This window comes from Melopsittacus undulatus, unplaced genomic scaffold, assembly GCF_012275295.1.
Source record: "Melopsittacus undulatus isolate bMelUnd1 unplaced genomic scaffold, bMelUnd1.mat.Z mat_scaffold_500_arrow_ctg1, whole genome shotgun sequence".
NCBI classification, from domain to species: Eukaryota; Metazoa; Chordata; class Aves; order Psittaciformes; family Psittaculidae; genus Melopsittacus; species Melopsittacus undulatus.
In genome coordinates this window covers 1-58033 of record NW_022994372.1, presented here as the reverse complement: position 1 = coordinate 58033, position 58033 = coordinate 1, and the positions used below count along the sequence as shown (strand labels likewise).

The window sequence follows — 58033 nt, the reverse complement described above, 5'->3', positions numbered from 1 at the left end:
TTCTTTCTTTCTTTCTTTCTTTCTTTCTTTCTTTCTTTCTTTCTTTCTTTCTTTCTTTCTTTCTTTCTTTCTTTCTTTCTTTCTTTCTTTCTTTCTTTCTTTCTTTCTTTCTTTCTTTCTTTCTTTCTTTCTTTCTTTCTTTCTTTCTTTCTTTCTTTCTTTCTTTCTTTCTTTCTTTCTTTCTTTCTTTCTTTCTTTCTTTCTTTCTTTCTTTCTTTCTGTCGTGGTTTAAACCAAGACCCCAACTCCCTGAGAGTTAGGAAGGAGAATGTAAAAAAAGAATGTAAAGGAAAAAAAAAACCTTGAACAAAAAACAACATCAAAACATGCTCAAACCATGACACTCTTTCTTTCTTTCTTTCTTTCTTTCTTTCTTTCTTTCTTTCTTTCTTTCTTTCTTTCTTTCTTTCTTTCTTTCTTTCTTTCTTTCTTTCTTTCTTTCTTTCTTTCTTTCTTTCTTTCTTTCTTTCTTTCTTTCTTTCTTTCTTTCTTTCTTTCTTTCTTTCTTTCTTTCTTTCTTTCTTTCTTTCTTTCTTTCTTTCTTTCTTTCTTTCTTTCTTTCTTTCTTTCTTTCTTTCTTTCTTTCTTTCTTTCTTTCTTTCTTTCTTTCTTTCTTTCTGTCGTGGTTTAAACCAAGACCCCAACTCCCTGAGAGTTAGGAAGGAGAATGTAAAAAAAGAATGTAAAGGAAAAAAAAAACCTTGAACAAAAAACACCCTCAAAACATGCTCAAACCATGACACTCTTTCTTTCTTTCTTTCTTTCTTTCTTTCTTTCTTTCTTTCTTTCTTTCTTTCTTTCTTTCTTTCTTTCTTTCTTTCTTTCTTTCTTTCTTTCTTTCTTTCTTTCTTTCTTTCTTTCTTTCTTTCTTTCTTTCTTTCTTTCTTTCTTTCTTTCTTTCTTTCTTTCTTTCTTTCTTTCTTTCTTTCTTTCTTTCTTTCTTTCTTTCTTTCTTTCTTTCTTTCTTTCTTTCTTTCTTTCTTTCTTTCTTTCTTTCTTTCTTTCTTTCTTTATTTCTGTCGTGGTTTAAACCAAGACCCCAACTCCCTGAGAGTTAGGAAGGAGAATGTAAAAAAAGAATGTAAAGGAAAAAAAAAACCTTGAACAAAAAACACCCTCAAAACATGCTCAAACCATGACACTCTTTCTTTCTTTCTTTCTTTCTTTCTTTCTTTCTTTCTTTCTTTCTTTCTTTCTTTCTTTCTTTCTTTCTTTCTTTCTTTCTTTCTTTCTTTCTTTCTTTCTTTCTTTCTTTCTTTCTTTCTTTCTTTCTTTCTTTCTTTCTTTCTTTCTTTCTTTCTTTCTTTCTTTCTTTCTTTCTTTCTTTCTTTCTTTCTTTCTTTCTTTCTTTCTTTCTTTCTTTCTTTCTTTCTTTCTTTCTTTCTTTCTTTCTTTCTTTCTTTCTTTCTTTCTTTCTTTCTTTCTTTCTTTCTTTCTTTCTTTCTTTCTTTCTTTCTTTCTTTCTGTCGTGGTTTAAACCAAGACCCCAACTCCCTGAGAGTTAGGAAGGAGAATGTAAAAAAAGAATGTAAAGGAAAAAAAAAACCTTGAACAAAAAACACCCTCAAAACATGCTCAAACCATGACACTCTTTCTTTCTTTCTTTCTTTCTTTCTTTCTTTCTTTCTTTCTTTCTTTCTTTCTTTCTTTCTTTCTTTCTTTCTTTCTTTCTTTCTTTCTTTCTTTCTTTCTTTCTTTCTTTCTTTCTTTCTTTCTTTCTTTCTTTCTTTCTTTCTTTCTTTCTTTCTTTCTTTCTTTCTTTCTTTCTTTCTTTCTTTCTTTCTTTCTTTCTTTCTTTCTTTCTTTCTTTCTTTCTTTCTTTCTTTCTTTCTTTCTTTCTTTCTTTCTTTCTTTCTTTCTTTCTTTCTTTCTTTCTTTCTTTCTTTCTTTCTGTCGTGGTTTAAACCAAGACCCCAACTCCCTGAGAGTTAGGAAGGAGAATGTAAAAAAGAATGTAAAGGAAAAAAAAAACCTTGAACAAAAAACACCCTCAAAACATGCTCAAACCATGACACTCTTTCTTTCTTTCTTTCTTTCTTTCTTTCTTTCTTTCTTTCTTTCTTTCTTTCTTTCTTTCTTTCTTTCTTTCTTTCTTTCTTTCTTTCTTTCTTTCTTTCTTTCTTTCTTTCTTTCTTTCTTTCTTTCTTTCTTTCTTTCTTTCTTTCTTTCTTTCTTTCTTTTCTTTCTTTCTTTCTTTCTTTCTTTCTTTCTTTCTTTCTTTCTTTCTTTCTTTCTTTCTTTCTTTCTTTCTTTCTTTCTTCTTTCTTTCTTTCTTTCTTTCTTTCTTTCTTTCTTTCTTTCTTTCTTTCTTTCTTTCTTTCTTCTTTCTTTCTTTTCTTTCTTTCTTTCTTCTTTCTTTCTTTCTTTCTTTCTTTCTTCTTTCTTTCTTTCTTTCTTTCTTTCTTTCTTTCTTTCTTTCTTTCTTTCTTTCTTTCTTTCTTTCTTTCTTTCTTTCTTTCTTTCTTTCTTTCTTTCTTTCTTTCTTTCTTTCTTTCTTTCTTTCTTTCTTTCTTTCTTTCTTTCTTTCTTTCTTTCTTTCTTTCTTTCTTTCTTTCTTTCTTTCTTTCTTTCTTTCTTTCTTTCTTTCTTTCTTTCTTTCTTTCTTTCTTTCTTTCTTTCTTTCTTTCTTTCTGTCGTGGTTTAAACCAAGACCCCAACTCCCTGAGAGTTAGGAAGGAGAATGTAAAAAAGAATGTAAAGGAAAAAAAAAACCTTGAACAAAAAACACCCTCAAAACATGCTCAAACCATGACACTCTTTCTTTCTTTCTTTCTTTCTTTCTTTCTTTCTTTCTTTCTTTCTTTCTTTCTTTCTTTCTTTCTTTCTTTCTTTCTTTCTTTCTTTCTTTCTTTCTTTCTTTCTTTCTTTCTTTCTTTCTTTCTTTCTTTCTTTCTTTCTTTCTTTCTTTCTTTCTTTCTTTCTTTCTTTCTTTCTTTCTTTCTTTCTTTCTTTCTTTCTTTCTTTCTTTCTTTCTTTCTTTCTTTCTTTCTTTCTTTCTTTCTTTCTTTCTTTCTTTCTTTCTTTCTTTCTTTCTTTCTTTCTTTCTTTCTGTCGTGGTTTAAACCAAGACCCCAACTCCCTGAGAGTTAGGAAGGAGAATGTAAAAAAAGAATGTAAAGGAAAAAAAAACCTTGAACAAAAAACACCCTCAAAACATGCTCAAACCATGACACTCTTTCTTTCTTTCTTTCTTTCTTTCTTTCTTTCTTTCTTTCTTTCTTTCTTTCTTTCTTTCTTTCTTTCTTTCTTTCTTTCTTTCTTTCTTTCTTTCTTTCTTTCTTTCTTTCTTTCTTTCTTTCTTTCTTTCTTTCTTTCTTTCTTTCTTTCTTTCTTTCTTTCTTTCTTTCTTTCTTTCTTTCTTTCTTTCTTTCTTTCTTTCTTTCTTTCTTTCTTTCTTTCTTTCTTTCTTTCTTTCTTTCTTTCTTTCTTTCTTTCTTTCTTTCTTTCTTTCTTTCTTTCTTTCTTTCTGTCGTGGTTTAAACCAAGACCCCAACTCCCTGAGAGTTAGGAAGGAGAATGTAAAAAAAGAATGTAAAGGAAAAAAAAAACCTTGAACAAAAAACACCCTCAAAACATGCTCAAACCATGACACTCTTTCTTTCTTTCTTTCTTTCTTTCTTTCTTTCTTTCTTTCTTTCTTTCTTTCTTTCTTTCTTTCTTTCTTTCTTTCTTTCTTTCTTTCTTTCTTTCTTTCTTTCTTTCTTTCTTTCTTTCTTTCTTTCTTTCTTTCTTTCTTTCTTTCTTTCTTTCTTTCTTTCTTTCTTTCTTTCTTTCTTTCTTTCTTTCTTTCTTTCTTTCTTTCTTTCTTTCTTTCTTTCTTTCTTTCTTTCTTTCTTTCTTTCTTTCTTTCTTTCTTTCTTTCTTTCTTTCTTTCTTTCTTTCTTTCTTTCTTTCTTTCTTTCTTTCTTTCTTTCTTTCTTTCTTTCTGTCGTGGTTTAAACCAAGACCCCAACTCCCTGAGAGTTAGGAAGGAGAATGTAAAAAAAGAATGTAAAGGAAAAAAAAAACCTTGAACAAAAAACACCCTCAAAACATGCTCAAACCATGACACTCTTTCTTTCTTTCTTTCTTTCTTTCTTTCTTTCTTTCTTTCTTTCTTTCTTTCTTTCTTTCTTTCTTTCTTTCTTTCTTTCTTTCTTTCTTTCTTTCTTTCTTTCTTTCTTTCTTTCTTTCTTTCTTTCTTTCTTTCTTTCTTTCTTTCTTTCTTTCTTTCTTTCTTTCTTTCTTTCTTTCTTTCTTTCTTTCTTTCTTTCTTTCTTTCTTTCTTTCTTTCTTTCTTTCTTTCTTTCTTTCTTTCTTTCTTTCTTTCTTTCTTTCTTTCTTTCTTTCTTTCTTTCTTTCTTTCTTTCTTTCTTTCTTTCTTTCTTTCTTTCTTTCTTTCTTTCTTTCTTTCTTTCTTTCTTTCTTTCTTTCTTTCTTTCTTTCTTTCTTTCTTTCTTTCTTTCTTTCTTTCTTTCTTTCTTTCTTTCTTTCTTTCTTTCTTTCTTTCTTTCTTTCTTTCTTTCTGTCGTGGTTTAAACCAAGACCCCAACTCCCTGAGAGTTAGGAAGGAGAATGTAAAAAAAGAATGTAAAGGAAAAAAAAAACCTTGAACAAAAAACACCCTCAAAACATGCTCAAACCATGACACTCTTTCTTTCTTTCTTTCTTTCTTTCTTTCTTTCTTTCTTTCTTTCTTTCTTTCTTTCTTTCTTTCTTTCTTTCTTTCTTTCTTTCTTTCTTTCTTTCTTTCTTTCTTTCTTTCTTTCTTTCTTTCTTTCTTTCTTTCTTTCTTTCTTTCTTTCTTTCTTTCTTTCTTTCTTTCTTTCTTTCTTTCTTTCTTTCTTTCTTTCTTTCTTTCTTTCTTTCTTTCTTTCTTTCTTTCTTTCTTTCTTTCTTTCTTTCTTTCTTTCTTTCTTTCTTTCTTTCTTTCTTTCTTTCTTTCTTTCTTTCTTTCTTTCTTTCTTTCTTTCTGTCGTGGTTTAAACCAAGTCCCCCAACTCCCTCAGAGTTAGGGAGGAGAATGTAAAGAATGTAGCCCCCACGGATTGAGATAAGAACGGTTTAATAGCTAAGGCATAACACAAAACCCCTACTGCCATTACCTCTACAAATAATAATGATACAGCAAACAGCAAGTGAAAAGAATACAACACCCCACCAGCCACCGACCCATAACTCACTCCACCCTGCCCGGCCGAGCACCATGTGCTCCCTCCTCCATTTTCCTCCAGAGCTCTACCCTCCAGCCTTCTCTTTCCCAGTATGCATCCTGGGCATCATGTGCTATGGTATGGAATACCTCATTGGCTAGCCTGTCTGTAACACTCACATGAGTAGTGTAACAAATGACATCTGTGGATATCAAAGCACAAGACAGAAATTTGAAAGATAAGACATATATCAGTTTTGGCATGCACAGCTAGTGAATTTTATCATTCCAAGATAAAAGGAGATGACATCAACATCAGTCCCAAGTAAAATCACAGTTAAAATCACGCATCAATACAAGATTCAACTGATAGACAGTGAAGTATGTAATTAACACCATCAACACAGTTTTATGGAAAAGGTTTCTTGAGGATTATGGGTTTTTTTTTCATGGAGAAAACTGCAAATGTGCAGTGTAGGGTACACAGACCTTGCTCAAGTGCTCACTCCAGCTTTGCAGCATGTTCCAATAAAAACTGGCTCATATAAACGGATTTGACTTGACAGGCTGACAGATTTCAAGAACACAATTTTATTAAAGAGCCATAATTGACACCACATTGTTTCTAGTGATTTGTTTTTTCATGGAAATATATTAGATCCAATACAACTGAGTTCTTCTCATCAGTGACCCAGAAGTACTTTAAAAAACTGTGATGATCAAATTGTCAGATGATAAAAATGGGTAGAACGAAAATATTGAGACAGAGAAGTAGTCATATAAAACAACAGAGACAACCTGAGAAGCTGGGCCTGGCCATGAGATTTAAATTTTAATAGGTTAGTGCCAAGCCCTGTATCTAGACATACTACAGAACAAACTTAGAAGGTAACAGTCCCACCCTGGAGCAGCAACCCAGGGAAGGGTCTGTCACAGTGTTCAGAAATCCCACCCTGAGGTCCCAGTAGCATAGTGTAACAGAAAAACATATCCTACAGTAGGAAGAGGAGTGAGTGTATGACAGTGACATTGAGCTAAGTGTTACTAATTCCTCTGCAAAGATAGAAAATGCAGACAAGAATTTTCACGAAATCCTGAGAGACAAAGAATACATCTTGCATTTGAAAGGCTTAAATGAAGAGTGAAAGGTGATGTGATTATAATGTACAAGTACTTCGCTGGGGGGAACAAGAAGGTCCTAGAATCATAGAATCATAGAATAGTTAGGGTTGGAAAGGACCTTAAGATCATCTAGTTCCAACCCCCTGCCACGGGCGGGGACACCTCACACTAGACCATATCACCCAAGGCTTCATCCAACCTGGTCTTGAACACTGAAGTGCTATTTGATCTAGCAAGGAAAAGCGTAACTTGGATCACCTGATGGAAGCTGAAGAAATTAAAACTGGGATTAAAATACAACTTTTCATCATGAGAGTGATTAATCACTGAAGCACACTGTGACCGAAAGCAACCGAGTCTCCATCCCTGGATGTCTTCACGACTGGGTGCCCTTCAGGTGCACAGAAGAATGCAGCAGCGCACTATGCTTCAAGAGCGGCTTATTTGGTGGCACAGCCCGAGCCATAGCCAAGATAGTACAAGAAAGGCTCTTGCTACTGTCCAGACTTTGAGAAGAGGCCCAGGAGTAGCAACCATCCCTCCCGTCTGCTGGTGATGGACTAGGGCACAGCTTTGATTTTCCCCTTGACCTGGACCCTGCCCACAGTTTCCTGCCAGCAGCACTCACTCAGAAAGAGCTTTGGAGAGGAAAGTCCCAGTCCCACGCAGAGCAGGGCTGTGCATGTTCTCCCTGCCTGTCAGGTCTTCCCCTCCCTGGCACCTAAAAGGAATTAAAAATTGATAACTGTTTACATGGCAAATTTAGCCAGACATGGCTCCCTCTGGGACCATTCCTCCTACTCTGGTGGCTCAGGTCCAACAGGACCTCAAAGCTGCCATCCTACTTTAGCAGCAGGAATACCTTATTATGGCTCCAGTGCTTTGTAAACACAGAACAAAAGGCAGAGTCCCTTAGCCTTGGAAATTAAATAGCACAGATGCAATAGATGAAAATTTCTTGGCAAGTGGAAATAAGCATTCCCATATTTCTGTAGCATTCACATAGATCCACCCTAGATGACTATTAAAACAGCACAACAGCTAGCAAATTAAATATGTCAGAAGCACAAGGATAAACATTGCACAGGAAAGAGTAAGCATGGCAGCATAAATCCTACTGCACTTCTCAAGGTGAGAAAGAAAAGAGAAACTGCATGGACACAAAGGTCTCTGAAACAAAGCCCTTCAGTCTGAGCCAGCTGAGGCTGTGTGATTCATGGCATTAATGATCCTGACTTCTGGGGAGATCTGGCATCTTGTGTGAGAGTTAAAACAGCCAGCTGGACAAGGATCAGCTCTGGCATCAACAGCGGCACGTGCTACAGATGGAAATGATTAATGCTGAGAAGAGGTTCTAGGATTAAATGTGTTTATATTAACCATAACTGCACTGTTTCAGATTTCTCCCCCTCCACCCCCTTGGTTAATACCTCCTTGACAAGGTTTCCCTGTGTTGCTCTCCAGAGGGAGGTGCAGGGGCCAGACATGATCCTGAATAAACAGTGCCTTAGCAAAAATGTAGCAAGAGTCTCCGGGGTCAGCTTTCACTCACAGTGGCTCCAATCCTGGCTCTGGCAGTAAATCAGAGCAATCTAGGCTTGTTCTAGTCTGTAACAAACAGTTAGGACCAATAAGGGATCACTGACCATCAGAGATCTGACATCTGTATGAAACACTTCCCCATCCCACTCTTACACATGTGCCTTGTCCTTAGAGCCCTGCACTAATTCGGGCATGCTGACAGTCCTTTGAAGGCCCACCTGGCTTAATAAAAAGGACAAATGGAGGATCAGGCATGAATGTATTTTGCTTTTTCAAGAATTCTGCCTGATAGTGGAAGGCAGCAACAGCCTCTTTCCTCTTCCACAGAGTGTCTGCACTGTGAAGATTTGTCTACAGCATAGGAAGAGATTGGGAAAGCTGCCATCTCTGAAGCACCTACAGTTTTGCTTTCAGAAATTCTATTTTTGGTCAGCAGTTCTTTGTTAATGCAACAATTCTTGCTGTTGTGCCATGAATACTAGTGGGAGTTTGTAGCCTCTCTGTACAAGTTCGAGAACAGGAAAAAAACACTGTTGCCACCTTATTCTACCGAAAAAGCCTCCAAAAGATAGAGATCAATAATCTCTTTACCCTGGGGAGTAAGAATATTTGTAAATTCATGTTTAATATCTCTTATTTTGTTCCACAAAAGCTCAAGTTATTATCTGCTTCATGCACATAGAAGAACTTCTGCAGACAGAAGAAAGCTGATGCAACATAAAAAAGACACCATGTAATGCCTCCCAGACACCTAGCTCTAGCCTTAATCCATGTAAGTGAAGTTAGCAGGGGCAGCACTGTGTTGGGTTTCCCTGGGATAATGCTTGAAGATGCCTTATACCACCTCTCTTGTCACTTAGGGCAAGCACAATGTTGTTCCTGCTCATTCCTGGGCCAAGACACAGAGCAAGACATCATGTCCTCCTGGAGATAGGTGAAAGCTGAGCTCCTTGCTTCCAGATCTCTCTGCATGAGAACAACACTGCTCCATACATGTGATTATATACAATTCAGCGAGAGCCCCAAATGTAACAGGTTAAAACCAGTGATCAATTATACAAATACCAGTCATAACTCCTGAACTTCTAAGCAGATGACAAATCTAATTATATTAATACCGACATCTGAATTTTCCCCTCCGTTGGAATTGACCAGGTTCACCAACACCACTCCAAAGCCAAATCCAGGTCTACGGCAGAAATGAAATGTCAGACAGCCCGCTTTTCCATAAATGCGATATCAACACGTTTTTCACAATCTGAAGTATGAGAAACTTTACCCAGGCAAAAATTACCCAGAGTTGCCTGTGTCTGCTGTAGGTGGAGAGCACCAGCGCTTGTCAGCAGGTAGGTGACATGCTTTTCCAAGGAAGGCATCACTAGGCTCTTTCCTCAGAGACATGCTGAGCATCCGGATTCACCAGAGGGAGACAAAACCCTGAGTTCCTGAAGAAAAGCTCTGCTGCTCTGTTTACATGTGACATTTAATATATTACATAAAATCCACTGAGCCTCAATAAATGAAACCAGGTGATCAGGGACTAACTAAACATTTCCCTTTACTGTGCACACAGATTGGTACTATGTATTTCTTTCTTTTCCAGTGTTACGACAGAATGGAATTTGGTAATGCAGGTTTGTCTTCAAGCATTGTGAAAACTAATCATCTGCCATTACCTCATTCCTGATAATAGTGTAGCATCTGGCTATTCAAAAAAATATCTCTGAAATAAGCAAAAGCAGTAAGTAAATACAGGAGTCACTTATCAGTACAATACCCCAAAGGAGATATTGGAAAGCATTTTGGGCAATAAACATGCATTTATGACTGTACAGCACCTAGCATAGATTTCTGAATCCTGATAAGGCTGAAACACATACGCACTATGCCACCTACAATATGCCTACAACTATATGCTGCCTACAATAACATTATTAACACTAAGAATTCAAACACAAGCTCATTCCATTCTGCTATGGGAATTGCTCTGTGCTGCTCAGACATGCAGTAGCCACCTCTCCCTCCCAGCACAGCAAGGACAGGACCAGACCACGCAAAAAAAATTCCTTTGTCACGCGGTCTCAATCTCAGTCAATCAGAGGCTGGCTTAAGGCCTAAAACCTGAGGTTTAAAACCCTTCACAAGCCCTACTGTCACATTTTACACAATTACAGCTGGGGTTTTGCCAACAGATTTACAGGATGCGTCACACAGTGCAACTGCTTTCACATCTCCCCAGCGGCTCAGGAGAGGCAAGGCCATGTTGCATTTCAAAGCAAGCAATCCAACAGAAAACATTAGCCCACAGTAGAGAAGGGCAGGACAGGAAACCTTCAAACAAGGGCTTTTACAATGCGGCATAGGCAGGCAGCGCAGTTAACGCCAAACAACCCCCAAATTAGATGTGCTCTTTAGATTTTCCCATGTCCAGTTCCCATCTTGTCAAGCACCTGCAGGATGACAGTCACTTCATGTGAGCACCCCTGCTGAGCATAGTTGTCCTCAAGCCACACGCATACACCTTCCTGAAGAGCAGTCCATAACTGGGAATGATATAATGGAAATGAGGCTAAAATGAATTATAAAAATAAGTAGGATTTATTTAAAAATGAAAGGAAGAGAGCACTTCTTGGTCAGGTGTCGGGAAATACAGGTACATGACTATTTGCACTGATCTTTACCTCCACTAGTAGCATATTAAATAGCGTAAATGCTGGGAAGAAGGAAAATGAAGTAAACAAAAAGAAGGTGGGTAAATAGAGTTATTAATCTAAATCCTTTTAAAAGCACAACCTTTCTGTCTTGAAAAAAACAATGTCCCTTCCATCTCTGGTTTGAAAACTGTAATATGCTACATCAAGAAAACAAATTAAGGGCCAAAAGACAGTTGAAAATTTGTCACTGAAAATTTATATAACAGCCAAGGCAGGGAGGCATCTTCATCACCACTTCCTTTCATCACCCCATTACCATCTGGTAACTTCACATCAAAGCATAAAACATCATGCCTAAGCCTGCCTATGTATTACCGTCATCCCTTTAGGGAGGGTGGCAGCTTCCACAGGGTCACAAGTCTTTCCAAGCTCTGTGGCTGACTCCTACTTACTGAGATAGTGGTTCATCCAAAGCCAGCTGAAGCCAAGGGGAATCTTTCCACTACTCCCCCTCCCCCCCCGTTATTTTTTTGTGGATGAATCCAGGTTAACTATAATGGCCACATCTATTATTCTTAGGAGGAAATCCTGAGGGACTTGCTTTGAGACAAATGTTATTTGTCAGGCAGTCTGAGAATCTCTTCAAATCAGAGTGATTTCTTCATGCATTTAATACAAACTACATTGTCGCAGCTGAGTGTTTTTGGACCTTAGTTACATTCAAGAAAAAGATAGTGGAGTACAAGACGATTTTGTGCAGGACAGGCCAAAACTCACAGTGGAATTTTGCTTCAGAAAACTGAAACAGAAATCTGAGCTCGAGGGCAACTGTCTCATCATTATATTTCCAAGGATTTCCTTAGAAGAAAATCTTGTCTCACTAGGGTGGAAGAAAGAATGATTTCTTTTCACAGCACATAGTGTCTGGGCTATGAAGCCCTTCAATCTTTACTCTGCTCCTACCACTTCACCAAGAGCATTAGACAGAGGTGAGTAGCTGAATTGTGGTGGTGGAGATGTCAACCGTCCGGCACTCCAGATGACAGGCAGTCTTCCTTTCTTTTTGTGCAGTTTTATTCTCAGTGCTACTTTTCTCAAGGTACTGTCAGACTAAGGCAAACACTACACAGAGCTGTAAGGCAGAGGAATGAGAAGGCTTTGTAGGGACGATCTTTTGAATAAGATGAAGATCAGGCAGAAGAGGCACATTTAACTGAAGCCTGAATTATGCAGCAATACAAAGCAAAACAATTCCAAAAATATTCTCATTTTTGAGTATTAGGCAATGAAACCTTTTCATGTGTTTTGATATATAGTAATAAATGTTTTGTTAATGGGATTTCTACATGTTGCTTGTTTCTATATAATTCTCCAGCCCCTCAGAAACTGTTAGCCTTTAGCTCCTCAGCAATTCCTGAGATTTTAATGGGATTTCTTTATAAAGTCAACCTTTTGACTAATTGCAGAGTCTTCTGCCACTTGACAAGGTAACTGAAAGTAGTCACAGATCCCCTGCTTCCGTGGATCAGAGAAGGAACAAAATTAAACAATTTGTGGATAAACTTAAAGAAGGGTGATGGAGAGAGGCCCAGGAGGTGATGGTGCTACTTCAGAAAGGCAATAAGCTGAAGGTGGCAGAAATGCTTTTGCTTTCCTTTCCCCACAAAGTAGTCTATCTCCTGAGAACATACTTGCTTTCATCTGCTGACAGAAACCCGCGTCAACAATTTCTCAGGGGATCATCTTCCCTGCAGTCCTTCGCTGTGCTTGTACCCAAGAGATCTTTTCTGGTTTGTGTTTGTGCTGTTCTATTCTCACAGCTACTAGAAACTTCCTTGTGTGTCACAGGAGTTATTCCCCCGCAGACTGATTAATTTTTCATACATGAAAGGTTCTGGTGGTTTTTAAGGCATTTGATTTTTTTTGCTCCCATGTTCTGGTGCTGATTTTCCCTTGAAATTATGGCTAAGAATATTATTGTAATTTTTTGTCACAATACATTGGGTCTTTCCACCAAAGTCATTGTTGAAATATATAAATCCTAGGCACTACACTGCCTTTTGACATATTGCATCCATCACTGCTTGAAGACACTCTTCTGAGGTGGATTCCAATTTCAGGATGAGGAAGCAGTGAAGGTATTACTCCACCTTTAAACATGCACATTTGGGACCAGGCAGCTCTATGTGAAGCAGTGGTTTCAAAAGCCCCACTCTTCTTTCTGGACTGCCCTGGTCAGCATTGGTTGGTACAAAACACATGCAGACCAAAGGTGCAGGCTGATCATACAGAGATTTAGAGGGTAGAGAGTAGGAAAACACATGCATAAAGAGCATTTATATACCAAATCCCAGTCTTGCTCTGGGGAGAATCCTGGTGCACACAGCCAAGAGCTGTGCTGGTCCCCAGGTGAGCGGCTTGATTTTAAAAACACATGCTTAATGAATTAAGTCCATCTCCATTCATATCCCTGTAATGGTTTGTACTTTTCTTTCCCTGTGGATAGTACACAGAAATACATTAATATTTATTTAAATCCTAGAGGCTATGGAAATTTTTCAGTAAATAAAAACCAAACCAAAAGCCTTACACAGCATAAGAAACCCAGACTTTACAAATAGAAAACATTACCACAACTGGCAGGAAAAAAACAGGATTATCAAAAACAGCATGTCATTTTCCATTTAAAAACACCACCATCAATAAAATCAGTTCTTCGCCCTGCCTGCAAGCTCTCTCAGAGCTTGACTCTGTCATTCCACATCGAGCTTGGAGTTGTGGCTAAAACGCTAAAAGGAGATTGAAGAGTTACCTGGAGTAAACTAAACAAATTGCAGTATGAAGCCTAGGGGTATCTAACAGCATAGGCTCCTTTGAAAAATCCCATGCTATATTAGAAGAGTGGCAGGCAAGTCTGCTTCTCATTTTATTGCTCTGAATTGTCTAAGTACTTAAAGGTCATTGACTAGGAACATTTTTCACCCAGGACTTAACAATAAAGTACCCTTTAGTGGCAATTATTGAGCACACAGCAAAATATCATTCTTGTTAACGAGAATACACTGAATCATAAGTTAACAAGCAGTGACCATGACTGTATTAAACCCAGTCTGAATTAATATATGTGTATTTGCAGATTGCAATGTACAGCTGTTTCTCAGCATGAGAACTGCATTGTATTACAACACATGTATTGCAGTGACTGCAGCATTTTCTTTAAAGTGTTACTCATAAGGCCATATATATTTCCCATAGTTTCACACAACAGATTTGCAGCCTACAGATATTTGACATTCTATTTAATTTATATATCTAAAAAACATATCTTTAGTTAAAATAGAATTCTGTTCAATAGACATGGAAGTGTAATTTGCTTACGTGGACAGGAAAGGCTGTAACTTAAACCCTCTTTAATCTATCAAATCAGTGTCTAAGGGCCTTGATATAACATAAAGAAATGCTTAACAATCACAAAAGACTTGTTTCCTGACAAAAACTCTGACATGTCCAAAATAATTGAAGCTGAGCATCATGAACAAACTGTTGATAAATGATTTAATCCTGAGAAAGATACAAAAAAAATAAGAAAAAAAAAACCCTAACAGTGGAATGAATGCTTTTACAAGAAAAGAGAGGAAAAGAATTCCTTTCTCACCTACTATTCCACCCATGTCAATTGATTAAGATCTCTCTCATGGAAAACAACACTGGAGAAAAACAGATCCAGAAAGATGAAATACCAGCCACCAAGACAGAACACTGTATCAGCTAAAGGGAGAAGTGGGAGCACCATGCCAATGCTTTGTGCTGCAGGCTATACTCCACACAGGCTTTGCCTGGAAAGCTGACCTACTGTTTATACTTGATAAGGCTAACCACATCATTCTCTGTTTCTAGTATTTTCAGGATGCTGCACAAGTTGGAAATGTAATACAGTAACCGGTAGCTTGTGAAAGGGCTGTAAACCTAGGCTGAAGGGATAGAAGACATTTGTTTCCATCTTTTCTAAACTGAATTCCAGCCAAAGTGCTGTTGGGAATTGGAGAATACTGAGAAATCTGCATTGTATTGACAAGCCAACAGCCAGAACTGAGTTTTTTTACTGGCCTAGAACCTAGTTTGAACCCGAGTCATCAAATGCTCTATCATCAAATTTTCAGTTGTGCAGGCACTAAAAGTAGATTTTTTTTTTATTACAACTTTCCAGCTCTCTGCACCCACTCCAAATAGTAATAAACTCATTAGTCAAAACTGGAAATAGTGATAAGCATGTATAAAGGGAGAGGAGAACAACAGAACACCCATAAAAAGAATCTGTCTTCCAAAGGGAGAAATAAAACACTCCAGAAGAAATAATGAATTCTATAGAAGCAATGAGAAAACAAAGATAATTAAAACCAAAACCAAACCCAAAACTCTTTACCACAATGATGCCCATGTAATAGCTTCCCTACAGGAAAATAAAGGAACTATCATTTGAATATCCGTGTATGGAGGGAAGAAAGTTGTATTTCTCTTGGCTCCAGAAATAAGTGACAAGTGGTTGATTGGTTGGTGTGGTTTTTTGTTTGTTTGTTTGTTTGTTCCCCCCTCCCCCCCTTTTAATTCAGATGAGCACCAAAGAGATTTGACCTCAGCTCCCATAACATGAGAAACATTTTGATATTATTGATCGCCAGTCACTGAAGAACTGGCACAGACCTGTATGGTCCCTTAGCAGTTTCTTTTCCAGACAGACTTAAAAGCATAGAATCATAGAATCATAGAATAGTTAGGGTTGGAAAGGACCTTAAGATCATCCAGTTCCAACCCCCCTGCCATCGGCAGGGACACCTCACACTAAATAAACCATATCACCCAAGGCTTCATCCAACCTGGCCTTGAACACTGCCAGGGATGAAGCATTCACAGCCTCCCTGGGCAACCCATTCCAGTACCTCACCACCCTAACAGTAAAGAATTTCTTCCTTATATCCAATCTAAACCTTCCCTGTTTAAGTTTCAGCCCATTACCCCATGTCCTATCACTACAGTCCCTAATGAATAGTCCCTCACCACCATCCCTGTAGGCACCCTTCAGATACTGGAAGGCTGCTATGAGGTCGATAAGGACTTTCGAATATTTTGGGTATGTGCAGAAGGATTAGTTGCAGTTTTGTGGAAACTGCTTTTATCAAATGTTATTTTTGCAGACCACATAATGCCTTTTATTACATCAAGGTCAGGTATAAGCATCTGGTCAGCTGAGAGGTGAACACCTTATACCAGAGTAGATAAATGGATGACAAAACCTGCTTGTTTGCAATGAGTAGAACACTGATGAACACAAATGACCTCTATGCCACACGGTTTGAGCACATGAGCTCTCAGCAAAGCACTCAGCAGAGGCAGGGTCGCTTCTACCTTCACTGCCCCAGCAGATTCTGACTGTGATGCCCAGCCTTTGGGTAAGATGGTGTGGTGATTTTTCTAGATAGGAAAACCTCTGCCTGGTCTCTCTGTTCAGCTAAGACAGTAACTGTATCAATTTCTGGTTTATTACTACTTTCCTACAAGTGTTTTTAAGGAAACATCATTGCCTGGCCCACGCAGCAGTTTTCTTTCACCCTGCACTTCTACAGCTCTTGCACCACATGAGCTCCAATACTCATTACTCACCTCATAAATTCCCCTCCAGTGATATAACTGTATGTAGTGCAGAGACTGAGCTGCCTATTTTGAGAGCTAAAATACAACTAACTATCAATAGTTACACCCTTCTTCCTTCCCATTGGGAATATTTTCCAATTGCCAGGTCTCATGTGGGTTTTTTCTGCAGTTACAAAAGCTTTTCAGGAATAATATCACACCATAACCAATGTGCTAGCAGACTGAATCCATCCCCTGGCCCTGTGGGCAGTGCTTGGCAGATCTATGCCTGCCTCTCCAGAAACCCTTCCAACTGGATCAATGCAGGCAAACTCACCCCAACATCCTGCCACTTCCCAGTGGAAACCAGAAAGGCAGCTGAAAGCACAGGCTGCAGATGTAACCAGTGCTGTAGGGATGCAAAAGATCCCATTTCAAGGCTAATCTAAAAACCCCACCGTGCTGTGCACGGAAATCTGATAGCGCTTTACGAGCAGGAGGCTTCTTGAGGCGATTTCAGACAGCACATAACCACGTGTGCCAGGGTGCATTTAAAGATTGCTTCCTTTTCCTTTACATTCTATGATTGTTCATAGCACACCTAAGATTTAAATACTGTGCACACAAGGCCTCTGGTGGGAAGCAAAGCCTTTGCAGATAAAATAGCTTAAGCCAACTGTTCCCTTTCCTGCAAGCCTCATCTGAACCACCAGCTGTGTCTGCCAGAGGGAACATTGCCTTAAATCCCTTTCCAGACAGTAAGGTGAGGCTGGCAACAAGACACACCTCCTTTGAACAAGGCTCTGGGAGCCTCTGTCATGCCCTTGGCCTTTTCTGTTGTGCTCATTTCCGTAACTGTTCATGTCACTGAAATTGAATGTCCCAAACCTACTTCCTGATGAATCTTTACCAGGCTTCATCTTTGGCCCTTTCCTTGCTCTCTCCACAACACAACTGATGAGCCAGCCCCTGGAAATCCCACCCCTCCCCAGCACTGGCACTAAGCTGTCCCCTCGCTTGAGGAAAAGCTATACTACATTTGTCCTCTAAGAAACATGACTTACTAAGATTCTCAGCACAGCTGAGAAGTACTTAATCCTATATATTATCTTTAATTAAAGTCTGCAAGACATCAACCTAAACCTTAAGGTTTTGGACACTGTTCAGAGCAGGCTGGCTGAGAGTTTGCACAATTTCCACATTTTCTTCACATTTTGACCAAACTGTTGGGGAAAGAAGAGATGAGAGGAGAAAGTGGGGAGGGGAGGAAGGAGGGGAAGAGGAGGTGAGGGGATAGAGGGATAAAAACAACAAAGGACCTTTTGGGGATCTTCAGACTCTAAAAGAAACACTTCTGACGAGTTTAGTGATGCTACTCAGGTTAAGAAACATACTTGAAACTGCTTAAAATTAATGCAAATTACAACAAAAGCTGTTTTTCTCTGTTAAGAACACCTATAAAACAGTTTATTTGTTTGAATAGCCTCAGCCTTTACAAAGAATTTTTCTGATGGCGTCAGAGGAGACAACAAATCTACCTCCCCCAGACAAACTACTAAAGCTAGCAGATGAACAATAAATTCAAACACAACCCATTCTTCCTCTCTTGGAAGGATTTGATTAAGTTTCTCAATATCGTGTCTGCATCTGTAGGCACAGAATTGAATATATACCGTTTGATTGTGCTCCTTTTCTTTTTCTTTGGGGAACAATGCAGGGCTGAGGAAGCATCACACATGAAAGTATTATACAGTCCTTGTCAATATTCAAATATTATTTCATACAGTTTTCTTGGCAACTCCTGCTGAGATTCAGGAACAGTTTGCACATAGGTTTACTAATTAAGCTCAGCCTCATTCTTCAGCCTCCCCCCAGCCCACAATATAAAATATAGTTGCACCCTGAATTTAGAAGATTGACTAATCATGTAAGTTACCTATTGTTCATCTGTGGAGAAGGCAGCACTTAGCTGCAATTTCTAAAAGAGGATTCCTGCCTTTCCCCCTTTGCACAGCTCTGTTTCAAGACAGAAGGAATATTCTGTAGACTAGGAGTTAACAAAGCTTCTAATTCACACAGTACCAAATCACACAGCCTTCAGTCCCAAGGAAAGCATCAGCATGTTTCAAATTAGGAGGACTGTTTACCATCAGGAGGTAAAGGATGTGTCGTGGTTTAAACCAAGTCCCCCAACTCCCGGAGAGTTAGAAAGGAGAATCCAAAGAATGTAGCCCCCACGGATTGAGATAAGAACGGTTTAATTGCTAAGGCATAACACAAAACCCCTACTGCCATTTACTACTACAAATAATAATGATACAGCAAACAGCAAGTGAAAAGAATACAACACCCCACCAGCCACCGACCCATAACTCACTCCATCCTGCCTGGCCGAGCACCATGTGCTCCCTCCTCCATTTTTCTCCAGAGCTCCCCCCTCCAGCCTTCTCTTTCCCAGTATCCATCCTGGACATCACGTGCTATGGTATGGAATACCTCATTGACTAGCCGGGGTCAGGTGTCTTGTCTCTCCTTCCTCCCGGACTCCCCTCTTCCACCTGGCTGGAAAAAACCTTGAACAAAAACACCCTCAAAACATGCTCAAACCATGACAGTATGCTTGGCCTAGTATTTATAGTATGCAGCTGTGAGTAAAGGTGCACCTTAAAATGCTGCCTTAATCTAACTTTTCATATCTTGGCACTGAGCAAATGCCCTTAAGTCCAAGGAAATTGATGGTAAGACAGATCTGTCCTTGGAAAAACTTGACCAGGATAAATATCTTCTCACAGACCAGGTAGTTAGCAGCCTCCAGGCCGTATTTTACAGTCCCAGAATACTCGCTGTTAACATTCATCCCCTACTAACAATATCAAAGCATCTCAAGACAGAAGAAAAGCACTGCTACATCCTCACACATTTACCAATTTTCAGGTTTAGGGTCTTTTTTCAAAAGCTTTTGTAGGTAAGAACAGAGAGTTCCAAGTGAGGAAATATTTCTGTGCAGCCTTTAAGAAGAGCACATCTGGAACAGAGGGGAAGAAAAGTAAACCTCTAATATATCGGTTGCATGTCAGAATCTGTCAGCAATGTGACTCATTCTGTCCTCATTTCTACTGTAATAAATTATTACTTCTCTATGCTTGAATTTTCTCACTTGCTGTTGCGCTACAGCACTGCATGAAATAACCCAGCGCTGAGCACAGAACCACAGGAGTGCCACATGCAGTTAATCATTAGCAATATGATTTTGGCAAAGGATGGAGAATGGTGGTGCAAAGTACGAATAAAGAAATATTAGGCAAATAAACAGCAAGCAGCAGCAGGTGAATCAGAAACAAATGGCATGGCAGTATGCTATTTTACACTGAGTCATCAGCTTGAGTCCAGCCTGGTTTTGTTAATGTTATCGTCATCAAGCAGCCACTCATTTTCCTCTGTCTAAACATGGTCTTTGAGATGGAAAACCATGGTCTTTGAGATGGAAGATCCAGATTTTCAAGCACAGGGATCATGCCTACCAGCAAGTAACGGCAGGAAAAGATGTGGAGTATCTCTCTCTCTCTGCTCACCACTTCTTCACAACAGGCCTTTCTCTTTCACATTTCTGTTTTCTTTGCTCAGCTTCACTACCATCCTCTCTGCATCCTTTCCTTTCTCCCAGCCTTTAGGTGCAAAATCTAAAAGTGATTTCCTAGAAGACACAGCTTGATGCTGTGAAGAATCTGAATGATAGAGCTCCCCCAAACACCTGAGATCACCTTGAGCTCCAAGGTGGGTAAGAAATGAATCCAGGAGTGCATTAACAGGGATGGAAAAAGAAAAGAGGCTTCCGGTGTGAAAAGGATTCAGCAGAAGACTTGCCTAGCTGGGCTTTTCTGCAGTAGCTTTTCCTGAGATTGGAGGAGGAAGAACTGGCATTTCCCCACACCTCTCTTCCTTGGGGACTTGCTACTGGGTTTTTTCCTTGTTGAAAAAAAGAAATTTAAAACTCAGATTCAAACCCAAAATCAGCTCCTGCCTCAAACCCCTGTGTCTTCTTTAAACTGACTGTTGAGGAGTCCAGTGCAAGTGTGATGTCAAAGATGCTCACTGAAAGTCAAGACCTGATGCAAAAAATACGAATTCACTAATATGAAATAAAATATATTTGGTACAGAGTTAAATGACCATTTTTAGAGCTGCTTAAACAGAACACACCTGTTTTCTTCCATTCTAGCGGATGTGGCCTGTAATTCAGATGGAAAACAGCAAGTGACAAAAGGATCATGACTTTTAATCAATAGCAATTTAAAAATCAAGAGCAGTCTCTGTGGTGTGACTCTATATAAGAACTGGGCAGGCTGCAAAGAACCTCCTCATAAATAAAAGAGCAAACCAAGACAAATCTTACTAATCATCTCCATCACACTGGCCTGTGTCTTGGCATCTCTACAGCTAAAAATGTATGACCTCAGATTTCTAAAAGTATCCACAAAAACCTGCTATTTAGATATAAAGGTGTATTGTTTTAGGTGGCAGCACAGTAACCCCAGCTTCCTGGAAACATACTCAGACACAAGGTTGTACCTATCTGTCATCCTGACACTTGTATTTCTGTGTCTACCAGCAAATGACCTGAAACCTTGACCTGGAAACTCCCAGGTTTCATCAAGCTCTTTGGCTGTACTGGACACTTCAGGCTGCACACGTGGCAAAGAAAGGAGTAAATGGGAAGCAGGGGAGGCAGCAGTCAGGCAGGGATGAGCAAGCACTACAGTTCAGATGCACTGCTTTGCCTGCATGGAGGCTGGCTTAATGACTTGGTATTTATACCATTTTTTCACTAGATAACTGAAACATCAACAGTGCGCTATCATTTGGTTAATTGTTTGTTCAAAAAATCTCACATTGAAACAGACTGTCTGCTCCTCAGCTCCTTGTCTGATGGCCTGAATGGTAAATAGTGTTTAAGAAAAAACAGACATGTTGGTGGTACAAACGAGATGAGAGTTTTAAGTCTTTATTAAGAACAACCTATTCAAAACCATTACATAAATGATGACATATGAATAATATTCTCAGTAGGGTTTTTAAAGTATATTCAAACCTGGCCCTGAAAGATGATGCTGGTTTTCAAGATACCCCATAAGAAGGCTAGTCTCAGAAGATGGGAGGGGTCATTCATCCAAAGTAATAGCAATGATAAATCTACAGACCAGAGTTTGTTGGGGTAAGAGGATAGGCCTAGGATATTTCCATACAGATAGTAATGCAGACAGTTTTAAGACAGATTCTTATTTTGAGGTAGAAATACTGGAAAGATATTAGTAGAGTACGTGATGCTAGAAATAACACGAAAAATCTAACAAATTTCCACCCATATTTAAATCCCTCACAGGATAGAGTTAATATCGCCAAAACCTCATTTAGCAGAAAAAAACCCAAGTTGTAAAGTGGTTTTGGAAATACAAGTGTGGATTTTGTTTCTGTTTTGAAACCTTCCAGCTTTATAAACTTAAACTGTACTGTAAAATGCAGTATTGGCCCAGGTCTTTAATTTTAAAGGACTGTTCTGTTGCTTAGGCAGGACCAGTAGAGCCACACTAATTTTCAGCACTTTGCCAACAAAGAACTAACAGTGATAGTCTGGCATTAGTGCAGACTTTTCTGCCCTATTCTCTTGTCACTATAGAGACAAACTTCTAATTAACAGCCAAAAGCAACAGACAAGACTTTAAAGACAGTCTGATTGTCTAGTTAGTTCATAATTGCGCATTTATATAATACCTCATACCCTGGGTGTAGAAAGGCTTGGGCTACCAGAAAATGAGATTATTGGTCCTCACACAAAGCACCTGTGCCACTGGTAGCCCTCTGCCTTGCATCCCTGCTTGGTGTCTCCAGAGCTGGTATGAGACTATGTTTTTCATCAGCAGAGAAGCAAATACCTGCCAGAGTGCTCTTATTCATCTGTTCAAGAGGCAAGGCATGACTGTACCACTTTGGAGAGGAAACGCTTGGCCCTGACCTTGCAGTGACATCCTAACAAAGCGAGAAGCACACCGAGTGCTGGCTTATCTTGTTACTTGATGCTCAGTTGCCAACAGTACACTACAGTTTATCCGCTCTTTCATCAGAAAACGCAGGAACATTGCATCAGAGGGTCAGTACTCAATCCCCAGAAGGTCAGTCTACAAGCTAGATTTTTTCCAATTGATTCTGAAAACCAATCTCCCTCACACTCAAGCATATGCAATTTGTGGCAAATGAGGGACTGATGGCATTTAAAATGAAAGTATTTCAGAGCTTTTCCCTGCAATGTTGGTTTTTTATTTGCATGGCACTAGGGATATGCCAGATGTTCTAAAAAGTCACCATAAACCTCATCTCCCTTTCAGCTTTGTAAATAGCAGCTAATCCATTTACATTCCATGTCAGGTTTGTTTCTTCAAGCTGGTATTTTAAAGCTTCTGGCTCAATCATGTCATGGGCCTGAGGATACTTTCCTAGCACAGACAATAAATAATAATAACTGAAGCACCTGGGATTTCAGGGATATATAACTACTGTGAAAGTGAGATCTGAAGCAGGCTGCAGACCTGTCCAGAGAATTTACAGTCTCATCAGAAAACAGAAATGACACCAGCGAGCTGGCTGATAAATGATACATGACAGTCACAAATACTGATTTTCCTACAAACAGTACCGTCAAAAATAGCCCTGGAAGTACACCACTGTGTGAACCTGGGTGAATGCCAATAGAAAAGTGATTAGGTCCCTCTGTGCTTCAGCAAGCTTTTCTCAAGTGATCAAGTAAAGCCTTGCACACCCACAAAAATTGTAGCAAGTTACTTTTGGAGAAGGTAAATCTGAAATGCATCAGCAAGAGAGAGGAAGAAATCTGAATCCTGGATGTTCTCAATGACAAGAGGAAGGAACGGCTTCTATTAGGATTTGTGAATAGCAAAGTAATGTGCAAAGTGGGATTCAAAAGCAACAGCAAGGTGACCCCAGTCTCCTCTCTGGAGAGCAAACCAGATTGACAAGCATGAAAATAAACTACTTTGGTTGCTATGAGCAGATTAATTAAATCTGTAACTCTGAGCTCTGCCTTTTAATTGTCCCTGTAGTTAAAAATGGATTTTGCTTCCCTGCTACCTGCTCCTGGATCACTTATTCCAAGGTTCCCTCTTGGCTTTGCAAACCCAAACTCACTACACTGTTACATGTAACTAGAATCACTGTTGAAGAAGGGTAATTACAGAGAAGCTGCCACAAGGCTGGTTTCCATTCTCTAGTTCTGTTGTGCTGTTTCTTTTCAGATGGCCAAGCTATCCACTTGTTATCTAGTAACGTACCCACAAAAAATGAACACGTTCATAACTATTCAGTTTGAAATAACATAAATGGAAGAGAATAAAAAAAAAGAAGAGATGGCTTTCCCCCCCCCCCCCCCCCCCTCCAATGTCAGTCCATCTCCAATTGTTTTGACCCTGCACTTTCTGTACGTCATGTCTCTAAAGAGATTCCACTGGGAATTAGGGATGTGCAAGGTTATGACCTGATAGTCAACACATCTTTGGCTTTGTAACTGAACACTGTAATATCAGCAGAAAGACAAGAACAAAAGTTAAAAGAGAAAACAAGCTATTCTTCAGAAAGATTGTTTTGGGAACAGTGTCAGAACCATTCTTGTTTGTGAGTGAAATTCTCTCCAGATCTTGGAATAAAAAAATGGCTAGGAAGAATGCTCTTCAGTTCCTAACACTTGGGCACAACAGTGCCAGAGCTCAAACTAGGATGTTGCTGCCCCAATCAGTAAACACAGAGCTGATCAGAATAAGTTACAGCTCTCCTCTAGCCCAAGCATCATTTCAGCAGGGATTTGGGTCTTGAGGTAAGCATGTGGCTGTGGCATGGCACCAGGCCAGGGAAGATGGGCACACATTAACCTTCATGTACCTCAGTTGCGAACTCATGAGCAAATTAGTGATATTCACATGAACATTCATATCTTTTATATAATGAGAAAGCTGGGGCGGGGTGGGGAGGGGAGGAAATTTTACATCTAACTGACCCCATTCTTTTGCTTTCAGTTTAAATTATGAAGTTGGAGGAAAATAACTGCTGTTGGCTTTTTCCACCAGTAGAACATTAAGCGTGATATTAAACCCCCCTGCAAATGTAGTGGTGTTTCCTTTCTTTAAAAGTCAGACTTCTATAAATAGTATGGCTTAGTCACTTTAGCAGTTATACCTGCATGACACAGAAGAGCCTCCAATCTTGTTCTTTTACAGTTTCCAGCTCAGTTGTCTTGATCTTGTGCTGTGTTTCCTAAAGTTAAGATAGCCATTCAGCCCTGGTAAAAAGACAAAAACATGTGACAGGAGAAGACAGAGGGAAAGAAATGTCAAACTGTGGCAACTAGCTACAAATTCTTTTCTAGTTCTTTATCTTCTTCTGCCATATTATGTCCATATTAGTCAGGGGCTTCAGATTAGCTTCAGAATTAGCAGTAATAAAATTTCTCAGATCTGTGGGCAATCTACAAGTACAGTTATTTCTGTTTTACAACTGGGGTCATAAATTCAGCTGGGGTAGGAACAACACCAACATAAACAACAGAATTTGAATTAAAGTCTGCCTCTGTATTTTACAGCACCAAAGGATTCCCTTGATGTGCTTCAATGTTGTAGGATCTATACTTGTTCATTGATTTAATTTCCTAATGACAAGCCTGCATGCTCACCACAGACACAAGAGCAGAAGGCACAACTCTACATTGTGCGCACTGCTTCTGCAGGTACTGAAGAAACAGCAAAGGCATACTTCCCACTTACCTCTAGAAAGGGTCTGGTTTTTGCAAATGTACAGCCACACATTATTCCTTTCCTTTGCAGTTTCCACAATGAGATAAAAGTCAATCTCACTCTGAATTCAGGATCTTCTCTGAAAAGTACACCCCTGTCAGCCAGGTGGAGGTAGAGCTGGTTCAGACAGTGGTGGGAGCTGCACAACACATAATTTTAAGCAATGAAAAAATTCTTTGCTGTTGAGTAAATTCAGACTTTATTTTCCATGGATACACCTGTGTTCCTTGCAAAGAGAGGGCTGGCAGGAACTCAGGCAACAATTTACGAAGAGGTGAAGTAGCCTGCAGAGGCACTCTGCTCCAACACCACCCATACTTGTTCAGGTTTCAAAAGGGTCTCCAGAGGCAGCACACTTGACTCATGAACCTCCTGTTAAACAGTATTATCCTCACGCTTCACTTACATTGCAGTAATTCCTAGGGTCCTGCTGTACTAGGGAATGAAAAGTCATGGAATAGCCACTGACCTTTTCTCCAGCAACCTTGTAACATATAAGACAGGATAAAGTCATTAAAGAGAGAAAACAGATGGGCAATTTATCAACATGTTAAATGCTCCTTCTTGCCAAAGTGAAGGGCTTGGTGGAATCAGCAGGGAAAGAAGACCCTGTTGGGCTTGACTCTAGTCTGGCACGGTGAAGAGACATGAGAGGTGCACAATAAGTGGGAGGCCGGGCACGTGCTCAGCGACGTGGGATGACCCGTCCGCCAGCGTCCCTGCCATCAGTGATATACCACTGCTCTCATCGCTTTGTCACTTACCTGGTGGGGGGGGGGGGGGGGTAGGGGTTAATCCCCGAGGGGGGGCTCTCACTTCTGGAGCCAAGCGCCTGGCGCGTGCCAGGTGCAACCTGCTCCAGGGACAGCGGCAGGTGGGGAGTTGACTGGGGCAGTACCACCTGCCAAAGCGTAACACAGGTGTCCTAAGGCAGGCTCAGGGAGGACAGAAACCTCCCATGGAGCAGAAGGGCAAAAGCTCGCTTGATCTTGATTTTCAGTATGAATACAGACCGTGAAAGCGGGGCCTCATGATCCTTCTGGCTTTTGGGGTTTTAGCAGGAGGTGTCAGAAAAGTTACCATAGGGATAACTGGCTTGTGGCGGCCAAGCATTCATAGTGACATCGCTTTTTGATCCTTTGATGTCGGCTCTTCCTATCATTGTGAAGCAGAATTCACCAAGCGTTGGATTGTTCACCACTAATAGGGAACATGAACTAGGTTTAGACCGTTGTGAGACAGGTTAGTTTTACCCGACTGATGATGTGTTGTTGCAATACTAATCCTGGTCAGTATGAGAGGAACCGCAGGTTCAGACCCCTGGTGCATGTGCTTGGCTGAGGAGCCACTGGCGTGAGGCTACCATCTGTGGGTTTATGACTGAACACCTCTAAGTCAGGATTGCGCCTTGACGTAGCAATACCGCAGCGCTGCCAGTGCCTCGGTGGGTTCGCAATAGCGGTTGCTGGAGACTGACCCAGGAGATGAGTCTTGCTCAGAACACAGGAGAAGGAAAACTCCTATCTTCAAACCCGGGCAGATGGAGCTCATCCAGCCTTGTATGGTCTTCAATCTAAGAGAAGGACACTCTTATAAAACCTACAACCTACAAACTTTGCTGTCACTGTCCTAGATCTCTAGGCCCTGGCAGTTAAACCTCAGGTGTAAAGGGTGGGGCCAGTTCTGTGCACGCTGCTCTCACCTAAAAAACCCACTGTGCAGGCTGGAAGGGCTTGGCTCTCACTTGTCTGTATGGACAGGTGAGGGTCAAAACATCAGGTGACAAGGTGCATGGGGAGCTGCAGATCCAACCTTGCATGTGGGCGGACCAGCGCATGGGTACCTCGAGATTACTCAGGAGATGACAGTCCCGTTTGGATACTCCCTGATTGCCTAAGCACCTTTCTTCCAACGAGATTTGCATATCCCACTTGCCCTTGGTCATCGTGCTTGAAGTAAGCATGGCTAAAGCCCTTCCCAAAACCTTTGCTCGCGAAGCCAAGCCATCAATCAATCAATCAAATGCTCTTTCTCCCCAAAGTGCACTCCTCTCACTGCCAATTCTCTTCTTTCAGATCTACCCACCCTCCTGAGCAAGCATGTTTTTGCTTCCATTTTCTCTAGACTGACTTGCATTAGCCAGCTAACATCCTCCTGGAGCTGACTTGTTGTCAAGCTGCTTGAGTAAGAGCTGCTCTGCAAACACTCATCTATTCAGGTGGATATCAAGCAGCATAGCTTATCTCTTTGTGAGAGACAAACAGACTGCCCTGAGTTAACATGATTGTTTACATGATGCTTTTCAGTTCACGGTAGAGCGGTTGACAGGAGGAGCTTGTTCACAGTTACATAGGAGCTAAAGTCCCATTGATAAGGGTTCAGAAAAAACACACTGTTCCTAGGAGCAGAAGGCCAACCCCACGTAACAAAGGTTTGCCAAGAAACCCACTGTGCAACTAGGCAATGCCAGAGTTTCTGGGTAGGGTGCTTTTATTATCATGCTCAGTCAAGTAGAGCTGGCACTGTGACAAGTGCTTCTGAAAGAGCACTAAACACTAGCCAGGTGAGAATAAATGTGATTCTCAACTGATGTAGCTGTCTCAGCAAGAACACCTAGTTTGGAAGTGTAGTAGCAACAGTACATATTTATTAATATAGCATATTTCATTTTAAGGAACCAAATGATGTTGGTAACCTGGGGCTGTAACTAAAATAAGTCACGTTTGTATTTGTAGAGTTACATGGTTACACCTACAAAACTCTGCTAATTCAGATTTGGCTTGTTAGTTGTGAGGTTAGAACCTGGAAGCTTTCAAATATTACCTAGTACTTCTATTAAATGCCTTTAAAATGCATTCCTTGAATTTGGGATCATTCCCTCACAATGAATACCATTATTACAATAGTAGCACTTTATAGTACCTAATGGCAATGTCCGGACATACTTACCCATATGCATGCACACACAAACACACAGAGTATCCATTAAAAAAAAGAAATATGCATCTATACCCCTAGGTACACAGCACGATGCAGGATGATGTCCTCATAAGGATGGGTAAAATTATGTTTCAGACGTATTATAAAGTGCATGAAATTTGGAGGAAAAAAAAAAATAAAGAAGACAATTTCCTTCTTTTTTTCAAGCATTTTCCAAATAGCAGGTCCCTTATCAGGTGCAGTCAACAGTAAAACCTACATTATAAACATGCAGGTATTGAACAACTCCTAGTGGCAGGAAAAACTCATCTGTCCGTGAAATGCATTAATACAGGAGATCTGTTCCTTCAGTGAACAGCAACTGCCTTTCGCACAGACTGTAACAGACTGGAATTATCATATCTGAATTTGTTTAGTTTTCATAAAACTGAGAATGGAAAAGAAAATTGAAGGCTTTGAATTCACTTTCATTTATTTCACACCTAAGAACATCTAATTATTCAAATTAAGTAAATCACTCATGCTGCAAATCTGGGCCAGGAGGGAACTCTATTTTGGTGCAAGGGGGCTGAATAAATAGGAGGAGTTTTGTTTCAAGTGTTTCGTAGGAGCTGTCATCACCTTTATTTGCCAGTGAAAGTTGCCACTTAGTGGACTGACAGAACAGATTTCATTTCTTCCTGGCCTTATTATGTAGCATTTAGAAATTATTGTCCTTTACATTTTCACTATTAACATGTTTGTTCACTTTGAATCAACAGCACTGTCTTGTCTTCTTGCTTCTTACAAGGTTGTTCCTTGTATGATTTTTCTGGTCTGGGGAAGTGGGCAATGTAACCAATTCAGCAGGATCCCATCTTACAAATGTTAACATTAGATGATCATCTTCGTTATTTTTGCAAGGCTTCACAGAATTTTACAACTGAAATTCACATGAATAAAATTCCCAATCAGCCAACAGAGGATAACAGTCCCATGGGTATTGCATAATTCCCTTTCCTATACCAGAGACTGATGAAATTAGCTTTCATACCTTGCTTTGTATCTATTAATTCAGAACACTCCTCAGTCAATTGCTTTTATTTTCTTGGTACAGAGGACTTCAAGGGGCAGAAAAACAGCACAGGGACTTCAACATAAAAAGCCAGGTGTCCTCAAACAGCAGGGGAATTCTGCCTCATGGAGAGCAAAGCAGCCCTGTTCTGGATCTACCTGGCTCCTTAAGGTGCCTGTCCCTGGAACCAATTTAAAACCACAGGCTATTTTCTATTTTTGGCTTCTGACACCTGAAGCACTGCCTGGAGGAGGGAGGCAGGATGAATGCCAGCCAATTCTCAGCAAGGCTCTCACGCCTGTTTTGCTTCTCCAACCTCCTCCTCTGCCTTCCTTAAACATCCATCACGCGTCTACTTCAGTGCTTTTTGGCAGTGCCTCTGCCTTACCATGTCTTTGGATGCTGTAGTGATCCTGAGAAAGAGATGAGCTGAGGTCCTTCCTCTTTTTAGAGGGAGGGTCAAAGACTACGTCCCAACTCTCCAGGCACACTTGCAGCCTCATCACAATGTACTAGACACAATGGCTGGAGTAAGATTTTGCAGTAATATGGACACTCAGCAATGGGGACAGGGTAAGATCTAACCCTCTGAAAATTTAGGAGATTTATGGAGAGAAAGAAACAAATGGGAGAATGGGGGTAGAGAGAAAAAGAAAAGAAGTTGAGGTATCCCAGCAGTTTGCTTTTCCTAACAACGTTCTCCTTGTTGTACCTTAAGTTAATCATCAGAAATGCATGGGTGCTCTGGCCTCTTACACAGAGATCTCCTATGCTGCAGCTGAAAGAAACACACTTGTAAATCTCAAATGTTCACCTTTCCCACAAAAATGCACCCTATACATGTATCAGATGCTGACAGACTCCGACCTATTCAGAGATGCAAATATTAATGAAAACTGCTAAAATCCCACTTTTATGCCTCCACTGGAGGAAGAATTTTCAATGCATTTCTTCCAACATGGGAGAAATCTCATCTGACCTAGTTTCCTACCCTGTTTGTTACGTCCTGGCTGTCTCATCTGAGGTTCCACCTGCTGTTTCTCCATCTGCCAGCCTTTTTTAGATCAGAAGAACCTTCGGAGTTACACATTAAATGTCAGGCAGGCTTAAGAAAAGTTGTTTATGTCTGTACTTAAACAGATGATATTTTCCATTAAAAATGCATCATGGAGACACTAAAGGCTAAGATGTCATTTGCTTTTGGTTACTGTAACTCAAGAGCAAGTCTGCTTATGTGGAAACTGATGCTATTAGCTCAGACCTATGTATATTCCAGCAGAATGATGGTACGCTGTGAAAACCATTATTAATGTCTTTCCCGGCAATACTGAAAGCCTCAAGCTGGGGGCCAGAAAGTATCAGATAATTTAGTCAAAGTCACTGGAAGCCTTGTGTGGACTGAAATCAAACACCAAACCAGCAGCAGGGAACCATCTATCTTCTCCCACTTACCTCATAAGCTGTTCCAGAGCAGAACTCAAAGATTTAGTTTGCATTAATATGTCATTAAATAACAATTACCTGAAAGAGTAATTACCTCTAAGGTTGTGGTACCTAGAAACAACTACTCCATTTAATGTGAGGTACATTTCACCATACAGTGTTTACAGTACGGTATTTTGCCAGTGTGCAAGACCACAGCACTGCTGAAAAAGCTATTTTCATTCCTCTAACATATTCTGCAAATGGGCCTTGATCATCTGATCTCTGTTATCTCTGAGTTCTATGCAGACTTAAGAGAGGCACCAAAAATCATCCACACCCACGTAAGTCAACAAAACCACTCCCTTTATTTTCAGTGAGTTAGGGATAAGTGCTTTGGAGCATCACCTCCATTGCACACCATCTATCTGACAAAAAAAGTACCGTACAGCCAAAGACTTAAAAAACTCTAGAAGCAAGAGTTTCAGCAGTTATTTTCTCCCTAAAAAGCATACAGAAAAGAAATGGAAACTCATCCCATCAGTATAGACTGCCACACATACTTTGTAGGAGAAGACCAAATGCATGGATACTATGGGTGTCCTAGAGCACTCATGTGGAGCCAGTAGGAATCTTGCAACAGATTTCAGTGAACTTTGGATCAAATCTTAGAGGCAATTAAATAGTTCTACTTATATATTAAGGTTTTATGAATATGTGTAGGCAGCCATTCTGTACCTGTCTTCCATTGTACTCCTGGAATAATTTCAGGGATTAAATGGATGGCCCTGAATCTTTGAGTCTCCTGGTGCTTGGAGGCAGAGGGTCCTACGCCAGGCTTGCTGCAACTGGTTGACCTGCTGTTCGCATGGGATGCTTCCATATGACAATCATTGAGCCTAGACTGCCCATACGATGAAAGCCAGGATGAGTAAAATCTGTACTTCCTGAAGAGATGCAGGCATGTTACTTTTCCTCGAGTTCAGGACATTTTAATGTACCTTAACTTGCCTATAGCTGTCTCAAGGGAATGAAGGAAAGTCTTGTAGCAGGGAGGACATTTCTTGCCTTATCCCATAAATACAATGATTTCAAGTCATTATACCAAAGGCATCTAAAACAAGTATTAACATTATAATTTACAATAATAAAACCATTATTACAATGTGTCTAATTAGGAACCATTATAAGACCAAGTAAAGCTGTCAAAATAGAACAAAAAAGCAATGTGGTTTTTTTATTCCCTGGAGGACTGGGATATGGTGAGAATTGTTGCTAACTCGTAATTTGAGGACCAGAAGCTTGCTTTTAGTTTGAGTTGAAATCTAGGCTATTAAGGAAAAAAGGGCTCTGAGCTATATTCCTCTCTGGCAGGCATTGATTAAGCAAATGTGATCACAATAGTACAAGCATTTTTCAATACCCAGGGCAGACACTTAAAAATCTGAATACAGCAGTATCTATTTAGTTCAGCTACCAGTTCTCCAACATAACTCTGACATTTGCAACCCACGTGTCAGTATTCATCGCACCGCAGGAATTAAGACAAAATGGCATTTAGTTTACCTGGAAAGGATGGTCAGGCAGCCATTAAGGAATCTAATTAAAATGCAGCTTGTTACCAGAGCAGTGCATCTTACTGTGCTGCCATAGTAACCAGGGGTCCCATGGACTTTTGGGGCCATCTGAGGGCATGTTTACAAGAGGCACAAGAACTAATCTGATTGCCCGTGGTACATTTTAAATGACCTGAAAATTCTGAATGATTTGCTGATGTTAACCTATGAAAGAAAATAATTAACTCCTACATGCTTAGACAATGGACCAGTCTCAGGAGTCAGTTTATTCTTATTACTGTTTTTTTTTATGACATACTGCTCCCCACAGCTTATTTAAGAAGCACACAGTTTATCTGCAGCATGTGAGAAAACAAACAGTTTAATTTGGTTCCCTAACAGAAGAACAACAGAACGATCAAGACCTGTGGGCTGTGGAAGAGAAGATGAACAATAGAAATATGTGTTCTACTTAGGTTGCTATTTCAAGTGCTATTTCTTGAAGTATCAGGCATCTGATTGCCCTCAGTTGTTGCTTTTGGTGAATGAGTCCCTGCTAGCATGCTGAGAAAATAAACCATGCTACAGTGCTGGGCTTTTCTTCCTGAAACCTTCTTCTACAACACAAAGATCCTTAAACAGTGTTAATAATTATAAGAGGAGTATCTTACATATTTGGACATTGTGCCTTGTCCTAATATTTATTTTCCATATATGCAATCAAAAGATTAGCTGCTGAGGCATTAAGATGAATTTTAACAGCAGAGATGTCCAGGTCAAGAGATTCTTTTGACACACCACCTGTAAAGAAGACTTCAAATTGTTAGTGGGTTGTTTCAGGTTGTCATGAAGCATTTCTGCAAAAGAGTGGTGGACTTTGATGAAAATATCTGCAAGTTGTTTGAAATTATCAAGGGGATTTTTAGTCATCTTGAAAAAAGCTTGGCAGCAATTTTTCAGAAATAAATGGAATTCTTTAGAAATGTGGGGAAGAGAATGGGAGGTGACATGAGAAATTGCAAACACGAGCTTCAATATGTTCATGTGATTTTGGCTCACTGTGCTGCACCATCAGCTTCCACTTTATGCAGCTAGGATGGGTACATACCTGGAAAGATCTATTCCACATTGGGCATGCCAATACAAGGAAGGTTGCAGAAAGCCAGAAAGGAGTTAATTTCAAGAACAAGTTGAGAGAGTTCACCCTCTGGGGATTTGGGTCTCTTTTTGTAAATACCAGTGTCACACATTATGTGGTTATGCTTAAGTTTCCTCACTTACAAAACCAGACAATGATATTTACCTGTTTTAAGAGCCATGCCTTAGAACACTGGGAAGACTAGATGTATGTGAAGTTCAAAATCCTGCTCAGGATTAGAGAAACTTAAACAAAAAAATACCATATCATTCAGTTAGAGACAACATTTGATACAAAATAACAGATAATAAAACATGAGAGAAGTAAAAGTATCTCATATTTAAATCTTCTGGATTGGAAGAAAATTTTCCTGGATGGAAAAATATCCAGGCAATATAATAACTAAAATTACAGTGTCTAAAAACAGACAGCAGATTGTACTTTTGCTAAATGGATCTTTATGCAAGACAAACTGATTGCAACTAATCCATCACTCTTCTGTATTGCCCAGTGTTCTAACAACCATGAAATAATAATTCTTCAAAGGGCCCTGGTACTCTCAGTTCTTCACCCTGGTTTTGCACAGAGGGGGCCTCCCCTTGCTGGTTTTGTTCCTCCCGTTCCTTCCCAGGAATACATTAACAGGGGCTTTTGGAGAGGAAAGAAGGTGTTGTAAATCATCACTATTTTAGTTCATTTTTAATGGGTTACATTTTATTCGCTTCAGTTGATCACAGTATTTACAAACACAGGTTAATAAAACACAACACAAAACAATAAAATTTCAACAGCTAATATTTATAGGTGCATAGTTCATGCTCGATTACTTCTTTTTAATATGTATAATACATACACATATATATAAAGCTCTCACAATAAGTCATCTCTGCACAGAAAGAATAGTCATAGGAAACAAATAAAAATTGTATCATAAACAATATCAAATTACTGACAGCCTATCAACAAAACATGTACAGAGTTAGAAATAAGCAGTAGACACTTAGGTGGTTTTATTTAATATTTTCTTCATTAACTTTTAAACTTGAAGCCACAATATCCACAGCACAACAATAACCCTGCCAACCAGCTTTCATTTCAGCAGGAGGGAAATGCTGAAACGAGGTGGATGCAGTCACAGATACTCCAATCATTGCTGATGGAAGACTTCAAAATACACTGTAAAAACTGTAAAAAAATTTTACGACTGGGCACATTGGAACTCAGCACTTGTACAGGATGGGATGTCTTTAGTAGTTAGTAGATTTCAGGAGATACAAAGGAAGGAAAGGACTCTCATGCTTCAGGTTCATAGTCTTGATACTCTTCCTAATGAGGAGAGCAGAAATCAGTGCTACTAGTACTTTAGATAAATGCACCCTACCTTCACTGCTTGTTCTAGTCCAAGTAGATTCAATACCAGAATTTTACAGATTTTCATGTGATCAGAATCTTTCAATTTTTTATTGTTCTGTTCCAGATACTGTGGTTGTGGTGTTTGCAGGAGAATTAGGCTTTTACAGTGATTAACACAGCATTCAGCTGATGCTTCCAGGAACACACAAGGCTACCCATAGCAATTCGCTTGGAGAGGGAGGACTAACTCTGAGCTGAACAACACACTAGGTGCTGCAAACGCTCATATAAGTCAGTAGATATGTGTTTAACTACAGTTACATGATCAGCCCCCCTAATTTCAGTGATATTCAACGTTAGCGATGAAGCGTGCCTTCAACTCTTTTACTGGATCATGTCCTAAATGTTTTATACCTCTGATTTGCAGCCTAATTATCTATACTGCTGTGAAACTGCCACTTCAACTACCAATGCCAAACACTGCAGTAAGGTTTTAGATAGCAGCTTCAAGAAAAAACCAAGATAATTTACTCATACAATTGCATGAACTTAAGAGTATAATAATGAATTATCATGCTTTGCAAAGTGTGATGCTTTGATAAATGGCCAAACTATTAAAACAATCTAAGAAGATGCAGTTTTTCCCAGATGCCCTATCAAATTTAAGATACAAGTTTACTGCAGATTACTCAGAAACCCAGCCACAAGTGTTTCAAAATATACACAATATTTTTCTGGTAAACTTTCTCACTATCAAGAAAGCAATGGAATTTCTGATTCCCAGATCTTGGCCAAAGTGACTGTGCTTCTGTTGTGCCCTTGCAGCTCACAGCACCAACCTGTGCCAGGCAAATGTAACTTAAGTGTGCATCCCCCTTCTCCTACATGCATGCACAGCAAATACCTCAACTTATTTACCTCTGGAGGCATTTCATAGGCCTCATTCTCAGGATCCACAGCAACATTGGTATTATTCACCATTCCCTCCTGCAGGAAACCTTCTTCATTCTACATTTAAAACATGGAAAGAAAAGTGATAAACTAACTGCTTGTCTTGTCATTCCTCCCCATCAGTGGTTGACTTCTTGGCCTGTCCCTTGGTTGTGGGATGTTGCCAGGGGTTGTGAATAGCTCCAGAGAGATCTTCTCCATGTTCCACAGGAGTATCCATGGGAATGACTACCATCGTCTTTCCAAATAGCTGAAGTGCTGATATCCCATTTCTCTGTTGCCATGGACAGGCCAAGAAGTCAATCTGAACAAAAGCACCGCACCACTACCAACTTGCTTAATAGTTTTGGAAAATATTTTAATCCCATATAAAATGCTTTGGTCAAGTAATGAAGCAAACCACAACAAGTTTTGTTTTGCTCCTTAAGAGACATAGTCCCATACAAACTGTTTAAGTAGGTTATCACATTCATTTCTGTTGAACTGCTTGGGGGAATACAGTCACAGGTATGCAAAAGGAGTTGTAAAAGCAGGCCAGATGACTTGGGTAGTATCAAGACACACAAATGAAATAGTAATTCAACTGAGTATTTTTAATGTTAGTAATTCAATTATATATTTTTAATGTTATAGTTATTTCAATTCTCTCATAAGTCATTGTTTATTTTACAGTTTTAGTCCTTTTACAGTAAATTTCAAAGTAGCCAAAAATGGGAGAACTATTATAACTCAGGCTATTGCATGCTGGCTTTTAGCTTCAGTTTTAGAACCTAGCTGTATTGTGAAAAGGTTTTTTCCTTTAATAGGTCACACTTCTATATGCATTACTATGTCAACCAGCATGTTATTCTGTGCAGTATTAGCATATGATACAGTGTGCAGTATTAGTGTACGATATCCAGCTTTTTACACTTTCTTCCATTACTGACCATTACAGAAGCACTTCTATTTTTCAGAAATTTGTATAAATGCCTCTGGGAATTAATGACATACAACAGTGTAAGGAATAACTTGCTGAGCAAGTTTACTTTAAGTGTTGTCCTAGAACTATAGACATCATTTACCATCGGAAACAAATAAAAATTATAAAGGGAAAAAAACCTCAAACAAACCCAAACCATTCCAAATAGGCCAGTTCCTGTAGTAGTTCTTACTACAGAAGTTCACCGAGAAGAAACATGAACTTTGCCAGAACAATGACCACTGGAGTCCATCCTGAACTGTAAGAAAATTGGTATGAAAACATGCAGAGTAGTTCAGCTGGAACTAACTACTGTGACCATGCTGATTTGTATGAGTCGACAATCTAAACAAAAATGCACTAAAAAGACATTATAGACACTCTGGAAGAAATTCACTTCAAAAAAACCTTCAGGTTGGTAGCACAGATGTAAGTACAAAATTAAGTAAGTCACAAACTAGACTAATGAGGTAATTCTTTGAAGTCTACAACTGATAGGGATTGCGATGATAATTATATTTAGGGATATAGATAAGCTGAGGATAAGAGAAGTTAAACCTGAAACTCACCTCTGCAAGTTTAACATCAAATAGAAAATAATACACACAACAGGTGGCACTAAACCCTCTTTATCTTTACACAGTGTTTATTATGCTTCTGCTGATCACTGCTGTGGATCAGCTCCCTCTCAGGTTTAACCAGGTGACCTTACTCGTAATACTCTGCTCCTCACCTGCTGCATCTCTCCACTCACAAACTGTGACTTTATCTGCCAGATACAAATCCTGTTATTCTTTGGTTTGGTCAGCTCTCCTGGTACTGATGCATATGCATGTACACGTTTTTCACCCTCAAAGTCCATGATGTGGAGAATTCATTTCCACAATGTGAATTCTTCTATCTCTTACTTCAGACTGTAAAAGGTCCAGTATGAAGTGTTCTGGTGCCACTGCTTCTCACTGGGGCCAGATATGCTTTTTCCTCTACATGTAAACAGCATAATCCTTGTGGAGTTAATGCCTACTATTCTGCCAAGTTGTCTCTATGCATGGGCCTGCCAACAGTTAACACTCTGCCTTGCTCTATGGTATAGATAACATGGACAACTTCCAAAATGCAGTCAGGGACACCAATGAATAAGCTTGCTAACATCCTTACTTAAGCCTGTGTCTTCCAGAAGAACTAGTAATTTTTGGGTGTTAAATATGACAGGTATTTTTCGAGCATGAAATTATCAGAAAAATTACAATTCTCCCCCAGCTTATCAAAATACTCAAGCTCCTAAGATTATTTGATGTGCAATATTTAATATCCAACTTCTAAACAAATTTTTAGGAGTATCTAATAACAACTTATCAACTTTGACTGAAATAGCTAAATAATGTGCACAAAGCAAATTTGAAAGCTGTTACTGCACACTCAATCTAACGTATCTGTTCTAAGGACCTGAAGTTCCAGTCTACTGCTCTCTTGTTTGTTCTAAGACATAATTTCATTTCTGCTTCCCCCTATCATTATGGAACAGCTTTGGCCAACAATTGCTACATCAAGAAAAACTGCACCCAAAGTCAGTCTTGAGGTTGCACACGGAAGAAAGCATGCAGTTTAATATGAACCGTAGCAGGAGAACAGATGGCAAGTGAAACTGCCATGACCATTATTTACAATGAAGAACAAGGTTTGCCAGATGGATTTCAAAGAGCTTCAAAGCTCGTACACTGTTTGTTAGGAGCCTCTGCCAAGGGTCTGGACTCTCCACTGGCATTACAGAGACACAATGCCTTAAAAAAGCTGAATTTAACATCTTCCCAAATTCTTTCAACAAATCCAGAATGGAGATTCTTCTGCAGCTTTCAACCACAATACTAGCATTTTTTTTTTCTAATGAAGCAAACCAGAAGCCATATCAAATCATCAAGGGGACTGTTTTCCTGAGAAAGACATACCACCATTGTTTAGCTGGTAACAGTAATGCAAACATCACCTTTTATGTTGATGTTGTTGCAGTTCAGATAAGAATGATATTATTCAAGGTCACATTTGTTACATTTAAAAGTGTAGCATAGATGACTACATCACTTTAAATGCTAGTGCATTCTGCTTCTGGTGTACTTGTTGCTCTGAAGTATCACAAAGGTAAACACCCACCCCCAGTATCATAGACCCATTGAAAGTACACTTTGTATCATTATTTTATCTCCCTTAAAAAGAAAAGAATGCAATTTTACATTCTCATGATTAATAACTCCATAACCTAACTCAGTTATGGAGAGAAAAAACACGCAATAGACCAATTCTTATCTTAGTACGAAAGACGTGTTTTTCTCTTGAAGCTGTCACCTCTATTCTTAAACCATTTAGAAGAGCATTTCCAGAGGGAAAGCTTTTTATTAGCTCCTGAAAAGCTAAACATTAGGATTCTCAGTGATTAAGTCAGTTCTTCACTGAGGAGAATGAGCTCTATTGCAGGGAAAACACTTTAAAAAGGGAAAACTGTAACTCACGCAATAAAACAAGGTGTTAGAAGAATGGCAAGTTGAGGATGTCTGCTTGGGCCCAGAAGATTCCTCTCAGAAAAACAAATAACAACCTCTATCTCAGTTTGGAGCATGATCACTCTGGGTACGACTTGTATTTATACATCTCCAGAGAGTCTTGTGCCCTCAATTTCTCATACAGATATTGTGGGAGGATTTTTTATCTAGCAAAAAGCTCTATATCCACAATTAATTCTATACATAAAAATAAGCTAACACATGGCTCTAACACGGAACAATGTAACATGAGAAATAACAATTTCAACAAAAGGATTATAAACTCAATGAACACTGGTTGCACTACATCACTTGCCAGTTTGTATCAAGTGTTCTATAATTATTGACTAGCTGCAAAACAAGATAAGTGGCACTATGGAAAAAGCAGTGAACTAGAAGAGGAAAAAACTGGTTCGTAAGATAATTTTGGTACACCTCTTTTGTAAAGACCTTTAAAGTCCCTTGAAGACCGTTAACAAAATATTTCATGCAAAGAACTTTTAACAGTCCAGTTGTTGTATGTGCATACCAGCTGGTACCTGGGGGAGCTTGAAATAAAAAATAAAATCAAAGAAATGCATCCAATAGCACTAATACCTTGCAAAATCACCATGTGCTAACAGATGACAGTAAGGGGAGTATTGCCTTGTACTCTACTTCCAAGCCCTGTTGCATACCAAGAACAGAACCTGGCAGAGAGGCGGGATGCAACCTCTTGGTGAACAAGCCCAAATAGTGCTTTCTTCAACTTAACAGGAGAAAGGACAATCCCATCAGGGAATTTGATGTTTCCCAAGCTCATCAATTGTCTGAGTAGCTCATCTGGAGAAGTTATGCCTACTTCCTGCCTGCCTGCGAGGCATTGGTCATGTACATCTTTGCAAGCTCATATGTTAAGTCTAGACAACTTCTAGTGAATGATTGAATTTGTTGTTACAGCCTAGATAATTGTGCTACTAATCTGCCTTTATTGCCACACCATCATTTAGAGAGAAATTGATTATCCCTAAAGCTGTTGGTCTCATGCCTGTTACTGCATCCTAAACCTGTAATTCATCAGGGCTGCCTTAAGCCCTTACAACTGGTAACTGAGTATCTAGCCTGACTAAGGCCATTTCATTTTGGTATGTAAAAACCCTGTAAAAGAACTTTCTTCAGGGACTGTCATTATATGGCAAGCTTGAAGAAAAATTTTGGGATTTGTTTTGTATACCCTCAAGGGCAGCTGTTATACATACTGTCTAAATTCACCTCTTGCTCCAAGCTGAATAGCAATTTGCTGTGCCAGTGGAATTAAAATTCACCTTTGAAAGAAAAATAATTGGTATTATTTTTATCCACCAAGTATCGGAATACTTAGGGTCTGGATACTAGACTTAAGTGAACAAATACTTGTCTTTCCAATTTGGTAATTTATTTTTTTACAGGTATTTTGACCATAAAGTCCAATTTACCTGGTGAGAGCAAAGCACTTGAACAGAACAGCAAACTTTCAACAACATGCAAAACAAAGATATGCTAAAAGGCCTCAGTTTATTTACTTTTCTAGTCCTAAGGTACAAAACACATGGAGTTGACTGGTTATAATCAAGCTGCCAGGGCAACTTAGGATGCTCTAAAGGTTTTGCTCACTTAAAACAACAGTCAGTGGCTCCAAGCCTCAGGTGCAAATGACAAAGCTATGAGCATCAGCCTAGTGGTTTTTACTCCAGAGATACAGAGAGGAGACATATCTATTCACTAGCTAGAAAGAAGGTAAACTGTTTTTAATCGTCAGTAAGCTGAACACCTAAGTGAATGAAATGATGAGAAATCATTATGCATGAAGGAAACTAGCTGTTCCAGTGCACAACTCATTTAGAATACCAATAATGAAATGGGACTAGAGTACTCCTTCTCCTTAAATGGACAGTGGAAGTGAAGAAGAAACATTTAACTAAACAAATAAGTATCACCACGATAGCACAATTTCAATGAAAGGCCAACACAGTGCCTGCAAGTGCTACAGACTGCATTTTGATTCATATTTTTATGCCAGTCAGCTGGCAATAACAAAAGTGAAGCGGATAAAGACTGAGGCCTGTGGAAAGACAAAAAATGTGAATACTGTCTACATATTTCTGGTTATAGGTCCATCTTGGTGTCTATAAATAGCTGGAAAGCCTTGCTGCTTACAACAATTTATGAAGTGTTGTAAATGCCTAGAAAACCAAATTTCAATACAACACAGATTGTGTGATATTTTTGTTCTCTTCCTTTAAAATTCACTTTAGTATTACGTGTAAAGATGAGACTCAACTCAGTTCAGAGTATAACAGAAACATTTCTGTGAGCAATCAACTTTACTCAAACTCAGATTAATTTCTTGCATTAACCAGGCTGGTAAAGCATCTAATTAGAGCTGCTGATAAGTGGCTGTGATTTACATGAAGAACCTGCCCATTGCCCAGGTCAAACCAACAGGTCATACAAGTTCTAAAATGATGGATATCTGCATTAATTACAGGCGAATTAAAAGAACAGGTGCCTACGGGCTGAGTCAAGGTGCCAGCAGTAACACATGTAAATACACCCAGAACACACAGTCTTTCAGCTTCATCCTTCTCAGCTTCCAAAATCTGCAGTGAGAGTGGTAACTCCACAGGTAGGGAAAGGAAAAAGCTAGAGCTTTAGAAAGACGTACATAGTGCTAATTGAAAAACAGTGGTAACGATTCTATGGTAAGTAAACTTCACATCAGAGAGATGTCACACCCACGCCTCACTTGATATTCTCCTGAGCAGGTAGAGAAGCATAGGTCAATAAAAATATCTTAGGGTAATCGATCTGCTGGTCTAATGCAGCCAAGGGTGCCTTCTCCTGAATACAGAATTCAGCCTACACAATGCACTTTGCTATGGATGTTGGGAGATCCTAAAGATCAACAGCACGAGTGATCACATCCTAAAACAGAGAGGAAAGATGAAGGAACCTGTTAGGAAAGCACAAGTGAACTAGGTTCATATAATCATAAAGGAATCACCTGAACTAGAAGTCTTTAAGAACAGCCTGGCCCTACATGTTATATGCTCCTTCCCTGGAGCAACATGGGATTAGCTAAACCCCTCTGTCCCCCTGCAGCAATGGAGGATTCCTCAATCTGTATGAACTTATCACCAAGAAACAAACTCCAAGGATGATACCTGAGATTTGTATCCGTTAAATAAAACTAGAACATAAGCAGCTTGTGATCTTGACTGATCTCTTTAAGGCATTCCTTCTGTTCCAACATATTACAACACCACCTAGCTGGTGAACTTTGAAACATGTTTCTTCCAAGGAAGAAGCCAGCACTTGCTCTTGAGAAACACCTGAAACAATTTTCTGAAGTTCCTATATATTTTTTTAAACTATATAAAGGTTTCAGGAGTATTTCCTGCAATTGTGATCTATTCAGCAGATCAAATACTACAAAAGACTAGAAAGTCAGACTGCATTTTAAAATTTATATTCCTGAGCTATCCCTTTTCACCCAGAACAAGTATACATCTACTCAGAGCTTTCTCTTGCATTGGGAAAGATTAGCACAAAACAAAAACATCATAAACATCTCTTCAGCTTATTTTTCTCCTGTAAAAGAAGAAATGATTCTTTTGAAGTAAGTGGAAAGAAATATTTAATAAAGTTTGCTTAGTAAGGTGTAGGAGAGGAGACTCCTAAAGGACTAGTACCTAAACACACAATACTTGAGTATGTGTGTTTTCTTTCCTTCCTCCTCTGGCAATGTTACCATTATCTTTGCTTTTCATTTCTGACATAGATGAAGTAAAGCACCAGACTGAAGTCTGCTGACCTCTACACTGCATGAGAGTGGAGTTCAAAGCAAAACCACCTTTCCCAGGCCAAATTCTGCTCTTATCTATACGTTAAAATAAGCCGGGTATAACTTTTCACCTTTGCACCTAAGCCATTTTTTGTACTCATACCTGTACCACTGAACAGCCTGTCTCATTTCAGACATCTGCTGCTGTTCCAAAACAGCTTAAAAGTACCATAAAAATCTTTACTACTTCAGATATAGAACATGGTAAAAGTGCAAGTTTGGTCGACCTCAAGGAGTCACCTCTGCTTTAGGTAGGTTCAGCTTTCCCCAAGTTATTTGCAACAGATGTCTGGAGAAAAGACATCTTAAAAGCATCCAGTGACAAAAATTCCACAGCATACCCAGGCAATCTAAATCCTGCACTTACTGTTATCATTAGCATCTTTTCTGGTGTCTAACTTTGACATCCCTCAGTACCATTTAGCGCCAGTATCTCTAGTCCTGTTCCCACTGGACACAGTCCTCTTTGTCTCTGTAGAAAGGGTTTGATATTGGAAAGAAAACTGTTATGCTAACTCATTCCAGTCTTCTGTGGACTAACTCAGCTTGTTCTGTCCACACAATGCAGTCAGAAGAAATCTCCTGAGCATCCACTAACTGTATCTCATTTAAGTCTTAGCTAGAGTTGGGATGTGGCTGCTTGGTGTTTGAAGAAGTCAAATAGGGCAGACTGCTTGCTCATCAGGCTGGTGGAGGAAAAGGAGGGCAAGCCCCAGTGGTGTTTAACGTGAGAAAACTACCTGAACCAGTGCTGGCTCACAATCTCCTCAGCCACAGATTAAGCTTCAAAAGGGAATTGTTACTGCACCATTTTAACCAGAAAGAGTCTTCTATTAATAAACTCCATCAAACCACCTGAAATTAAAATGCAGAGCTGCTTTTAAAGGATCAAATCAGCATAGAATGATAATTGACAGAATTGTCAGAATGGCACTTTCCTTCTGGTACTTTCTTAATCACAGTAGCTCCCAAAACTTCACAAGGTAAGAAGGGGTATGCCCTCTGCAACTGGGAATACAGTGGACTCACAGCAAAGCAATCAATGTGAACTGCTACAGTTCACAAGAAAGTGTTGGCCCTCAGCCACAAGGAGCATAACAAAAGGGAAATATCCTTGTCTTCACCTCTGGTTTTGACTTGACAGAGGGGACTCTAATCATACTCCAAATATCACCCCATTAATATTTAAGCATATGACAGAAAAAAAAATGATGCATACAAGACCATAGAGATAGCACACAAAAAAATAGTTGTAAAACATTCATTCTGTTCACTAAATCCACAAGGGCAACTAAAACCACATTCTGTCAGTAAGTTTTGAGTGAAATACTGCTTAGTATTTTGCACTCATTATACCCTCTACTTTGGGGATAAATAGAAAAAAACAAACCTACTTTTCAAACTCATGGCATAACAGTCAGCTACATGTGATTTACAGATGTGCAGATCAAGTTGTGGAAGAATAATTCCACGCATGTCATGCCAGTAAGACTGATTATCAAAATTTGTTCTATAGAGATGAGGGTGTTCAGTTAAAACAGAGGAGGAACAGAAAGTACACACATGGGAAATCAATTACAGTTGCTACATACAATTCTTTCTCCTACAAGCCCCATTTGCAGTTCCTGCAATAAACATTGATATGCTGCCTAGAGCAATACAACATCTTAAGCATTTATGTTCTCACTATGATGGAGCTTTTTCATATTTTCAGCATTGAGGATGATGCAAAAAGACTGGCAGGACAAGCCCATCCTTCAGAAAGAGATGCGCATTTATGATATGACTCCCTGTAGTTTGAAAACAACACGAAAGCCTATCTGCTACCAGCCGTAAAGATGTTTCTCTACACATGCTACTTGCTGAACATTTAGATAAGAGCCAGATCTTGAGGTCACCCATGCAGATTTGAACACAATTCACTTGCATGACTGCCACAGCTGGGTGCCCAAGTGCTTACAAATGCTCAAGCAGTATCAGTTAGACACCCAGCTGGTGAATTTATTCGCAAATGCCTTTTCAGAAATGAGCCATACTAGAAAATACTTATGTGAAATACAAGGCTAAAAGTAAATGTAGTTTGCCATGAACAAATGGACTGAATGAAATTCAGCAGTATGCTATATCATCATCTTTTAATCATCATTTCCAAATCATTTTATTTCAGTTATCTGATGATAAGTATTTGTGCATTCCCATCACAGGAATACTTCAATGGCTGTCATTAAAGTATGCTATTTTTTGTAGTGGTTTAGCATAAACCCAGTTGACGTGTTTACTATTTCACAATAAGCATTGTTCAACAAGCAGATTCAATGAGGAAACCATAGTACTGAAAATAGCAGGGATTTCTGTTATACATGTGTGTAATTTCCGTAAAGAGCAGGCAACAACCAACTGCTTCATATTCTTTGGTTTAGTTGCTCATTTGCCAAGAATTATCCAAGAAAGGCAGTGGCATTAGAAATTGCAACTGAAACTGCTCTAATGTTATTAATCTCTTTTTACACTTGAAACAGTCCAAACACATATGGGAAATGTGGATGCTTAGTGGGATACGTTTACCTAAACAGGAGACACTTTGGCTGGGATGTGCCCTGGACCATCTAGCATCCTCAAAAACACATTTACAGAGTAATAGCTAGTACCACAAATATTCAGAAACTTTTCTGAATGGATTCTTGTAGAAAAGGGAATTCAACACATTTTTTGCAACAACGACAACAAATGTGTACCATATGTAAGCAATCTGATAAGAGAAGCTTAAAAATAACATTACTAATGAAAGCTTAAAAGCTGATCTACTTGAACTTCAATTATTTTTACACATTTAGATTCAGACAAGCCCTGATTCAGCAAATGATTTTCGAGCATACACTGAAGCACGTAGTTAGTTCATTGGAAGTCAAAGCTTTTACGTAGGTTTAATATTAAAATAACACTGTAGTGAATCAAGAACTAACTTCAAAAACCCAAAGTGTTTCAAGTGCCAAAGAACAAACTATTTAATATGATAAGGTATGACATTTTTGAAACCTGATGCAAACGCTTTTTATCCAGCAAGGCAGACAGTCTCAGCATTTATCCATCTGTAATTTACCAAATTAAATCAGTGACAAGAGAGCTCTTTTATTGTACCATCAATGCAATAGGAACATTAAAATTCACATATAAAGGGAAAGCATTCAAGCAAAGTGTGTTCCTAATACATGTTCCAATAGCCCCATGGAAACCAAGATTTATGTAAAACAAAGCAAACTTTGGAGACAACATTCTCACAATGAGTATTCACTGCAGAAACAGAACCCCTTCAGCACTGAAGTGATTTTTTTTTATACATTGCTGCTGATTACCCTGTGCAAAGAAAAACGCTCCAGTGCTTGTGTTGTGTGGGTGATGCTCCCATTTCCCAACTGAATTAGGCCCAACATTTATAGCAGGTGGTGAAGTGTTCTAAATGGCTTGTATCGGTACAATGGACTCAGTGATCACTGCACAAGTGGGAGGACTTCAAGCATTTAACATTGCTTCTCATAATTCTTTCTGTCACAAATGCAAATGTTAGAGAATTTAAATTCATTTTTATCTTGTCATTTTAAAATCCTAAAAGGGACCCTTTGATCATTCAGCACCCTGTTAAGTATTTAGCAGTCTGGAAGAAAAGTTTTCCTTGTCCATGACTGTTTAACTGGTTTCAAATCTAATACTAATTCCTTCATATGAATACAATGTATCACCATTTGCCCATTTCTCCAGGAAAAGAAAAATCAAATTAAAAATTGATCTGTCTCCTAAGCTTTAAAGAAAAGAGAAGATAGGATTAATAATAGACAGAAGATGGGGTTGGGAACCCCATGAGCTCCACAATCTGTATGCACAAAACATATGTACATCTTGGGGGCTTCTATGAAATAAATTTTAATTACTGTGTCCCCTTTCAAATCCAAGTGCCTTGCAAAGAGTGGCCAGAGACACTCAACTAATTGAATAAGAATTAAGACTATCCTCTTCAAAGGCATAGGATGCAAGTCCTGTAGACACCAATAACCTAAAGTACTTGAACATGTTAATCCTATTGAAGTGCATGTGATTGTTTTTCATCATAAGATTAATCACACATTGTGGGAATATGTATGGTTAACCAATAACCTGAAATTAAGCACCTGGGAGCACTGATATGCAACCAGCCCTGGTGCTTAGGCTTGCCTCTGTCACCAGCCTAGGAGAGATGGCTCCTCCACCCTCTCACACAAGCCTTCTCCCGTGCTTGTTAGCCTATCTGTGATACTTGATATTAGTGACTCATCTACATTGTAAATCACCAGTTCAGACTTTTCATTAATCACCTGAAGCATGCTGGCCACTGCAGTTTGCTCAGAGTCCCTGCTCTATGAATAATTCAGTATTCAGCATTATAAACACTGGGAAGGAGTTTGTAGGTCAGGCTTTGCACTTCAGCAATGAATTTGTAACATCACAGAAAATATCTTATGGATATTTGTTACCAGCCAAAACCTTGTCTTCAAAGAGTAGTTATATTGCATGGGTGGCCAGCAATCACCTCTGGTGTATTCCCAGTGATGTGCTTGTACAGAGAATTAGTCCTGTACCACAGACCAGTCTACTTTTCCTGTAGGAAAACCACTGATTAGCTTGTTCAACAGAATTAAAAACCCAGAGTAAATATGAATGCACTGCACTGCAAACTGATTTTTATTTTTTTTCCTTCAGAGGGAGAAAAAAAAATCTCATCCAAAATATTCTGAACAAGGCACTATATGTTTTACAGGAATGAGAAAGCCACTGAGAAAAGCTATAGGTTGTGGGGAAGAGCATGGACTTCTGGCGGACTATTGACACTTCCTACCACATCCCTGCTACCACTAGATCAGATTCACAGCTCCTTCTTTACATCCCTTTCAATTAACTGTTTCTTAATTATTCGTATAACATTCAAACATTTTTATTAACACTAACTACAAAGTAACTTGGCCTCATACTCTAGATCAAAACAGGTTTCACACAGCCAGGGTAAAGCACACTCTCAGTGAAAAACTAGCAACAGGTAACTGATTTATGTCCACTACCCACCCATCTGTTAACTCCATCAGTTTGTTCTCTGGTAAAACATCAAAACTGCTGTCAATCATGCAGAAAACCCAAGAGGCTTTATCACAGACACTAAAAGAATAACTCTCCCTTCTAACTTCTTAACACAGATAAGCATATTTGATACAGAGATTAGAACTCAGGCACAATAGCACAAGAAACCTGATACTGAAGTGATGCATCAAGGCTGTACCAGTCCTTGACATACCACTTTTTTAAAATACACATTTTCTAGGTATCTAGAACCACATTTTTAGCAGGTATATATCAGAGTAGTCACACTGACTTCAGACTCCACAACTGATCACTTATATCCCTGATAGATCACTTATCTACCAAGACTGTAATTTACCCCCAGTATTGCAACTTCAGAAGCGACATTCATCAAGGCTACAAATCTTGGAGAAGCTTTTACACATTTCTAACCAAACACTCAGCTATAGGATTTAATTAATTGGAATATAAACCACTGATAATATTCCAGAGGAAGATGGGTCAATTATACAGTCACAGTGTCATTTGAATTCTCCCACTACATACACATTAAAGAGTAGAAATGGTTCTGATTAGGCATACTGTTGAACTACACTGTGTGAAGGCAGATAATGCTGATAGGGACTCAATTCTGAATGATCTCACTTGTTTTTCTGAAAGACAGAAGCTGCTCCACAGCAGCTGATGGAGATTTGGCTGTGCACAAAGCAAAATTAAGTTGTATTAGCTGTTTTCTACAGTGAACATACTAGTGGAAAATTATACAAACCCCAAGGAAGACTATTAACATAAAAAACAAAGTTCACGTTAATGAATATGCAGGCAGAGGCCCATGAAAAGAAAAAAAACCCAAAAAACAACCCACAGGTAAATATTTTCTTAATATTACAAATCTGATGAACCTCTCCAGTGTTGAAGGAAAAGTAACTTCAAGTTAATGATGCGAGTGATCCTAGGAGAGGAAACATGCTTATTTTACCCATATGTGAGGGCTCATGCTGCAGCTGTTCATCATTTCCTGGGCTTTACTCTGTGAAAAATAATAATCATGTGGAAATCTAGTCTCTCCCTTCTCAGCAACCACAGCTGAAACAGTTATTTGAATATTAGGTTTTGGGCTTGGGTGGCCTAGCAACAATTCTTGTGTGACATCCACCATAACTGCCTTTCATTGAGACAGTTCTAAATGGTTTTATTTTATTTTGTTTAAAATCTGGGGAGAAATTTCCACCTAATATTATAAAACAGAGCTTTCAAAGTGCTAGTGTTTGTCTGAGGAGTTTCAGATATACATCTCTCTGGGAGGATGCAGATTTGATATCAGTGGGCCAAGAAAATGTGTGTGTCCAAAATCCTGCAGAAAAACTTTCTTGAACCGTGAAGACTCTCTCAGCTATTTCTGACTTCCATTAATACTCACTCCTTTTGCTTCCTACCACCAAGGCAAAATGTTTGCATCTTTATCTGAAAGCTGTACAGCACCAACTGATTTGGTAATCCAGTTGTCACTCTGCAGTGAGAAGCTAGCAATGTTTAATTTTAGAAATACTTCCCTGCAGTGTGACAGGCAAGAAAAATGGGAATAACTTACCTTCTGAATATATAAAATTAGTAAGAACATATTAAAGAATATCAGCACAGTAACCCAGACATCAACTGAAAAAGCTTGTTTGTATCTTTCGGGGCACTGATTCCCAGGAAGTTGGTTAACTTCAGCTCCAATGGTCTGCTTCAGCCAAGCCAAAGGTACAGATCTTCATAAATGGTTCTCTCCACAAATGAAGGGGAAAGCTTCTTTCCTGACTGTGGCTGCCAGACTGAGTCCACAAAAGCCTGTAACACCACTGAGACTAGACATACCAGGCTAAGCGGGTAATTCCGTAGCACTTATGACTTGAAAACACCATTCTTCATTCTTCAACTGTCTACAGCCAGTCTAAAGAAAGCATTCATTCCCCCTTTTTCCTGCCTAAATAAACATCTTTCTGGCACAGATATGGCTGAGTACAGAAGACAATCTACTTTCATACATGATGCACATGAGCAACACTTCTTGCTGTCAGACAACCACCTGAGACCTGAGCTAATCGCAGCCAGGAACAGCCCAGAGCTAACAAAACCCCCAGCCCAGCTGAGCTCACATATCAGGCAGCTTTGCTTTTGGGCTCGAAATACATTTTGTTTCCCCTTCTGCATTTGGATTTTAACACTTTAGGATAACAAACTGCAAACCCAGCAGCCATGTGCTGTTGCCCACCCCTCAAAGTCACAGCTGCTCCAGTGGATGGCCTCTCATCAAGGACCCATCTCACTCTGCTTTTCACCTTGGGTAAGAGCAGTCTTCCCAGGCCGGGTTTGTTGCAATGAACATTCCCCTGCCATTACATAGGAAGTGATGAAGCTTCTCTCCTTCACATCCCTAAAGGACCACCTACTCTGCTCCAAGTCCTGTGGTCACTGCTGGGAGTCTGTCAGTGCAACTCCTCCAGCATGCTGGCCTGCTAGTTGAAGACTACATCAAAATGCAGTACTGACCAGACCTGCAATATCACTCAACACTCTAGCTTACGGAACATCAGTGCTGTTGCTCCACCACTTTGATGCTATGTTTTAACTGATCTTCAGACTTGAAATGTCAGTGAACTGTCCAGTAGGTGTTTAAGTGTCCCAGCATGGTCAAAATACTAAAAGAGCTCTCCAGTTCAAATAAAACAACTTTTTAACCCCTTCCACAATAGATTTCCTTGCTTTAGTCACGGCAATCTGATGCTGCTCAATAGCCCATATTTAAGCAATTGCAAATGAAAAGTTGTCTTTCCAAATGAGAGTTTAACAAAGTAATGAACTCTAGCTGCTAAGCTTGCCAAAATGTTGAGTGAACCCACCCTGCAGAAATCCAAGATGGAGCTTCCAGCTGAAATTTTTTGCTGGATTAGTTGTAAATATTGGGATCATGAAATCAGTCTGCCATTATTGATGTATCTATACAGCACCAAATCTTGCAATTCAGCTCTTCCACCAGTATAGTGTACTCTGAAAAACTTCTGTTAACTATTTATTTATTTATTACTATAAAAGCTGTGATAACATTTGGGATAAAGTTCCTCAGAGAGCTATACCAGTATCTGCCTGCTTTCTAAATAGAACCTTTCCTCAGACATCTTCCATAACGTTTTGTGGTACACACAGAATCTGTTCAAGTTTTCCATACGTTCAGTGATAGATTTAACTCTGTGTTTGCCAGGTTGGGGATAGCATAGATGAGCCAGCTCTTCTCAGATAACATTTCTTTCCTTTCCCATCAATTATTAAACTGTGTAGCTAGTTGTTTTCTCCCAGTGCCACACGACTTTTGAGAAAGAACCCATTCTGAAGTTTGTAAAGTTCACAAGCAAAATCCACCCTTTGATATTCGCTCTTTACAAACTGCACTGAAGGAACAGGCTCCCAGTCCCCCCAGTGGACAACCTCTCTGCTTCCCAGACAGCTTCTTGAAGTTCACTTGAAGTATCGAGTGATGACCTTTGCACTGCTACAAAGCCAAATAAACCCAGAGGCTTGCCATGGGCATGAAGTCAAGGGCATGCCATGTTTGCTTACAATTTCTGTTTTCTACAGGAAGCTTTGGAGGCAAAAGCTGAAAATTAAGTGCTCTCCTCTGATACCAAGTAGTGCCTTATGAGTTCAAGCAAATCTTTGCACGCAGGCAGAAATACTTCAGGTACCATGTTGTGACATTAGCAGATGTTACCATAACACAACCTCTGCTTTGAAAAAAATACTATTTTTATTTTTTCTTGTGAGAGAAGAAAAAGATTAAAATTCAGGTAATGTTCTTCAAAGGGCTACATTAGAGTTACCAAGATAAGCAAAGCATGCAAAAAATCATACAGCACCATCTGCTCTCCTTTATCCTCTAACGTCTATCAGCGTTGACAGTGTTGCCAACATTAGTCACTGTCCTCATGATATTGGGTGTTTTTCTTATGCTATCAGCTCTCATAATCAAAATTACACAATTGCATTTTATTTAACACACAAACAAAAATCCAAACACCTGATGCCTGAGAAAACCAGTGCAAGCCAGAAGATCAAAAAAGCAAGTTAAAACTATTTAGACAGATTTGGACTGGTAAAATTTATTATGACAGCATCAGGGACTATTTTTCAAAGCAGCTCAGCTTTCACAGGGATACCAAAGCAATAGCCAGATTTAAGATCCACGGTGGTGTACTGAATCTCTCAAAAATCTGTTTTTAACTATGACCACAGAATATTGGAAAAATCCTGTTGCAAGGCCCATTTTTATATTGGCCTAGCTCTTGAAAGAGACATCAATTGAACTCTTTACCTTTGGAAGCCAGGCAATGCTCAAACACTGAACTGCACATCAATCACAAATCTCATTCTCTCCTCACCCAAGCACAGCTCGCGTTAGCATCTAGGAGAAAGGAGTGAAGGCTCTGCCTCTCCTGTCAACTTTACACGATGAGGATTACATGTTACTCAGCTGCTTCACACAGTTTTTATTTTTACGTAAAGCGAGGAAGGTTTTTGCTATTCTGAAACAGATAATATGTCACCGCCACTGCCTGCTAACACCAGGGTGCAGCTCACGACAAGCACTGTAGGCACTGGAGAGATACCAGCCCACACTTGGCTGGCAGGTGAAGGGCAGTTCAACGCAGTGATGCTCAGAGGCTTTTCATCTGACTCAGGAAGACTGAGATGGGACCTGAGTGATTTGGGTCACTTTAGGTGTAGCCAGCACCTGGGAAATTCTCCATTGCATCCCTGGCACAAGTAACAACTAATACCTCAGCCCCAGCCTTAGCCTTCAAGAAGATCCAAGATCTTTAACTCTGTCATCCTGCTTGTCTGTTTTAAGTGGAAACTGGGGGCTGTAATACATAAAATTACTCCATTCTGTGCACGCTGTTATAGACCGCATCTTTGCAGAATACTCCATGACTAATATCTGACTCATGTAAGGCCTGTATCACCAAGAACATTTATCACAGCCAGAAATCAGAGTACTTGCCCTCAGGTTGGAAGCTATTCTGATGCCACATATGTTAAGGAAGAAACACACACAAACCCAACCGGCAACCCAGAACCACACAGCCACTCACTCACTCCCCCTGCTCCCGGAGGGACTGGGAGGAGAATGGAAAGAATGTAACTCTCACGGATTGAGATAAGAGCAGTCCAATAACTAAGGTATAAGACAAAACAGTACTGCTGCTACAACCAATAACAATAATGATGATAAGGGAAATAACAAGGGAAGAGAATACAACCACTCACCACCTGCCAACAGATACCCAGCCCAACCTGAGCAGTAATCTAGCCCTTCCAGGTAACTGCCCCCAGTTTATATACTGGGCATGATGTGCTGTGGTATGGAATACCTCTTTGGCTAGTTTGGGTCAGGTGTCCTGTTTCTGCTTCCACCTGGCTTCCTCTCCTCCCTGGCAGAGCATGAGATGCAGAAAGTCCTTGGTCAGACCAAACATTACTGAGCAGCAACTAAAAACATCAATGTTATCAGCATTGTTCTCAGGCTGAGAGTCAAGACCACAGCGCTGCACCAGCTACGAAGGAGAAAAATGACTGCTACTGCTGTAGCATCGTAACCATGACCCTCACTCAGCCCAAGCACAAGGAAATTTAAACTAATGATACCCACCAGCTCAAGGTATTTTAACAACCGCACCGCAATAACCTAATCCCATGCAGGATTTTTTGCATACCTGCATACTTTGTATGCTTGAGTACTTTGCCTGCTTGAGTTCACGTACCATCCCACACATGAACTCAAGAAGAATGAACCCAAGCACACACATGGCCTTTACAGAAACCAAGTCCTGGTGCTTCTTGTATTGATATTTGTGGGAGGCAATTTTCAGAGTTGCATGTCTTTGGCTTTCCATATTTTCTAATATTAACTAATGAAGTTTGTAGTTTCCTTACAATTGGTACAGGTCCTGTCTCCCCTTTGCCCCAGGTTTTTATCGTAGAAAACAGGATTTCAGAACATTCGAATGTTTCTCACAAAATTATCTCACTTCCTCCTTTCCTGCCGAGACTCTGGCCTCAATAAAACAAAGCCATTCCCTGCATTTAAAACCACTGAGCTCATTAACTGCTTAATGAATGTTGTGCTTTCCTGCTGCACAAGCTGCAAGCCTCAGCCTATTTTCCATGTATCAACTTTTTTTTGTTGTAATTTTTATTACCCAGGTTTGTGCATAGAGATTTCCTGTGTGGATCAAGCCATGTTTTCCACTATGGGAAATAAAGAAATTGATAGAACAGCAATATTAAAATGAAAACATTTATTTGATATGTCAAATAAAATTTACAGCACCAAACCCAGAAGTTCCTAATTATATTACACTAGGTTATGAAAGATTATTAAGAATGAGAAGAAAGCAAAAAGCCCACAAGATTATCTGCTTGGTTGATTGCTGGCTGCTACTGCCAGTACAGCTCTTAGGGGGAGAGCAGACATATGACTGACACATGCAGGAATCCATCTCTTTAAGTTACTACAAATCAGATCAAATGACCATCTAGGCAGCATTCAACAGCTGCTATTGATAGGGGTCACCAACACATGATCAGAAGGTAGGTATCCTTGAACAATTAGTGAGCTCCACAATGCAAAAGCTTCCTAAGAAGAAAACAATTATCTATTAATACTGGCACTTTTTCAAGTTTATATTTTACCTTATCAAAATCACAGAAGGCTAACATGCCTGGTCTTAAGGAAAAGGCTCACCTCCAAAGCCACTGGCATTTCGAAAAGGCCACACAGTTTTGGATTAAGCTTTGTGGTTTCAAGTTTTTCAGAACTGGAGCCATCACTTGCCTCTTAGCCTCGTATTTTGCTTTTTATTATAATTTTTAAGCATCCAGGAGCATAAGTATAACAGCCTTATCACATCTTATCTGCATCATGTAAACTTCTCCAGCATTACCGAAACTCAACTTGCATGGCCACAAAAAGTACGGGTGAAAGTTGTTTTATTGGAAGCAGTGATATTGAAAAAGATCATCATTTCAGAAATCAGTCCTACAGCAGCTGTAGACAGAGCCACTGGCAGCATCTTTCTTCACCTCCCCAAGACTTCAATTACTCTGTAGAGAACCATGGGGAAACCTCATCCTTTATTCTAGGAGGGAGAGAAGAGGTGGGTATACAGGATGGAGGACCTGAGGAAGCAGGTTTTAAGAGTAACCATGTGTACTGGGTCTAGCTGAGGTGGACCTAATTTTCCCCACAGCAGCCCTCATAGTGCTGTGCTTTGTAGTGGTAGCTAGAAAGGTGCTGGTAACACATCACTGTTTTGGCTACTGCTGAACTGTCCAGCATTGCTCCCTCTCCAGCAGGCTGGGGATGGGTAAGATCTTAGGAGGGAATACAGCCAGGACAGCTGATGGAAACTGAACAACAAAATATTTCACACTATATGACATCTGGTCTGCAATAAAATTTGCAATATTATTTACAACATTTGTCTTCTAGATCAACCACTATGTGCCCTGAAGCACTGCTTCCTGGGGAATATGGACACTGCCTGCTGATGGGAAATAGAGAATAAAATCTTTTCTTTTTCTTGGCTTCTGCATGGAACCTTTACTTTCGCTTTATTAAACTGCTGTTATATTGACCCATGAGGTTTTTTCCATCTTAGTTTCTCCCTGCATCCTGCTGAGAAGCACACTGACAGAGCAGCCTGGTAGGCAGCTGGTACCTAGCCAAGGTCAACCCACTACTCCATGTAAGCAGAGTCCACAAATGACTAGAAAATAGCTACAGAAGAAGCATAAGAAAACCCAAGAATGAGTCACTGCCAGGGGCAAAAAAATATATAAATAGGGTCCTGCTTCTTTGTAGTAACTTTTTCTGAGACCAAAAGTCAAGCCAGGTGTCCTGTTCTTGCCTGCAAACTGAGAGTATTACTGACCCTACACAGCCATTTCCCAGAAATACCTGTATGAAGAATATCCTTCTTTTCTCCTATCAAACTCAAAAAAGAACAATTAGTAGAAGAAATTTATCCAGGCATTCACACATTTACAGTATTGCTCAAAGCAGTAGTGTGGATTTATTTTTCTTTTCCTTCATTAAAACTATATTTAAATATGGAAAACAATTTTTTTGTTATTCAACATCTAAGAACTTGGTATAAAAATAAAAATCAGCACATGTAAACAAAATGCAAAGATAGCAGTTTAAACACTCTCAAGAACTTCTTATGCAAAATAAGCTTGAAATGAATGAACTATCAAAAGCTATCATTACCAATCCTACTTCCATGGTGTAACGAACGGAAATGTCTCATGGTAGCGTTGGTGAAACTCTTAAGTTCTTGTTTTTTTGATTGCTCTGTTTCTCTAGAGTTTATGACAGGAAACATATGAACTAAGTGGGGAAACAGATCTCTCAACAACTCAAAACTAGTAAGAAAAGAAGAGGTAAAAACCCAAAACGCAAATACAAAACTAAAAGGACAGCTTCAGGCACCTTCTTACATTCAAGTCCTCCTCCCATCACTCTCAAGTAATGCTAATTTATTTTCCTTTTTAGTGTTACCATTAACATTGCCAGTAACAACTATGCTACCTTTGAGCCCCAATTATTGGGGGACTCCATCTTCACTTAATCATCTTCCAACAAACAGATCACTCAGCATAAAATATCCAGGACAGGAGTGACTTTTGGGAAGAGTGGTACTCACTCTCTGCCATGAAGTTGAAGTGAAGTCAAACACAGCCTATACACTTCTGTCAAACACATCCATGAATTTTAGTGTCCTGAACGCGGTGCTGATGTTCACCTCTGCAGGAGTCTTCAACTTTCTTACAACAGCATGCCAAGCTTTTACATTTTTACATAGAAAAGGCAGAAACATACTATACAAGTTCCACAGGTAAGGCAGTGGGGTTTGCAAAATCTTTACTGATCAGTGCAAAGCCACAGGAAGTTTATGACCTAGAGAAGTAGGTGAATGGTTCTGCTAGCAGCCTTTGTCCATGGTTTTCCCATTTCAAAGAGCTCTAAAATACCCCCAAGCATTTTAAACTCAAAGAGTTAAAAATTCATTTTGCTTAGCAACATGCCCTTAAGGTATCTTACTTTCATGGAAGTTGTTTCACAGTGATTCTTTTCGTTATAGAAACAGCTTGTGTTTAGTACCAGCCATGTCATTCACAACTGGTACTGGGAGAACCTGGAAAAAGCTTCACTTGATCCATTCAACCATGATTTTCTTGATTTTCCTTGCCTGTTTCCTACACTAATCCTTAACTGAAGGTCACTCTTCCCATTTCTACCAGAACAACAATGTATGCACATGACTTACTGTTTACAGTACAATATGTTAATTTCTGATTTTCCCTTGACATCCTGGGAGAATGCAGAGTCTTCACTGTGGGGGTCACCAACTGCCAACATCACTTACCATAGATTTGTGGAGCTTCTCTTGACCATGTGCTTGTCTGCAACCAGGAGCGTTACTGTGCATTATTGTCAGTTTCTCTGACTGCTTGTTTACAAGGGCAAAACATCTAATTGTTAATGATTACATCCCCAAAATTCACCAGCTTCATAACCACAATTCATCTAAAGACGCCTTGAAGAAGCCTTTCCATGTTATCTTTCCCAGTTTCATCCTATGAATAACTGTCATTTGAACTCCTTTCTACAGAGCAAACCTACCTGTGTGTGTTTCACATACAAAGCACTATCCCAGTCCTAAGCAGAGATAATGGACATGAATCTTTTACAGAGGGGGGAAAAAACCCAACCAAATAAAAATCCCCTCATCTAAACATGTTTTCAGTGGGGGCCATATGAAGGTTTGTATATCACCAAATAATGCCATTCGGGATGGCAGTTTTAAATTTTTTCCCAACAAAACATAAAGAAAGCCTTAAACTGTTTTTCAGCCACATTCTCCACACTGGATACCTTTGCTGGGTGTTTGTTGATCAGTCTGTATGCTGCCACCTATGTTTTCGATTTTTTTTCACATGCTGTCCTTTAGAATAATGCAGGTTGTTTCCCCAGTGTACGCTGCTCCCATCACTACCTTAGCCATAGCTTTGTGTACAACTGGTTTGGCTGCATCTCCTTGTTATTTAGTGTAGGTTATAAGCTCTGCTATTCATCCAGCCCCCATACTGATCTTTCAAACACAGAAACATAGCTCTTTCATTGCA

General features: G+C 39.4%; 1 long non-coding RNA gene across 1 annotated transcript; it reads right to left on the bottom strand.

Moving 5' to 3' along the window:
* Positions 1-33731: 33731 nt before the first annotated feature.
* Positions 33732-35402, bottom strand: LOC117438617 (uncharacterized). Its single transcript, XR_004550915.1, has 2 exons — positions 35311-35402; positions 33732-34365 (listed from the first exon to the last, which is right to left on the bottom strand). It is a non-coding gene; the product is annotated as an uncharacterized lncRNA (long non-coding RNA).
* Between the last annotated feature and the right edge of the window lie 22631 nt (positions 35403-58033).